The sequence below is a fragment of the Portunus trituberculatus genome, chromosome 17, assembly GCF_017591435.1.
Source record: "Portunus trituberculatus isolate SZX2019 chromosome 17, ASM1759143v1, whole genome shotgun sequence".
In the NCBI taxonomy this organism is placed as follows: Eukaryota; Metazoa; Arthropoda; class Malacostraca; order Decapoda; family Portunidae; genus Portunus; species Portunus trituberculatus.
Window position 1 is genome coordinate 17,333,674 of NC_059271.1, and position 72,089 is coordinate 17,405,762.

The 72,089-nt window shown below is 40.4% G+C and overlaps 3 protein-coding genes and 1 pseudogene across 12 annotated transcripts in view; 2 read left to right on the top strand and 2 right to left on the bottom strand.

Moving 5' to 3' along the window:
* Nucleotides 1–1,000: 1,000 nt before the first annotated feature.
* On the top strand, nucleotides 1,001–1,755 carry LOC123504729 (annotated as a pseudogene).
* Nucleotides 1,756–14,490: 12,735 nt separating this feature from the next.
* Nucleotides 14,491–48,364, top strand: LOC123504984 (mediator of RNA polymerase II transcription subunit 30-like). 3 transcript variants are annotated; one of them, XM_045255974.1, is made up of 6 exons: nucleotides 14,491–14,567; nucleotides 35,230–35,310; nucleotides 44,980–45,134; nucleotides 45,554–45,712; nucleotides 47,687–47,788; nucleotides 48,160–48,364. In XM_045255974.1, exons 2-6 carry the CDS (start codon nucleotides 35,232–35,234, stop codon nucleotides 48,256–48,258), a joined length of 594 nt encoding a protein of 197 aa, XP_045111909.1. In that variant the 5' UTR covers nucleotides 14,491–14,567; nucleotides 35,230–35,231; the 3' UTR covers nucleotides 48,259–48,364. The 3 variants fall into 3 exon arrangements, with proteins under 3 accessions (XP_045111909.1, XP_045111907.1, XP_045111908.1); XM_045255972.1 differs by lacking the exon at nucleotides 14,491–14,567 and adding an exon at nucleotides 30,139–30,223; XM_045255973.1 differs by lacking the exon at nucleotides 14,491–14,567 and adding an exon at nucleotides 38,244–38,388 and having other exon boundaries at nucleotides 35,227–35,310.
* Nucleotides 48,365–57,086: 8,722 nt separating this feature from the next.
* LOC123504768 lies at nucleotides 57,087–67,845 on the bottom strand. 8 transcript variants are annotated; one of them, XR_006674944.1, is made up of 13 exons: nucleotides 67,702–67,718; nucleotides 67,454–67,536; nucleotides 67,221–67,262; nucleotides 66,935–67,009; nucleotides 66,631–66,682; nucleotides 61,144–61,216; nucleotides 60,704–60,745; nucleotides 60,417–60,492; nucleotides 60,035–60,086; nucleotides 58,674–58,725; nucleotides 58,401–58,512; nucleotides 58,011–58,067; nucleotides 57,087–57,769 (listed from the first exon to the last, which is right to left on the bottom strand). XR_006674944.1 is itself a non-coding variant. In XM_045255575.1 (12 exons), exons 5-11 carry the CDS (start codon nucleotides 66,664–66,666, stop codon nucleotides 58,706–58,708), a joined length of 381 nt encoding a protein of 126 aa, XP_045111510.1. In that variant the 5' UTR covers nucleotides 66,667–66,682; nucleotides 66,935–67,009; nucleotides 67,221–67,262; nucleotides 67,454–67,536; nucleotides 67,702–67,718; the 3' UTR covers nucleotides 58,401–58,512; nucleotides 58,674–58,705. The 8 variants fall into 8 exon arrangements, 3 of the variants coding, with proteins under 3 accessions (XP_045111508.1, XP_045111510.1, XP_045111509.1); XR_006674943.1 differs by lacking the exons at nucleotides 60,417–60,492; nucleotides 60,704–60,745 and adding exons at nucleotides 65,427–65,478; nucleotides 65,737–65,811; XR_006674942.1 differs by lacking the exons at nucleotides 66,631–66,682; nucleotides 66,935–67,009 and adding an exon at nucleotides 58,983–59,055 and having other exon boundaries at nucleotides 58,475–58,512; nucleotides 67,702–67,845.
* Nucleotides 67,846–67,893: 48 nt separating this feature from the next.
* Nucleotides 67,894–72,089, bottom strand: part of LOC123504766 (60S ribosomal protein L4-A-like) — a 10,069-nt gene continuing 5,873 nt past the window's right edge. Inside the window, exons 3-8 of the mRNA XM_045255571.1 lie at nucleotides 70,782–71,027; nucleotides 69,785–69,909; nucleotides 69,224–69,443; nucleotides 68,481–68,631; nucleotides 68,159–68,318; nucleotides 67,894–68,051 (exon numbers count right to left, since the gene is read on the bottom strand). Of these exons, the coding sequence (XP_045111506.1) occupies nucleotides 68,040–68,051; nucleotides 68,159–68,318; nucleotides 68,481–68,631; nucleotides 69,224–69,443; nucleotides 69,785–69,909; nucleotides 70,782–71,027 (914 nt within the window). The 3' untranslated portion in view covers nucleotides 67,894–68,039. The remainder of the gene's footprint in view (nucleotides 68,052–68,158; nucleotides 68,319–68,480; nucleotides 68,632–69,223; nucleotides 69,444–69,784; nucleotides 69,910–70,781; nucleotides 71,028–72,089) is intronic.

A 72,089-nucleotide genomic window follows, 5' to 3' on the forward strand; every position in this document is an offset into this window, starting at 1 on the left:
TGAAAACTATCTCTGCTCTTATCAGAAGTTGTAAACAAAATAATATAAGGGAAGTGTATGGTATAGTGGGGCTTTGTGTTTCACGCGCCATTCCAACCTTACTAACACATAGGTTATGGGCCACGGGATTTTTTTTTTTTTTTTTTTCACTTAATCTTCCATCCCTTCTAACCTTAGGTAAATTAATTTATCGACAAATAAGGAGCAGGGATTGACTTAAAAGGAAGAGGATCAACTGAACCTTAAACACGGGCATTTCCGTAATGAATCCCTATATTCGATCCCACAGTAATAATGTAAACTAATAACTTGGTAGGAATATGATTTTTGCTTACCTTACCCTGAGGCTCTAAATCGTTCTTAGACTAGCCTATTAGGAAATATTTGTGTTTCTTAGTACGTACCATAAAAATGATAACTTAAATCCTATAAACCCCCATTATTATTCCGAATTGATCTGAATCGCAAGTGTTCATTCAAGAAAGTGTTTGTTCGAGTGTGATTCTGGAACCTTGACTGGAAGTGTGCGTGCGTGTTGAGTTCTTCACAGCCAAAGAAAAGTTAGAAAGAAATAGTCAATGAAAAGACAAAGCTGATCGAGGCTGACTGTCTACCATGATCCAGTTCTCAATTATTCTCTTGTCATGTCCGGTTGTGAAGGACGTTCCCTGTTCATTCACTTAATTCGGACGTTCCCGTTCATTCAGCTTAAGCAGTAGGAGTAGCAGCAGTAGTAGTATTAGTAGATAGCAGCAGCAGCAGGGTAGCAGTAGCAGCAGCAGTAGTAGCAGTAGCAGCAGCAGCAGTAGCAGCAGCAGCAGCAGCAGCAGGGCAGTAACAGCAGCAGGGCAGCAGTAGCAGCATAATGCAGCAAGCAGCAGCTGGTGCAGTTGTGGTTGGCAGCAGTAACAACACAGCAGATGTTGTGCAGTGGTGGTGCAGCAGCAGCAGCAGCAGCAGCAGCAGCAGCAGCAGCAGCAACAAACAAGCAGGACAGCAGCAGCAGCAGTAGCAGCAGCAGCAGCAGCAGCAGCAGCAGCAGCAGCAGCAGTTGAGCAGCAGCAGCAGCAGCAGCAGCAGCAGCAGCAGCAGCAGGCAGCAGCAGCAGCAGCAGCAGCAGCAGCAGCAGCAGCAGCAGCAGCAGCAGCAGCAGCAGCAGCAGCAGCAGCAGCAGCAGCAGCAGCAGCAGCAGCAGCAGCAGCAGCAGCAGCAGCAGCAGCAGCAGCAGCAGCAGCAGCAGCAGCAGCAGCAGCAGCAGCAGCAGCAGCAGCAGCAGCAGCAGAGCAGCAGCAGCAGCAGCAGCAGCAGCAGCAGCAGCAGCAGCAGCAGCAGCAGCAACAGCAGCAGCAGCAGCAGCAGCAGCAGCAGCAGCAGCAGCAGCAGCAGCAGCAGCAGCAGCAGCAGCAGCAGCAGCAGCAGCAGCAGCAGCAGCAGCAGCAGCAGCAGCAGCAGCAGCAGCAGCAGCAGCAGCAGCAGCACGGCAGCAAACAACAGCAGCAGCAGCAGCAGCAGCAGCAGCAGCAGCAGCAGCAGGCATGCAGCAGCAGATGATGATGATGATGCAGCAGCAGCAGCAGCAGCAGCAGCAGCAGCAGCAGCAGCAGCAGTTGCTGTTGCTGCTGTTGTTGTTGCAGCAGCAGCAGCAGCAGCAGCAGCAGCAGCCAGCAGCAGCAGCAGCAGCAGCAGCAGCAGCAGCAGCAGCAGCAGCAGCAGCAGCAGCAGCAGCAGCAGCAGCAGCAGCAGCAGCAGCAGCAGCAGCAGCAGTTGCAGCAGCAGCAGCAGCAGCAGCAGCAGCAGCAGCAGCAGCAGCAGCTGCTGCTGTTGTGCAGCAAGAGCACGGCAGCAGACGACAGCAGCAGCAGCAGCAGCAGCAGCAGCAGCAGCAGCAGTGGCAACAGCAGCAGCAGCATGGCAGCAAACGACAGCAGCAGCAGCAGCAGCAGCAGTTGTTGACAGCAGCAGCAGCAGCAACAACGGGTGGCAGCAGCAGCAGCAGCAGCAGCAGCAGCAGCAGCAGCAGCAGCAGCAGCAGCAGCAGCAGCAGCAGCAGTAGCAACAGCAGCAACACGGCAGCAAACGATGCAGCAGCAGTAGCAGTAGTAGCAGCAGTAGTAGCAGTAGCAGTAATAGTAGTAGTAGTAGATATAGTAGTAGCAGTACGGTAGCAAATGATGGTTGTATTAGCAGTAGTAACAGCAACAATAGTAGCAATACAACAGCAAATGATAGTAGTAGTAGTAGTAGTAGTAGTAGTAGTAGCTGTTGTTGTTGTTGTTGTTGTTGTTGTTGTAGTGGCAGTAGTAGTAGTAGTAATTGATGTAGTTGCAGTAGTAGTAGTAGTAGTAGTAGTAGTAGTAGTAGTAGTAGTAGTAGTAGTATAACATAACATATAACATAAATAATAGGATAACAAAGGGCCACCAGGGCCCATCTAGGTCATCCTGTATCAGTCACACAACGACCTCGTCATCAGTACTTAATGATACACTTACAAGTACACAATACATTATATACTAATTCTAAATATTTGGCCCATTAACAGGGCTAAGTCTTGCAGCAAATTCCTCTATAATCTGTGATCCCCATACATGGGGATCATGTCTTGTTTAACTATAGTAAATTTCTTATAAAAACTATCATGCACCGCTATATATAATTATAAATCTAGTAAATTTAAGTGCTTATCTAATTTGTTTTTAAACATTGTCAAACTAGTGTTATTTACAACCCTCTCTGGCAATACATTCCAGAAGTCTACCACCCTATGACTAAAGAAATATTTTCTTATATCTAACCTGCAGCCTTGCTTTCTAATCTTCCTGCCATGATTTCTAGTCCTACTTCCCTCCTCTAAGGTAAAGAAAGATCTCACATCTATGAAGTTTGTATCTGAGAACATATTAAATAACTCTATCATATTCCCTCTTATACATCTCCTCTCAAATAAAAACATGTTTAATTCCTTTAATCGATCTCTATACTCCAGGCGCTTTAATGCTGGTATCATCCTAGTTGCTCTTCTCTGAACTGCTTCTAACATGTTGATATCCTGCCTATAATGTAATAGTAGCAGCAGTAGTAGTACCTAGTAGTAATAGCAGCATCAGCTAATACTACTACTAGTAATAGTAGACTATAGTAGTAGTAGTAGATACTGTGAAAAAAAAAAAAGTAATAGTGGTAATTACACGCCTTGTAGATATTACATAGAAAACCAAGTATTGAATGGTAAACTAAAGTAAACATTATTTTTCACAACAGTTTTTACCTCTTCCTCTTTCTCCTTCATATCTATTGTTTTCTAATTCCTCCTCCTCCTATTTATACTGCAAATACCCTAGTAGCAACAACAATAACGACAGGAATGGAAGCAAGTAATGACACCTTCTCACGGACACATGCCCCCAAAAGTTCTTGAACGCATAAGATCATGTTGTAATTTCAAAATTATACTCTGCCTTTCACTTTCTTAAAACACACATCACCCATGAAACATTTCCCCGGCAACTTGTAAGCAATAATAATGCCTACCGTACTCTGAAAGGTCTTTTTCTTTAATCTCTGTTTTTTTTTTCGTTAATGCTTATTATCAGTCCTTATCAGCAGAGTATAAGTGCATATTGCTGTGAAAGGGCTACTAAAGAAAGGATTTCTAGAATCAGAATTTGAGTGCATGGCAACAGAACAAGTTCCTGTAACACTGAGAAATTTGAGGAAGTGTCTAAGGAGCTGGAAGAGTGGCAGTGGCATTTTGACTTAGTCGGAATGACCGAGACACACCTGAGGGATGATGTGAAAGTGGATGGTAGTAAGTATGTGATGATTGGTAAGGGACGGAAGATGCAGGGCAGAGTAGGAGGAGGGGTAGCTATCATGTATAGGAAGGAAAGGAATTTTAGAGTAGAAAAACTAGATGTAGGAAGCTGTGCCATGAGTGAGGATATTCTAGCAGTGAAGGTAGAGTGCACAGGTGAGCATAGGAAGTGTGAAAGTTTGGTGGTGATTGTAGTATACATGACAGTAGAAGGTGAGAGAGTAGTGACAGAGAACAGCAGGAAGTATGGTATTCTAAGGAAGATCGTGGGAGAATGTGCTGGAGAGAGAGTGATTGTTATGGGAGATATGAATGCACATGTAGGTATACTAGGCGAGCAAATGAACAGGAATGGAGACATGCTTGACGGCTTTGTAAATGAGATGGAGTTGGAGAACCTGAATGAGACCCTGGCTGAAGGACGAGTGACTTGGTGTGCGAGGAACCAGGAGTCTGCGATTGATTATATGTTAGTGAATAGGAGAATGCGTGAGATGGTGGACTGCATGTGGATTGACGAGGATGGAACGATTGACGTTGTCTCGGACCATAACATGCTGGTGTTGGAGTGTAAGTTGAATGGGAGACAGAATAGGAATACAAAAGCTAAGAGGAAAAGGTGGAGGCTAAGAGATGCAGGATGGGAGAATTTCCAGGTAGACCTGAGTGAGAGATGCTGGGAAGATGAAAGCTTGAATGATGTGAATGAATTGAATGATAGATTTGTTGAGAATGTGAAGAACGCAGCTGCCAGCCAGATAGGGTATGTGAGGACGAGTGCCAGAAAGCATACGTGTAAGCCGTGGTAGAACAATGAGGTTAGGGATGCCAGGAGAGAGAGAAAGAGATTAAATAAGGTGTGTAGACAGCTGAGAAAGAGGAGGCATGAGAGTGAAGAGGCAGAAAGTGAGTACCAGAATGCATGGATAGCATATGTGAGGCAGCAGTGAATGATGAAGCGAAAGATAATGAATGCCAAGGGCAGGTGTGAGAGAAGCGTGATTCAGTCCCTCAGAGAGAAAGGCGTGGAAGGTGGCAAAGAATGGTATAGATTCCTGAGGGGTGAGGGGATGTCTGACCGTGAAAATGTGGAGAGCCTCAAGGTGAATGGGACAGTGGTGACAGACAAGGAAGAGATGAGAAAGGTGATCAAAGAATTCTGGGAAGAGATTGGAGGTGTTGGTGAGGTATTTGATGTTAAAGAAGGGTGTGTGACACTGGAGAGAAAGGACGCGGATGAATTGAATGATAGAATCAGCAGAGAGGAAGTGGAGAAATGTATGAAAAGGCAAAAGAATGGTAAGGCAGCAGGGCCAGATGAGATACCATATGAGATGTACAAAATGGAGGAGAAGTTCTGATTGATAGGATGACTGAGCTCTTTAACCAGGTGTGGAGGAGGAGAGAGTGCCAAGAGTGTGGAATGAATGTAGGGTGACTCTGTTACACAAGGGAGGATACAAGAGTAAAGATGAGTTGAAAAACTACAGGCCCATTGCATTAGTGAATACAGTGGGTAAAGTGTTCAGTGGTGTGCTGAATGAGAGATTGTGTAAATGGATTGAACAAACTGGAGTGCTGGGTGAAGAACAGAATGGTTTCCGTGTGGATAGGAGAGCTGAAGACAACATGTTTGTGGTGAATGAGCTGATTGAGAGGAAAAGGAACGAGGGTAGTAAATTATACTTGGGTTTTCTGGATATAGAGAAAGCATATGACAGGGTGAATAGAAGAATGTTAGGCAGAGTCTTAGAAAAGATTGGACTGAGTTCAAAGATAGTTAGTATAGTGCAAAGTATGTATGTGGACACAAGAGCTAGATATAGACTAGGAGACATAGAAACAGACTGGGTAAAGAGTGAGAGAGGAGTCAGGCAGGGTTGTATTTTGTCACCAACCCTCTTCAGTTTATATACAGAAGAACTGGCTGCCAGAATGAGAAGGATGAATGCAGGAGTAAAGGTGGGGAATGATAGGGTATGTGTGCTCTTGTATGCAGATGATGTGGTAGTCATGAGTGAATCAGCAGAGGAGCTCCAAAGTCTCCTGGATGTTGTAGATGGCTATGGAAGAGACTTTGGGGTGAGATTCAGCAGTGAGAAGAGCAAGGTGATGGTTGTGAATAGGTCAGATGATGAAAGAAACTTGGTGTGGAGACTGGGAGAAAATGAGGTGCAACAGGCTGAGGAATACAAGTATCTGGGGATGTGGATGAGTCCATATGGCTGTGTGAAAGCAAAGAATGAAAAGATGAGTTTGGTGAACCAGTGGGTGGGTCGGCTAGGAAGTGCAGCAAGGATGAGAGCCAGCAAGTATGATGTGCTGCGAGAAGTTTGGAAGAGCGTGGCTGTTCCAAGCATCATGTATGGTATGGATGTGATGACGTGGAATGAAAGTGAATTAGAGAAGCTAGAAATAGGACAGAACAGAGTAGCAAGAATGGCTCTAAATGCACCAGGGTATGCAGCAATAGAGGCATTAAGGGGAGACATGGGATGGAGTACCTTCAGAGAGAGGCATGTGAAGGCAACACTGAGATTCAAGGCTAGGCTAGAACGAATGAATGATGCAAGAATAGTTAGGAAGGTGTTTCTATGGAATGTTAGGAATAGCAGGTGGGGGAAGAAGTGTGTCAGGATGGTAGTGAAGAGTGGTCTGGAAACTAGTTGGGCATTTCAGCGAGTTGAGGGGAAGCATGTTGAGAGTAACTGGAGCATGATTGTTGGAAATGGAGAGGGCCCAGACTGGGATGTAAGGAAGTGGAAGAGAGAGATAGACAGAAGGGTGAAGTGTATTGGACTGAGCGAATGGAGGACTAGGATGGAACAAAAGAGTACTCTGGAGTGGTATAGGGAGAAAGAGGCCCCAATGTATGGAAAGTGGTATGATGGCAGCCTGGGGAATGACCTCCTCTTCCGAGATAGGGCACAGTGCATGAATGTGAATGCAAGGAGTTACAGATGATCAGAGTCCCACAGCAAAGTGTGCCAGATGTGTGACATGGGAGAGGACGAGACGGTGGAGCATGTGATGCTGGAGTGTGTGAAGTATGCCAGAGACAGAAATGAGATGATGCAAGTGGTGCTGAGGGAACTGGGGATGCCAGGGTGGAGAAGACTGGAAGGGAATGGATGGTAACATGGTGTTGCTGCTGGAACTGTGTGGAGACACGAGTGAAAGGATGATAGAAGCTGTCAAGGAGTTCCTGGAGAGAATGTGGAGTGCCAGATGCAGGGATTAGTAGTATTAAGGATGGTGTCTGGTTTAGGTTCTTGCCGCCTTTTTTTTTTTTTTTTTTTTTTATCCCCTACAGGAGCTGCCGATACTAAGGCCTGCCTCAGGAGAAATCCTGGAACACCTGTAGAATCAAGATTAAGATCAAGATCAAGACCTAGGTAGCAAGCGACACTTACAAGATTAGGCTTGAGAGAATGAATGATGCAAGAATAGCAAGGAAGGTGTATCTGTGGAGTGAAAGTGGAAGCAAATGGAGGAAAAGGTGTATGAGAATGACAGAGAGGAATGGTCTACAGGTTGTGAGGGCAGTGAGAATGGCTGGGGTGAATCAGAATGAGCTGGAATGGGTCGTGACAAGAGGAGGCAGAGTGGGAACAGAATGGGATGCGAGGAAGTGGAAGAGTGAGATAGACAGAGATGTGAAGAGTATGGGACTGAATGAGTGGAGGAATGGGATGGAACGAAAGACTATTCTGGAATGGTACAAGGTGAAAGAGGCCCCGATGTATGAGAGGTGGTACGATGGAAGCCTGGGTGGTGATCTTCTCTTTAAAGCTAGGGCACAGTGTATGGATGTGAATGCAAGGAGTTACAGGTGGTCTGAGTCCCGCAACAAAGTGTGCCAGATGTGTGACTCGGGAGAGGACAAGACGGTGGAGCATGTGATGCTGGAGTGTGTGAAGTATGCCAGAGACAGGTATGAGATGATGCAAGTGGTGTTGACTGAGCTAGGGCATAATAGGAACGAAAGAGTGGAAAAGACGGGGAGGGAGTGGATGGTGGTGCTGCTGGGACTGAGTAGATCGATAAACGAATGAAAGGATGATTGAGGCGGTGAAGGAGTTTCTGGAGAGAATGTGGCGTGCCAGATGTACAGACGGTTAGAGCAATGGACCCTGTTTCCTTTTTCTTCTTTTTTTTTTTGTGTGTGTGTGTGTGTGTGCCTTTTTTTTTTTTTTTGTCGTCTACAGGAGTTGCCGATCCAAAGGCCCGGCTCACGAGTGATCTTGATCTTGATCTTGATGTTACAGGTGACGCAAGAATTTCTTCTGCGTCAGGCCTTTGTATCGGCAGCGCCAGTAAGGAAAATACGAAAAAACACAAACAACAAAAAGGACAATCATCATCTTTCACACCACTAGTTCCTGCATCTAGCACGCCACATTCTCTCCAGGAACTCTTTCACAGCCTCTATCATCCTTCCATTCGTCTCCCCACAGAGTCCCAGCAGCACCACCATCCATTCCCTTCCTGTCATCTCCACTCTGTCATGCCCCAGCTCCCTCAGCACCACTTGCATCATCTCATACCTGTCTCTGGCATACTTCACACACTCCAGCACCACATGCTCCACCGTCTCATCCTCTCCCATGTCACACATCTGGCACACTTTGCTGCGGGACTCAAACCATCTATAATTCCTTGCATTCACATCCATGCACTGTGCCCTAGCTCGGAAGAGAAGATCACCACCCAGGCTTCCATTATACCACTTTTCATACATTGGGGCCTCTTTCTCTCTATCATTCCAAGGTACTCTTTTGCTCAATCCTATTCTTCCAGTCACTCAGCCCCACACCTTTCACTACTCTGTCTATCTCACTCCTCCACTTCCTTACACCCCATTCTCTACCATCTCCATTTCTAACTATCATACTCCAGTCCGTCTCTAAGTGCCTTCCTTTTACCTGCTGAAAAGCCCAACTAGCTATTAGACCACTCTTCACCACCATCCTGATACACTTTTTCCCCCACTTGCTACTCCTGACATTCCACAGAAACACTTTTCTCACTATTCTAGCATCATTCATTCGCTCTAACCTAGCCTTATACCTTAGGGTCGCTTTTACATACCTTTCTCTAAAAGTGCTCCAACCCATGTCTCCCCTAAGGGCCTCTACTGCTGCATATCTAGGTGCATTAAGTGCCATTCTCGCAACTCTATTCTACCCTATTTCTAACTTTTCTAGTTCACTTTCATTCCATGCAATCACATCCATACCATACATGATGCTCGGAACAGCCACGCTCTTCCAAACTTCTCGTAGCACGTCATATTTACTCGCTCTCATCCTTGCTGCACTTCCTAGCCGACCTACCCACTGACTCACCATGCTTAACTTCTCATTCTTTGTCTTCATGCAGCCAACCGGACTCATCCACATCCCAAGGTACTTGTATTCATCTGTCTGTTGCATCTCGTTCTCACACAGTCTCCACACTGAGTTCCTCTCATCCTCTGACCCATTCACTACCATTACCTTGCTCTTTTCACTGCTAAACCTCATTCCAAAGTCTCTTCCATACCCATCTACAACATCAAGCAAACTCTGAAGCTCTTCTGCCGACTCACTCAACATCAACAACATCATCTTCATACAAGAGCACACATATCTTATTCCCCACATTTACACCTGCATTCATTCTCCTCAATCTAGCAGCCAGTTCCTCTGGCCCGAGTCGCCTGTATTATCAAGATCAAGATCAAGTGTCGGCATTCTGAGCTTGGGAGGATGAAAGTCTAAGCGACGTGGATGAACTGAATGATAGATTTGTAGAAAATGTGAGAAATGCAGCAGTAAGCCAGATAGGGTATGCAAGAACAAGTGCCAGAAAGCATGCATGTAGGCCGTGGTGGAATAATGAGATCAGGGATGCTAGGAAGGAAAGGAAGAGACTGAATAGGGTGTGCAGACAGTTAAGAAAGAGGAGACATGAGAGTGAGGAAGCTGAAAGGGAGTACCTGAATGCATGGGCAGCGTATGTGAGTCAGCAGCGAATGACGAAGCGAAAGATAATGAATGCTAAAGTTACAAGTGAGAGAAGTGTGATTCAGTCCCTTAGAGAGAAAGGTATGGAAGGTGGGCGAGAATGGTATAGATTCCTGAGGGGTGAGGGATGCCTAACAGTGAGAATGTGGAGAGCCTGAAGGTGAATGGGGCAGTGGTGACTGATAAGGAAGAAATGAGAAGGGCAATAAAAGAGTTTTGGGAAGAGATTGGAGGTGTAAGTGAGGTCTTTGATGTGGATGAAGGACATGTGTCACTGGAGAGAAAGGATGCAGATGAGTTGAATGAAAGGATCAGCAGGGAGGAGGTGGAGAAATGTGTGAAGAAGCAGAAGAATGGGAAGGCAGCAGGGCCGGATGAGATACCGTATGAAATGTACAAAAATGGAGGAGAAGTAGTGATTGATAGGATGACTGAGTTGTTCAACCAGGTGTGGGAGGAGGAGAGAGTGCCGAGAATGTGGAATGAATGCAGGGTGACCTTGTTGCATAAGGGAGGATATAAGAGTAAGAATGAGTTGAGGAACTACAGGCCGATTGCGTTAGTTAACACAGTAGGCAAAGTGTTCAGTGCGGTGTTGAATGAGAGATTGTGCAAATGGATTGAGAGAGTTGGAGTGTTAGGCGAAGAGCAAAATGGATTCCGAGTGGACAGGAGAGCAGAAGACAATCTGTTTGTAGTGAATGAATTGATTGAGAGAAAGAAAAGGGATGGTAGCAAACTATACTTAGGTTTCCTAGACATAGAGAAAGCATATGATAGGGTAAACAGAGAAATGCTAGGTAGGGTGTTAGAAAAATTGGGTTAAGTGCAAAGATAGTTAACATAGTGAGAAGTATGTATGTGGATACAAGAGCTAAGTATAAACTAGGGATATAGAGACAGACTGGGTGAAGAGTGAAAGAGGAGTTAGGCAGGGTTGCATATTATCACCAACCCTCTTTAGCTTATATACAGAAGAATTGGCTGCTAGAATGAGGAGAATGAATGCAGGTGTAAATGTGGGAAATGATAAGATAGGTGTGCTCTTGTATGCAGATGATGTTGTAGTCATGAGTGAGTCGGCAGAAGAGCTACAGAGTATGCTTGATGTAGTAGATGGGTATGGAAGAGATTTTGGAGTGAGATTTAGTAGTGAAAAGAGTAAGGTAATGGTTGTGCATAGGTCAGAGGATGAGAGGAACCATGTGTGGAGATTAGGAGTGAATGAGGTGCAGCAGACAGATGAATATAAGTATCTGGGGATGTGGATGAGTCCGGATGGCTGTGTAAAGATTAAGAATGAGAAGATAAGTATGGCAAATCAGTGGGTAGGTCGTCTAGGAAGTGCAGCAAGGATGAGGGCGAGTAAATATGACGTGCTGCGAGAAGTTTGGAAGAGCGTGGCTGTTCCGAGCATCATGTATGGTATGGATGTGATTGCTTGGAATGAGAGTGAACTAGATAAGTTAGAAATAGGGCAGAATAGAGTTGCAAGAATGGCACTTAATGCACCTAGATATGCAGCAGTAGAGGCCCTTAGGGGTGATATGGGTTGGAGCACTTTTAGAGAGATATGTGAAAGCGACCCTAAAGTATAAGGCTAGGTTAGAACGAATGAATGATGCAAGGATAGTGAGAAAAGTGTTTCTGTGGAATGTCAGGAGTAGCAAGTGGGGGAAGAGGTGTGTCAGGCTGGTAGCAAAGAGTGGGTTAGTAAGTAGTTGGGTTTTTCAACAGGTAGAAGGAAGACATTTAGAGAGAGACTGGAGTATGATTGTTAGAAATGGAGAAGGTAGAGAATGGGATGTAAGGAAGTGGAAGAGTGAGATTGACAGAGTAGTGAAAGGTGTGGGACTGGATGACTGGAGAAATAGGATGGAGCAAAAGAGTACCTTGGTATGGTATAGAGAGAAAGAGGCCCCAATGTATGAAAAGTGGTATGACGGAAGCCTGGGTGGTGATCTTCTCTTCCGAGCTAGGGCACAGTGCATGGATGTGAATGCAAGGAATTATAGATGGTCAGAGTCCTGCAGCAAAGTGTGCCAGATGTGTGACTTGGGAGAGGATGAGACAGTGGAACATGTGGTGGTGGAGTGTGTGAAGTATGCCAGAGACAGGCATGAGATGATGCAAGTGGTGCTGAGGGAGCTGGGGCATGACAGAGTGGAGATGACAGGAAGGGAATGGATGGTGTTGCTGCTGGGACTGTGTGGGAGACGAATGAAAGGATGATTGAGGCTGTGAAAGAGTTCCTGGAGAGAATGTGGCGTGCCAGATGCAGGAACTAGTGGTGTGAAAGATGGTGATTGCCCTCTTTGTTGTCTGGTGTTCTTTTTGTTCCCTACAGGAGCTGCCGATACAAAGGCCTGACCCAGAAGAAAGGCCTGTACCATCAAGATCAAGAAATGGCCTCTGTCCGTCACCTGACCTACCATCAAGATCTAAGATCACAGATGTTCCTTCTGAACCCTTCGTTTCTTGATACTTGTGTCGTGTGTGGTATACATTTCTTAAGTTCAATTGGCAGATATGGCACTGCACAGCATCTAAGCGATGTATTACCGTAATGGTACTAAACTGGCTTTGTATTTCTTCTAACACTTCTACTAACCCTACTAACTCTAGCAATGACTATCCTTGTGAGTAAATTTTTACAATAACAGTAACAGCTCATTTCTGGATGAAATTAATGTTTTCTGGTAGATTTCGATCTATTTCGAATGAATATGCATTTCATTTTCGTCGCAAATCCATTTTTTTTTTTTACCGCCCCCCCCCCACCAGTCTCGGTAAGTCTTTACAATACATCCGTCCCCTATTCTCTACCCACACCCCCTAACCCCTCCAACAAGCTTGGGGGCCTGTGGGGAATCGGGTTTTTTTGGGGGGAAGCCAAAATAGGCGAAAACTCTAAGGACAAAACCGCCGTTTTCAAGGAAAATTTGAAAATAAATAATCAGGAATCATTTTTACTGAAATTATCTCTCCCCAGTCCCAGCAAGCTGTGGGGAATCGGGGGTTTTAGGTGTGGGGGGAGGCATATTTGAGTGATATATGGACTTTGAAAAATTTAGGGAAATTTCCCCAAATATTCAAGATTATCCCTAAATATAGGGAAGTTTTACATAACCCTCCCCCCTACAACACTAACCTAACCCTAACCTAACCTAACCTAACTGGGGGGGGCTGCGCCTCCCCAGACCCTCCTTACGACACCAACCTAACCTAACCAGGGGGCTGCACCCCCGAACCCCCCTACAGCACTAACCTAACCCTAACATAAGCCTAACCCACCGTATCCTTGCTTTGGGGCAGCTTCCCTCGCCCCACACCGGTTCTCTTATAGCTTCACATAATATGCCCTACCTCTACCAATACCCCTCCTCACAATACCTTAACGAAAGGATGAAGGTCCTGGCTGGTCCTCTTCTCGATTGTACACTGACTTACATCGCAGGAGCGATGATTCCCCAGTAATCAAATTCACAACCCTTACAAATAATGTCACTGGTGGTCATGGCTGAACTGCGCACACAGATGTTTTTGTGCACCTGTCTGCCCAGCTGTGCCCCGCCTACGAATGCATATAGCAAATTCCCATTGGCGCAGCTCATGGTGTCAAGAGGTGGTGGCATGTCATTGGACAAAAGAACTGTAGACACAATAAGAATCCTATTCAGCAGTTACCCACAAACCCCAGCTAGAAACAAATGCAAGTCAGTGTACTGCTCATTTCCGAGTGTGATGGAGCTCCGTGGCTCGCAGCAGCTGTGCAGTATGGAAACTTTTTCGTCCCATTTACAGCCACTATAGATGCGGCCCCACCAAAAATTTTGTGTTTACTACAAGCCAACATAGTCCTCTACAAATTATGTGAATTCCATTACTGTAAGTGACACGGACATATTAGAAAGATTTTCCCCAGTCTCTTCCGGAAACACGATTTTGCAGTAAAACGAAGCATTTTTTTTTTTCTGGTATAGAATCTGCATTAACCTAACCTAGTTGAAGCGACACGCAGCACCACTGACACATCTCCCTCACAACAAAATTAACTCTATCTAATACAGTTAAAGGGATCTAACCAAAGCAAACTATCCTAACCCAACTGGCGATGCTAAGAATTTAATATAAAGTCATTAACTTATTTCTTTTTGTAAAATCTGGCAATACAATTGTTATGATCAAGGTGACACCCTTCGCAGGCAGACATCTTCCATAGACTGAATTCAAGTACAGTTGCTTCTCTTCACACACTGCTCTGATTAGCTAGATTTATTATGTGTTATTTTTATGGTCAGTGGCTGTATGCCCAAACAAAAGAACCAATCATCACTATTCATTTCATGCGTGCACAAATATTGTGACAATACACACAAATGAACACACCTAACAGTGTTTTAGTACCCGTCAGTCCATCACACGGGTAGGTGTTGCTCGCTCTCCCCATAAAAGAGGTAAATTTTTAAACATCTTTATTAACGTTCTAAACATTTTGTGACGGGTATGTATGGGTTCAAATTACTCAGAATGATAAGCTCTGTAAGATGAGAAGGGTAGCAAAAGCCATGTTGCTTTTGGTGTAAAAGTAAAATAATAACCCTTTGTGCTACTTGTAACCAATAGGTGGGAGAAGACTATTGGATGTGATAAGTGCAGCATCTGGTTCTTCCCTTTAGGTATCCTTGGTTGACAAGCAGAAGGAAAATCCCAAACCCCTGCACCAACACATCTGGAGCAAAAAAGTAGGTGCACGTTCTGAGGGTCCTATTAGACACCCAGATGGATCAATGGTAGAATATTGCAGTGCTATGGCAGAAATATTTGGCAATAATTTTCCTTCGGTATTCGAAGACTCCTGTACAAATCCCTTACCCCCATCAGACCTTCCTTGGTATCCTTGATGGCTTGCATCCAAGGCTGTTGAAATCTTGCCCGTCTTTAGCCTACCCAATTTTTAGAATATTCACTTTCAGCATGACTATAGGTATAACATCCTTAATTAACCCCTTTTCAGCAACAGGGCAGATGAGTGTACTACCAAATAAAAAATCGTCTATATATAGACTACCAACCTTCATCCATACGTCTGTATACAGGGATCCTCGTGATTTGACTGTTCGCAGTTCTGATTATCGCCAATTCGAACTCAGTTAGTTAATACCCAATCCTTAAGGTTCGACTGACTGACTCGCCAATTCGACATTCATATCTCACGCGCCACCCACCCGTTCAAAATCCACCGCAAACCCTCCAGGCAGAAGTGCAAACCGATGCTATCCTGTGTTGTCGCTAAGGCGGCGTCACACTACCACTTTTCCGTCAACTTTTTCTGTCAACTTTCTGAAGACTGTCAACTTTTGTCGACCCTGGTTGTCACACACAACCTTGCTTCTGCCTTTGTCGTGTTTGTCAACTGTAGACAAATATGGCGGCCCTTTCACCCCCAGCAAGCCGGTGCTATTTTTGGCCTTTAATGATCACTATGAGAATCTCTTCAGACAGCTTTGTCCATTCATAAACAACAGAGCTGTTCATCTTGGCCAGTTGTTCCTTGGAAGTTCTGCCTTGGAACATCACAGTCCCAGACAAATGTAAACAAACAACTGAACTACTTTTCACTGTTAGGCTAGGACAAAAAAAATATATATATATACAAATATATTTACATATGCTTATCAAGATTCTATTGATTTGAGATTATAGCATCATTCCAATTAACAAGAAAATTAATTTTATTATAAAAGTGTTAATTAGAAACCATAGATCTTAATTTGACTAAAAATTGATGCTAGAGGAAAATGTGCATTTCGTCTGACTCAAGACGACGGAAAGCCACCTCCAGCCTCAGCCCTAAGAAGCACAATTTCCTGCCTTTCAAAGATAAGTTTGAGCTTATAAGAGAGTGTGAGGCAGGTATAGCTCACAGTGTCGTTGCAGTGCAAATGGGTGTCCCTAGATCAACAGTATCAACAATTTGGAAGAACAGGGACAAGTACTGCGAGACCACTGCAAGTGTTTTTATTTCCAAAAATGTACTGTACTGCACCCCAATGTGTTTAATAAAAAAGGTTAGATATAAATGAAGCCTTTAATAGTACAGGCAACCCCCGCTTAACGAACGGGTTACATTCCAAAAAAAAACGTTCTTTAAGGGAATTTTCATTAAGTGAACCAATTGTAACAAGTTTGACCCCTGACTTAAACTTCCTTTGAGAGTAAACAAAGCGAGAGTGCATTATAGTACAGTAATACTCCGCTTAACGAACGTTCATTTAACGAATTTCTGGTTTAACTTACTATATAAAGTTAGACAAAAAAGTCCGCGTAACGTACAACCACATCCGTTTTAGCAAATTTTCTGGGTTTGAATTTGCTGGGGAGGGACTGAACGCGGTAGTTTCACTGTGATTGGCTGGCTCCCCGCCTCTCTCTAGCGCTCCTGGAGCTGGATCCAAGATTCTTTAACGTCAGAGTAACCTCTTGCAGCGAAATGGCATCCATGAACACTTGGAGGGACAGTGACAATGTTGCTATCAGGTTGCTCTGAGGTTGCTGGGTACACCACCTCTGGAGGTGGTGTTATTGTCTTATATACAGGGGTGTGGAGTCGGAGTCGAGGAGTCGAGGAGTCGGCTACTTTTGGCCGGAGTCGGAGTCGGAATTGGATTCAGAGTCGGAGTCGGAGTCGGTAAAAATATGAGCGACTCCGACTTCTTTACGTGATATATTTTTGAGTAAAGATTCCACTTTATGGAGATTCCTACAAATTGGGAGAAATTGACTTTGTGGAGGATGTGTCCAATCAAGCAGTCTGCGGGAATATTGGTATTTTTAATATTTTTCATGCTTTTTATTTATTTATTTATTTATTTTTTTTTTACATTACAAGGGCACTGGCCAAGGGAAAACAAAGTGTTGGAAAAAAAAAATCCCGCTGGTTGCCAGGCCCTGTTAAGAGGAAAGTAGAAAGAGAAAAAACAAAAAAATCTAAAAGGAGGGTCCAGTTAACGTAAGAGGTGTCTTGACACTCCTCTTTTGAAAGAGTTTAAGTCATAGGCAGGTGGAAATACAGACACAGGTAGAGAGTTCCAGAGTTTACCAGTGTAGGGAATGAAGGAGTGAAGATACTGGTTAACTCTTGCATTAGGAAGATGGACAGAATAGGGATGAGAAGAAGTAGAGAGTCTTGTGCAGCGAGGCCGCAGGAGGGGAAGGCATGCAGTTAGCAAGTTCAGAAGAGCAGACAGCATGAAAACAGCGGTAGAAGACAGATAAAGATGCAACATTGCGGCGGTGACTTAAAGAATCAAGACAGTCAGTTAGAGGAGAAGAGTTGATAAGACGAAAAGCTTTAGATTCCACCTTGTTTAGTAAAGCTGTGTGTGGATCCCCCAGACATGAGAGCCATACTCCATACACGGGCGGATAAGGCCCTTGTACAGAGCAAGCAGCTGGGAGGGAGAGAAAATGGACGAAGACGCCATAGGACACCTAACTTCTTGGAAGCTGATTTAGCAAGAGTAGAGATGTGAAATTTCCAGTTTAGATTTTTAGTGAAGGATAGACCGAGTGTGTTTAATGTAGAGGAGAGGGAAGTTGAGTGTTATTGAAGAAGAGAGGATAGTTGTCTGGAAGGTTATGTCGAGTAGATAGTTGTAGAAATTGAGTTTTTGAGGCATTGAACAAAACCAGGTTTTCTCTGCCCCAATCAGAAACAAGTGAAAGATCAGAAGTTAGGCGTCCTATAGCATCTCGCCTTGAGTCATTTAATTGTTGTTGGGTTGGGCGTCTGTTGAACGCTGTTGAATAATGCAGGTGGTATCATCAGCATAGGAGTGGATAGGGCATTGAGTCAGATTTAGGAGATCATTGATGAATAATAGAAAGAGAGTGGGTGATAGGACAGAACCCTGTGGAACACCACTGTTGATAGTTTTAGGGAAGAACAGTGACCGTCTACTACAGCAGCAATAGAACGATCGGAAAGGAAACTGGAGATGAAGGTACAGAGAGAAGGATAGAATCCGTAGGAGGGTAGTTTAGAAATTAAAGATTTGTGCCAGACTCTATCGAAGGCTTTCGATATGTCAAGGCCGACAGCAAAGGTTTCACCGAAGTCCCTAAAAGAGGATGACCAAGATTCAGTTAGGAAAGTAAGAAGATCACCAGTAGATCTGCCTTTACGGAAACCATACTGGCAATCAGAGAGAAGGTTGTGAGCTGATAGATGCCTCATTATCTTCCTATTAAGGATAGACTCAAAGGCTTTAGAAAGGCAGGAAATCAAAGCTATAGGGCGGTAGTTAGAAGGATTGGAGTGGTCACCTTTTTTAGGGACAGGTTGAATGTGAGCAAACTTCCAGCAAGAAGGATAAATAGAAGTAGAGAGACACAGATGAAAGAGTTTGACCAGGCAGTGAGCGAGTTCGGAAGCACAGTTTTTGAGAACAACAGGAGGGACTCCATCCGGACCGTAAGCCTTCCGAGAATCAAGGCCAGAGAGGGCCAGGAAAACGTCTTTATAAAGAATTTTAATTTTAGGGATGAAGTAGTCAGAGGGTGGAGGAGTAGGAGGAATATGCCCAGAATCATCCAAAGTTGAGTTGGTAGCAAAGGTTTGAGCGAAGAGTTCAGCTTTAGAAAAGAAGAGACAGCTGTAGAGCCATCTGGATGAAGTAAAGGAGGGAAAGACGAAGAAGTAAAGTTGTTAGAGATATTATTGGCTAGATGCCAGAAATCTCGAGAGGAGTTAGAATTGGAAAGACTTTGACATTTTCTATTGATGAAAGAGTTTTAGTAAGTTGGAGAATAGATTTGGCATGATTACGGGCAGAAATATATAGGGCATGAGTTTCAGCAGTTGGATGGCTACGGAACCGTTTGTGAGCCGCCTCTATCATTGACAGCACGAGAACAAGCAGAGTTAAACCAAGGCTTTTTAGCTTTAGGGTTAGAGAAAGTATGAGGAATGTATAGCTCCATGCCAGAGATAATCACCTCTGTTATGCGCTCGGCACAAAGAGAAGGATCTCTGACATGAAAACAATAATCATCCCAAGGAAATCAGAATAGTACTGCCTTAGTTCCTCCCACTTAGCAGAGTTAAAATGCCAGAAGCACCTCCGCTTAGGCGGGTCCTGAGGCTGCACTGGAGTGATAGAACTGGTAACGGAAATTAGATTGTGGTCGGAGGAGCCCAACGGAGAGGAAAGTTTAACAGAGTAAGCAGAAGGGTTGGAGGTTAGGAAAAGATCAAGAATGTTGGGCGTGTCTCCAAGGCGGTCAGGAATACGGGTAGGGAACTTCACTAGCTGCTCTAGGTCATGAAGGATAGCAAAGTTGAAGGTTTGTTCACCAGGTTGGTCAGTGAAAGAAGATGAAAGCCAAAGCTGGTGGTGAACATTGAAATCCCTAAAATGGAGATCTCAGCAAAAGGAAAGTGAGATAAGATGTGCTCCACCTTGGAAGTCAAATAGTCAAAGAATTTTACATAGTCAGAGGAATTAGGTGAGAGGTATACAGCACAGATGAATTTAGTTAGAGAGTGACATTGAAGTCTTAGCCAGATGGTAGAAAATTCTGAAGATTCAAGATTGTGGGCACGAGAGCAAGTGGTGTCGTTACGCACGTATGCGCAACATCCAGCTTTGGATTGAAAATGAGGATAGAGCAAGTAGGAGGGAACAGAAAAGGGGCTGCTGTCAGTAGTCACAGACAACTGTGTTTCGGTTAGGAAGAGAAGATGAGGTTTAGTAGAGGAGAGGTGGTGTTCCACAGATTGAAAATTAGAACGAAGGCCACGAATGTTGCAGAAATTGATAGTGAAAGTATTAGATGAAGTGTCAAGATGTTGAGGATATACCCTAAGGAAGGAGGGCGGTACATGCAGCAACAACCACCCAGGCAGCAGATAATATGGGTATCCCCTTTAGCCATATTTTATGGTGTTTTGCATGAGCTTATGCTATATTTATCATAGAGGTTATTTGTTAAGTGATATTCAACGATGGTAAAATAAGTGTGGTACTATGTGCGTGTGTCTGTGATATGAAGATTCAATTACATCCTCATATAAGGAAAGGATACAAATATATAATAGATATATGTATATACAGTACATGGTTTATGAACAAACGTTACACAAATTATTATTATTTTTTTAATATTCATTTTGTTGGGAATAAGGAGTGATGAGTGACCTGACACAGTGAAATCTCCTGAGACACCTAGGCTGAGACAACTTCCCTCTCTCTCTCTTTCCTTGTGTGTGTGTGTGTGTGTGTGTGTGTGTGTGAGAGAGAGATTACATTCTCATATAAGGAAAGGATATGATATAATATAAATTTATCATAGATATATGTATGTACAGTACGTGGTTTATGAAGAAATGTTACACAAAAAGTTTATTTTTTATTTTCAATATTCATTTAGTTGGGAATAAGGAGTGGCCAGTGACCTGACACAGCAAAATCCCCTGAGACATCTTGGCTATGACAATGCTCTCTCTCTCTCTCTCTCTCTCTCTCTCTCTCTCTCTCTCTCTCTCTCTCTCTCTCTCTCTCTCTCTCTCTCTCTCTCTCTCTCTCCTTGTGTGTGTGTGAGAGAGAGAGAGAGAGAGAGAGAGAGAGACTGCATTCTCATTTAAGAAAAGGATATAATATAAATCAATCATAGATATATGTACATTTATAATAGATATATGTATGTACAGTACATGGTTTATGAAGAAATGTTACACGAAAAGTGCTTAATATTCATTTTGTTGGGAAAAAGGAGTGGTGAGTGACCTGACATGGCAAAATCCCCTGAGACCTAGGGTGAGACAACTGCTCTCTCTCTCTCTCTCTCTCTCTCTCTCTCTCTCTCTCTCTCTCTCTCTCTCTCTCTCTCTCTCTCTCTCTCTCTCTCTCTCTCTCTCTCTCTCTCTCTCTCTCTCTCTCAGTTTGTGTGGATTTGTGTGCTTATGTCTGAGAGAGAGAGAGAGTGAGAGTGAGTCAGGTCACTCACCACTCCTCATTCCCAACACACACACACACACACACACACACACACACACATAGGAAGAGAAATGAGAACAATAATTAAGGACAGACCATCAGAATGGGGATTGGTGGAGAGTGGAGTTCCACAGGGATCAGTGTTGGCACCAGTAATGTTCGCAGTCTACATAAATGACATGGTGGATGGGGTGTCCAGTTATGTGAGCCTATTTGCAGACGATGCAAAATTGTTACGAAAAGTGAGATGTGACAAAGATTGCGAACTACTCCAGGAAGACTTGGACAGAATATGGAAATGGAGCTGTACATGGCAAATGGAGTTCAACACGACAAAATGCAAGAAAATAGAGTTTGGCAAGAGTGAAAGAAGAATCAGGAGTATGTACAAGATAGGAAATGAAGACATAAAACCAGTCATGAAGAAAAAGACCTTGGGGTGACAATTACCAATGACCTATCGCCAGAGAGACATATAAACAAAATAATTGGAGAAGTATTGAACTTATTGAGGAACATAAGAGTGGCGTTCAGATATCTAGATGAAGAAATGATGAAGAAAATAATTACTGCAATGATAAGACCGAGGCTTGAATATGCAACAATACAGTGGGCTCCGAACTTAAAGAAACACATAAGGAAACTAGAGAAAGTACAGAGGGCTGCAACGAAAATGGTGCCTGACTTAAGAGATTTGACTTATGAAGACAGACTGAAAAGAATGCAACTTCCAACCCTGGAAAACAGAAGAGAAAGGGGAGACCTGATAGCAATATACAGAGTGATGATTGGCATGGAAAAATGGATAGGGAAGATCTGTGTATGTGGAATGGAAGAATGTCGAGAGGGCATGGGAAAAACTAAAATGGCCACTTATAGGAGAGATGTGAAAAATATAGCTTCCTCATAGAAGGGTGGAAGCATGGAATAGTTTAGACGTGGAAGTGGTCAACGCAAGGAATATTCATGATTTTAAGAAAAGCTGGACATTAATAGATATGGAGACGGGACAACACGAGCATAGCTCTTTTCCCGTATGTTACAATTAGGTAAATACAATTAGGTAAATACACACACACACACACACACACACACACACGGTAGCTCAGTGGTTAGAGCGCTGGCTTCACAAGCCAGAGGACCGGGGTTCGATTCCTCGGCCGGGTGGAGATATTTGGGTGTGTCTCCTTTCACGTGTAGCCCCTGTTCACCTAGCAGTGAGTAGGTACAGGATGTAAATCGAGGAGTTGTGACCTTGTTGTCCCGGTGTGTGTTGTGTGCCTGGTCTCAGGCCTATCCGAAGATTGGAAATAATGAGCTCTGAGCTCGTTCCGTAGGGTAACGTCTGGCTGTCTTGTCAGAGACTGCAGCAGATCAAACAGTGAAACACACACACACACATTCACCGTCGTTACGTTCCATACATTATATTGTATAACGTGATGTGCCACAAGCAGTGTGTGTGTGTGTGTGTGTGTGTGTGTGTGTGTGTGTCAGAGAGAAGAGGAGGAAGGGGTGAGATTAAACCTCATTTACTGACCTGCCAATCAGGAAAAGGTGTGGGAGGGGCTTATTTTGGGGGGTTCTGTCGTCTTACTGATAAATGAGTATAGTACATCATGTGATCCTGTATTATATGCATCTCCATTCTCCCCCTTGCTGAGCTAGGCTGATAACGCTTTCCAGCAGATGCCAAGAAGGCCTCATCAGCGAGAGAAAATAAAAGCGGAGTCGGAGTCGCAACCCTCTAATTTCTTGAAGTCGGAGTCGGAGTCGCAACATTTAAATTTACTGGAGTCGGAGTCGGACTTTTGAAAATCCGACTCCACACCCATGCTTATATATGCATTTATGTTCACAAAACAACATTTCTATTAGATTTTTACAAACCTTGCCCCGGGAGAAAGGATTGTTTTGTAATGCATAATGTGAAATCTTACGTGGAATACCAAAAAATAAAGCAGAAATGAGATGAGCCACAGGCAGGCGGAGACTGACCATTCGGCCGCTTCTTCTTCTTGTGACCCTTTTGCTTGCATGTTACTTTCATCATGATGTTTATGTTTTCACTCCTCTATTGCCTGCTATAATGGATATCATATCTTAGTATTCATATACGCTCATGCCATGAGGATAACCTCGACTCCGTGGCACTGAGTGATAGTGAATTACTAATGAAATACCGCGGTATTTCATTGATAATTCACTATCACTCGGTGCCACGGAATCAAGGTTATCCTCATGGCATGAGCATATATGAATACTAAGATATGATATCCATTATAGCAGGCAATAGAGGAGTGGAAACAAATATCGTGGGGAAAGACAACACGCAGGCTAAAAGTGTCACAAGAAGAAGAAGAAGCGGCCGAGTCGCCACGAGTCTCCCGCTTTGTTCGTGGCTCATCTCATCTCTGCTTTATTCCATGTTAGATTTCACTTTATGCATTACAAAACAATCCTTTCTTGGGGGCAAGGTTTGTAAAAAGCTAATAGAAATGTTGTTTTGTGAACATATATGCAAGAATGTGAGAGAATTTGTACGTAGCTCCTCTAACTTCCAATGACTCATATGACATTATAAAAGTAGTGGTACACTGGTGGCCCAATATGCTGCCAAAGGTATATATAATTTTTTTTTTAACCCATGTGGTATGTTGGGTATCAGCCCAGAACGCATCCCCCCTATTTCCATTATTTCCTATGGGAAAATTACGTCCGCTTAACGAATTTTCACTCTATGAACAACTTTGACACCCCCTATCCTGTTCGTTAAGCGGAATATTACTGTACAGTAAAAAGTTTAATGAAAGTAAAAATTATGAAGTTAAACATTTAGGCAGTTTAATTTAAGTCATTTTAATGTACACTAATGTATGTATGTAAGTAACTTTATAATGCTGATGATCTTAAATTTATGAAGGGAGGGAGAGTGGAGCGGGAAATACACTAGCTGGCAACCTGTGGAATGTAAACAAAGGGCACATCATTGTACCGCATACAAAACTTGTGTACCACATTTCCACATGGCTTTCCATTTTCTCCATTGCAGAGTCACAAGCTCAGGTGGTTCTTTTAGCTTGCAAGGAAGATACAGTCTCACCAGCCTTCTTAATAGAGTCTGCTGATTTGAAAATGATAGAGACAGTAGATGGAGTCAAGATGGTGGCAAGCATTGTTATTAGTTTTCTCGCCTCTCTTGTGTCTGTGAATAATATCCAGCTTCACTTCGAGAGTAAGAGACTTCCTGGTCTTCTTAGCAACACTAGGTGACATTGCAGGGCATTTTTGGTGGCATGTTGAGCGAGGGAAGACGAATTGCTGCTGACGCTGTTATTGTTTTGAACTAGGGGGGAGTGAGTGGTGCGCGTTTTGTCCACGAGAGGCACTGGTGTATTCAAGCATGTCGGCTTGCATGATACGGTGGGGCTTTCAAACTTGGAAAAAATTACCTGGATAAAATTTTGTTAAAGCGAGTTAGGTGTTCGTTAAATGTACAGATGGTAGTAAAAGCGAAATTTCATTGTGTGAACCTTCGTTAAGCAGGGGTTGCCTGTACTGATTTAGTATAAGTTAGTGTTTTTTAGAAGTTATAGTGATGTTCTGTGGGGTCTAGGCTGGAGGTTGTTCCCTATCCCCCCTAATTCTTAAGTATCTTATGGGAAAAATTGCTTCACGATTTGAATAAACTCTGATTCGACCAATGAAAAACCGCCCTAACCCCATCGAATTGTGAGGATCCCCTGTATAGTTTCTCAACAAATGGGTACTTGAGATTGACATCTATATATGGACTGCGGCAAAACTGAACAAATAGTTGAATCTATGTATGTATAGACTTTCCCACAAAACTGAACAAGTGACATTTATATATAGACTCTGTAGCAAAACTGGACAAACAATTGAATCTATATATAGGTGTTATTTGTGTTTGATTGGCAATAATGTATGTCAATATATTTATATGAATGTTTGGAGTTATTCACATTCAGGACTTGCGACCTGTATGTAATTTATGTCCACTTTTCTTTGTAATTTTCACACTTGCACTTGTTTTGTACCTATTCATTTTTGGGCAACATTGCTATCATGTGGTACAGTTCTTTCTCCTTACCATGATAGGCTAATAATAAAAAAGTGGGAAAAAATCCAAAAATTTCCAATATAAGCTTATGTGCATAGCACACCCACCATCAACAAAGCACAGCGGTGACTGTCCTTATGAGACCATGTTGACCAGTGTTTGGGTATTTGAGACATCAAATAATGATTTATTTTATGAATTTGGTACTTGTAAGGAATCGTCTATATATAGACCACACTACAACTTATTGCAGTAGAATAAGAACAAGTGTAAATATAGATGGTGCGACAAAAAGTCCCATTTTTAAACATCTATATATAGATCCTCTGCCGGGAAGGGGTTAAAGGCTAGGGTGGTGTCAAGGACATGCCTGCACCTCTTTACAGCATTGCCATGTTTCCCAAACCCACAATGAGTAACGTTTGTGATATGTGTGAAAAGATCACAAAGAAGGTAAAATCATACTATTGATAGTTAAATGTACACAATATGATATATCAAAGAAAAACCAACTTATTAACCATAAGGTATTTACATGAGGCTGAAGAAATGTGACAAATATTTTACAGTGTTGCTTTGAAACCTTTCTGTACTTTATTAACTCACTGGAGTTGTGAGGTGAATAGGTACTGTAACAATTATAATTATATAAGATAACCTGATTGTATGAAAGTAGAAAATAAATTGGTTTTTCAATAAATATAAGTGAGTTAAAACTCCTGAGTGGCAACATTCAGGGTGACTGAATGAGACCTGTGTCATGGGTCATGTCCTCTGTGGATGAGATGAGTGACCCAGGCTTAGGATTTAGGCCTATTGGAGAAACCTCTTAAAAAAAGAAAAAATGTGTTGAGGCTTTTACCCCATCAATTGGGTGATGTGGAAATAATCTCTTAAGTTTTAATATGGGCACAATAGTGTGAAAAGTAATATCCAAGATGCAGAGAGAGAGAAAGAGAGAGATGGAAGAAAGGAGGGGAGGAAGGCAGGGAGAGGCAGATGGGAGAAGGAGGAAAAAGAACAAGAGGAGGAAGAGTCAAAGCAACTTCTGGTGGAAATATGGCAACACTATAAACAGGTGCATCCTGGTACCTGACCCCACCCTAGCCTTTAATTAAAGCTGGTATACCCATAACAGCATAGTGGGTAAGGTGGTGAGTGTGGGATAAGGCAGACGTCCATATGTAGGTTTGAATCCCATCTCATGCCATCCTGACACTTTGGCATTTGTCGCGTGGTTTAAGGTTACCTATATGTCACCATGATACCCAGGTTCTAGGTGGAGGTGTAATTGCCTTACAGCAAAGATGCGCTTGGGTGGTGATATGGCCCTGATATGGGTACCACTATAAATAAGATTGCCTGTGCTACTAATGGGTGGAAGCTGGACAGCACTTCCCATACTCTTCAAGTAGACCTTACAGGTGAAAATTCTCAGGTGCTGCATTCATATATAAGAAGGGATCTCACATTACTCCATGAAATTACAAGCCAATTAGCCTAACCTCCATTTGCTGTAAGACCTTGGAGAGAACAATGGTTAATCATATATCAGCATATCTTGAATAAAATGTAATACTATCTGACAACCAATTTGGCTTCAGACAAGGAAGAACAACAGATAATCAACTTTCATTCACGTACAACTTTGTTACCTACGGGTTAGATGCTAGCTAGTATATATTACATATACTGTTCGGTTTCTCCAAAGCATTCCATGTGGTCACCCACAAGATTCACACTTCAGCACCACATGCACTGTTGTCTCACCCTCTCCCATGTCATACATCTGGCACACTTTGTTGTGGACTCAGACCATCTGTAGTTATTTTTGCATTCACTTCCATATATTGTGCCCTAGCTCAGAAGAGAAGATCACCACCCAGACTATCATACTACCTCTCATACATTGGGGCATCCTTTTTCTTGTACAATTCCTGAGTACTCTTTTGTTCTATCTCATTCTTCCACGTACTCATTCTCACCCTCTTCACTCCTCCGTCTGTCTCAATCTTCCATTTCCTCACATACCATTCAGTTCCCACTGCCCTCTCTTGTCATGATCCTTTCATACTCATATTGATTTCTTCCAGCCGTACTCATCCCCATACAACTTGTAATCCACTCCTTTGTCATCTTCATGCACCTCTTCCTCCATTTGCTTCCATTTTCATTCCAAAGATATACCTCTCTCACTTTTCTTTCATCATCCATTCTCTGGTGTGCGTCCGACTCAGCCCATTGCCAACTTGGACCATTCATTATTACTGACTCGGTGAACCAACTCGAACCATTTTGCAATACCAACTCAGACCATCAACTGTATTTCATTGCACTTATACAGTAATACTCAGCTTAACGAACGTTCGTCTAACGAATTTCTGTTTTAACGTACTATATAAAGTTAGACCAAAAAGTCTGCATAACGTACAACCACATCCATTTTAGCGGATTTTCTGGGTTTGAATTTGCCAGGGAAGGACTGAACACGGCAGCTTTGCTGTGATTGTCTGGCTCCCCACCTGTCTCTAGCGCTCCTGGAGTTAGATCCAAAATTCTTTAACAACCTCAGAGCAACCTCCTGCCACGAAATGGCTTCCATGAACACTTGGAGGGACAGTGACGAGGTTGCTGGGAACACCACCTCTGGAGGTGGTGTTACTGTCTTATATATGCATTTATGTTCACAAAACAACATTTCTATTAGCTTTTTACAAACCTTGCCCCCCAAGAAAGGATTGTTTTGTAATGCATAAAGTGAAATCTTACATGGAATACCAAAAATTAAAGCGGAGATGATGAGATTAGCCACAGACGGCGGAGACTCCAGCAACTTGGCCGCTTCTTCTTCTTGTGACATTTTTAGCTTGGCGTGTTGTCTTTCACCATGATATTAAATTTGTTTCCACTCTATTGCCTGCTATAATGGATATCATATCTTAGTATTCATACACGCTCATGCCATGAGGATAACCTGGACTCCGTGGCAGTGAGTGATAGTGAATTAGTAATGAAATACCGCAGTATTTCATTAGTAATTATCCTCATGGCATGAGCGTATATGAATACTAATATATGATATCCATTGTAGCAGACAATAGAAGAGTGGAAACAAATTTGATATCGTGGTGAAAGACAACATGCCAAGCTAAAAAGGTCACAAGAAGAAGTGGTCAAGTCGCTGGAGTCACTGCCGTCTGTGGCCGATCTCATCATCTCTGCTTTATTCTTTGGTATTTCATGTAAGATTTCACTTTATGCATTACAAAACATTCCTTTCTTGTGGGCAAGGTTTGTAAAAACCTAATAGAAATATATACAGGCAACCCCCGTTTAATGAAGGTTCACACAACGAAATTTTTATCCAGTTTTATCCAGGTAATTTTTTCCAAGTTTGAAAGCCCTGCCGTATCACGCAAGCCGACAAGCTTTTGAATACACCAGGAGCCGCCAATACTAAGGCCTGCCTCAGGAGAAATCCTGGGACACCTGTAGAATCAAGATCAAGATCAAGATCTAGCCTCTCGTGGACAACACACGCACCACTCACTCCCATAACAGCGTCAGCAGTAGCTCGTCTTCACTCGCTCAACTTACCACCAAAATGCCCTGCAATGTGGCCTAGCGTTCCTAAGAAGACCAGGAAGTCTCTTAGGTCCCCCACACACAAAGCGATTTTAGAAGCACAATTCTGGGTTGACCCCACACACACAGCAACTGGTGTAGCGACAGCATATCCCCTCCCCCACCATACCCGCCATCCCCGCTACTGTATCCATGTGAACTGCCCTCTCATTGGCCATAATACCCACCAATGACGCGGAAAGCTATGGCTCTCGCTCGGCTCCGTCTCTTATTACTAATAAAAATCAGTCTGCCTGACTCCGCTTGGTAGTGATGGAGGTAGAGGAAGCAGCCTGTCTTTGGATGCTATATCGTCGCTGCCAAAGGCGAAAAAATGTTACCAATTACCCTGCACTCCCCATCCCAGCTGCCCCGCGCTTGGACTCCACGTGGAGAAAAACTGCCTGATCCCTCATTGGCTCTAATCTCACCCCGACCAGCCAATGAGATGCAAGTAGTGATGAAATCACGGGAAGCTGTCACCTCATATGTGGGGCTTCATAGTAACATATGTAACTCGAGTAGTGCTTTCAGCCCAGCGAGTGGTGACCACGTCTGAAGGCTCCAATAGACTTGCATTGACTTTGGAGTCGCACTTCTAAAATCACTTCGTGTGTGGGGGGCCTTACTCTTGAAGTGAAGCTGGATATTATTCACAGACACAAGAGAGGCGAGAAAATTATAGCATTGCTGGCTACCATCTTGACTCCATATACTGTCTCTACTATTTTCAAGTCAGCAGACTCTATTAAGAAGGCTGGTGAGACTGTATCTTCCTTGCAAGCTAAAAAGAACCACCTGAACTCGTGACTCTACAATGGATAAAATGGAAAGCCTTGTGGAAATGTGCTACATAAGTTTTGTATGTGATACAATGATGCGCCCTTTGTTTACATTCCACAGGTTGCCGGTTAGTGTCTTTCCCATTTCACTCTCCCTCCCTTCATAAATTTAAGATCATCAACATTATAAAGTTATGTACATACATACATTAGTGTACATTATAATGACTTAAATGAAACTGCCTAAATGTTAAACTTCATAATTTTTACTTTCATTAACCTTTCACTGTACTATGATGCACTCTCGCTTTGCTTACTCTCAATGGAAGTTCAAGTCAGGGGTTAAACTTGTTATAATCGGTTCGCTTAACGAAGTGTTTTTTTAGGAACGTAACCCCTTCATTAAGTGGGGATTGCCTGTATATATATATATTTTTTTAATCCATGTGGTATGTTGGAGACCAGCCCAGAACGCATCCCCCTATTTCTATTATTTCCTATGGGAAAATTACGTCCGCTTAACAAATTTCCGCTCTACGAACGGCTTTGACACCCCCTACCCTGTTCGTTAAGCAGAGTTTTACTGTACTTGTTATTCATTTGAAATGCTGCAGAACACACATGCACAGCCTTGTAGTGGTGACATACAGTGAATAGAATGAGATTTTTTTTTTTTTTTTTTTTTTTTTTTTTTATACCATGTGGGGTTTTCACGGGAATTTATGGCCTAAAGGGAATACTTTTTGGGGTACCTCCTATCTCAAAGCCCACCCGCTAGGAAACCGTTGCCCCGAGTGAGGAAGCCCAACCTACACTCGGACTGTGGACAGGATTCGAACCCATGTGCTTGGAGACCCCTCGTACCCCAAAGCGCACATGGTTCCACTACCTATACGCAATATTATGCAATGGTAGGTATAAAATTTTTATTCTTCCATTCCATATAATATTTAATGACTATGTGTATAATAACCACTGGATTTATACACAATTATGGGACAAACTATTTCTCTAACCATTACAAAATACAGTGGTACCTCGACATACGATTTCAATTCGTTCTGTGAAGATCGTTGTATATAAAAAAATCATATATCAAATCAATTTTTCCCATGAAAATTAATGGAAATAGAATTAATTAATTATGTTTATTGTATGCATGATATAAATTAACTATATTGCTCAAAATAACAACTTAACCTGCAAAACTCGGGACATATCGATAGATATTCATCACGCAAGACTCGGGGCATGTTGATAGACGTTTAGGCTTTTTACAGCTATATTTTGGCTATTTTCTTCCCGTTTTCTTTGCTTGTGAGCTGGCAACACTCCTCAGGAGTAAACATATGCTCTACGTCACTGTGTCACCAACGATGAATGGTACCAGCGACAGTGATTTCATTGTGTCTGATTCCGCCACCTCTCCCACACGGTGACAGTGATTTTATTGTGTCTGATTCCGCCACTTTTCCCGCATACTTTGGGTCTCTCGCCATGTTATGGGGAGACAACTTTTGAATGAGGGTGGTATCAGAATAGGTGACAGGAGAGAGAGAGAGGATACAAGGGGCTCGTTTTCACTCGCTCTAGTGAAGGCTGCTGAACCTGATCGTACACAAGGCCACGTAAACCGATGATACTACCTCATTCAACCTGTGATATTTTAGTAACCATGATATCTAGAGACTTCTGGTTTTTTGCATTGCAAAGAGGAAGAGTTGCTTGTGGGCAGGAGTAAACATATACTCTACGTCACTGTGTCATCAACGATGGAGGGTGGGAGCGAGTTATTTCACTGTGTCTGATTCTGCCACTTCTCCTGCGAGCCTTACTTCTATACCTCGGGTCTCTCGCTATGTTACCGGGAGACAACTTTTGAATGAGAGTGGTATCAGAACAGGCGACAGCAAGAGAGAGAGAGAGGATAAAAGGGGCCTGTTTTCTCTCGCTCCAGCCAAGGCAGCTGAACGCGATCGGATGCAAAGCCACTACCTCATTCAACCAGTGATATTTTGGTAACCATGACATCTAGAGACTTCTGATTTTTTGCATTGCAAAGAGGAAGAGTTGCTTGTGGGCAGAAAACCATTTGTACTCACTTGTTTATTGAATTTCTAAGTGTAATCAGTACAGTAAGACTCTGCTTAACGAACAGGATAGGGGTGTCAAAGCTCTTCATAGAGCGAAAATTCGTTAAGTGGACATAATTTTCCCATAGGAAATAATGGAAATAGGGGGGGATGCATTCTGGGCTGGTCCCCAACATACCACATGGGTTAAAAAAAATATATATATACGTTTGGCAGCATATTGGGCCACTGGTGTACCACTACTTTTATGGTGTCATATGAGTCATTGGAAGTTAGAGGAGCTACGTACAAATTTTCTCACATTCTTGCATTTATGTTCACAAAACATTTCTATTAGCTTTTTACAAACCTTGACCCCAAGAAAGATTGTTTTGTAATGCATAAAGTGAAATCTTACATGGAATACCAAAAGATAAAGCAGAGATGAGATCAGCCACAGGCAGGCGGGAGACTCACGGCCACTCGGCCGCTTCTTCTTCTTCTTGTGACCCTTTTAGCTTGGCATGTTGTCTTTCCCTGTGATATTTGTTGCCACTCCTCTATTGATAGTGAATTACCAATGAAATACCGCGATATTTCATTGGTAATTCATTCACTATCACTCAGTGCCACGGAGTCGAGGTTATCCTCATGGCATGAGCGTATATGAATACTAAGATATGATATCCATTATAGCAGGCAATAGAGGAGTGAAAACATAAACATCATGATGAAAGTAACACGCAAGCAAAAGGGTCACAAGAAGAAGAAGAAGAAGCGGCCGAGTGGCCAAAAGTCTCCCGCTTCGTCTGTGGCTGATCTCATCTCTGCTTTATTTGTTGGTATTCCATGTAAGATTTCACTTCATACATTACAAAACAACCCTTTCGTGGGGGCAAGGTTTGTAAAAAGCTAATAGAAATATTGTTTTGTGAAGATAAATGCATATATAAGACAATAACACCACCTTGAGAGGTAGTGTTCCCAGCAACCTCAGAGCAACCTGATAGCAACCTTGTCACCATCCCTCCAAGCGTTCATGGATGCCATTTTGCTTCAAGAGGCTGCTTTGACGTTGTTAAAGAATCTTGGATCCAGCTCCAGGAGCGCTAGAGACAGGCAGGGAGCCAGCCAATCACAGCGAAGCTACCGTGTTCGGTCCCTCACCCGGCAAATTCAAACCCAGAAAATTTGCTAAAACGGATATGGTTGTACTTTATGTGGACTTTTTGGTCTAACTATATATAGTACGTTAAACCGGAAATTCGTTAGACGAACGTTCGTTAAGCGAAGTATTACAGTATGTGAAAACAGGCTATTTTGTGTGTTTCTTGCCAATTTTTACTTTTGGGACCCATGATCTTGAGTTCACAAAACTTAAGAAAAAATACACACTGCCAAGGAGCACAGACACATACATGCACAAAGGATGAACAACGATACACAACATGGACTGAATGTTCGGGTGGATGTGGGTAGTTGAGTGATCGCTGCGCCACCTACTGATGGCTATTCATATCTTAAAAATATCGTCGTATTTCAAGGCATAAATTATATAAAAATTTTCGTTGTATATAAAAAAAATTGTATGTTAGGGCGATCATATCTCGAAGTACCACTGTATATGGTTTGTTGTTATAATTATGTTTGAAAAGAAAGAAATGCTAAGAGAGAGAGAGAGAGAGAGAGAGAGAGAAAGTTAAGAAGACAACGTACGAAGTACACAAAACATCATGGTACAATAAGGGTATGAGATCTGCAAGAGATTTACTGAGAGTATGCTCCTACCATATTGCAGTGTGCACTTGCTTTAAAGTAGTAGTTTTAATTAATGTAATTTCCTGTAATAACCTGATGTACATGTACATGCATCCTATTTTTATATGTTTTTATTATATTACTTTATTTTTGTATTGAATACGCAATGAGCTGAGATGATATACAGTGGTCTGAGTTGGTCATTGGCTGAGTTGGTAATGGGCCGAGTTGGCAATGGGATGAGTTGGCAATGGGCTAAGTTGACTGGCATTCCCATTCTCTCCAGCCTTATCTTGGACCTGAGTGTCACTTTCATTAGCCTTTCCCTAAAAGTGCTCCATCCCATATTACCTTTCAAAGCTCTTACTGCTGTACCTCAAGGTTATGTGCTAGGGCCACTGCTGTGCTTATAAGATTTGAATAACAAGCTCTCTACAGTTTTTATCAACTGTTAAATCTTTGCAGTTGATTTTGGAATCTATTTTTCCCTTTTCACTGTTGTCATTAGCTGTGGAAACATTATGCCAGAATGACAGAGTATCTATACTTTTGCTAACTCTGGGATCTTGATCTTAACAAAGGCAAGTGTGTTCTTGATGTTTCAATGAGGTTCTGTAATTTAACATCATATATCATATCTGAATATATTTTCAAGATCATACCTTAGTTAAGTGTATTGTGTTTAGTTGTAGGCCTGTGCTGATAGGTGCTTAGCTACCAATGTGTCCACCTAACCTAAGGTAAATTATTTATAATCTGCCATGGTCTTTAATGCCAGCTCATCATAACTGCATCCAGACCCCTTAAAATATCAGAAAACTTCTTATCGTGTGTGTACTATTTCTCCAGAGGAAATATTTGTTCTGTCTTTGTCTTTGGACACAAAGGGATACAAATTTAAGATCTTTTACACTCACAGCTCTCTTCAGTTTCAGAGATTTTTCTCACTAAGGTGTTACTTTGTGTAAATCCTTAGCAAAGTTGTTGCACTACAAACTATTTCTTCATTCAAGTTTGTTTTACATTCTTTTCTGGGTTCACTCTTCACTCTATCACCAATTTGCAAACTAGACCCCTATCATCTACCCTAACCAAGACACATCTCTGGACTCTAAACCTGTGTTATTACCAACTCTATTTACTAACTAGTCTCCTTCTAACCACCTAATGTGAATAATACTTAAAAATCTACAGTATTCACTGAACTTATAACCACTGATTGATACACCATGTATGTACAGTACTGTACTCCACACATAGTTCACAACTCAGTCATTCTTATTGCTAACTCTGTCTTGTGTTACAATTATATTGACTGGCATAGCTGCAGATAGTTGCTGCCCTTGTGTACTTCTTTACATTGTGCTTCTATTACCATCTTATTTGCTAACTAAGGTGCCAACCAGGCAAGTTAACCTGCTGAATGTCTTGACATAAACAGTATCCATGTGTCATTCATTGGACAATGTTGTCACTTCCTCATTGTATTTTCATACTAGAATGTGCAATAACTTGCTTTTGCATTGATATTGGATTAATATTCTTCAAACTTGTTTAATCCAGTGGCATACAAATAGTTATCTCTTAGAATATAAAATAAGTTTGGTGAGCAGTTCAACTCATTCAGTACCATGATGCATTCTCATATTCATTCTGGTTCATATTCATTCTGGTTACTATTTGGTGATTTTATACAGCTTCAGAAACTTATGTGAGGATTAAAATAGTGACCTCCATAAATCATTCCTAATGTAAATATAATTGTCTAATCATATCTCAAAAATGCATCCCAGTACTAAAGTGGTTAAGAGATAGTGGATTAGTTGATGAAAACATTAACCAGTGATAGTATCATTATAGAGTTGCTGAAATTACAAAGCTATAGTAGATGGAACTCATTATATTGCATTGAAAATTTTATTTAATGGAATACTTACTTCTCAAGGTGATCATTTTCTTACTTTGTTTGCTTCTTTCAAAGGGTGGAAGTTAAGTTGTTTCTATATAATGTAATGAACATGAATTTGATTGATAACCATAAAATATTATTGTATCTGGAAAAAAAAAATTTGCTGTTACTTTATCAGATATGGCCATGAGCAGCGGGTCACCAGCTATGATGCGGGGTTCCTACAACACTGGCCAGATGGCTCCCACACCACAAACAGGTATTTCCACTTGTAATTCTTCTTTTGTTTCTACTGTTACTCCTTATTAGCTAAAGGAATAGAATTTTCCTGATATCATTATAATGAAAGTATGAAATTAATATTCTCAGGAAGTTTTCTTCTTACCTTAAATGCTTCTTTACCATGTAAGGAATAATATTCAGTATTGTAGTATATTGTAAGAGCTAGACAGCACAAGTTTTACAGTACAGAATATTTTTGAAAATATAAAATGCAACTTGTGGCTAAGTCTTCTTTGTTATTACACATACTACTACCCATAATTATTAATTACAGTATTGTTTAACCCCCATTTCCACAGCAAGCTTACATCATGTCTAACAGCTTGAGGAAAGAAACAAAAGATATACTTGAGGTGCCCTTACTCGTTTTCTTTGCAAAGACACCCTGCCCGTTTTCTATTCCCAGGTACCAGCAATCAGGCCGATTCCCTTCATTCGCCTCTTTGCTGTCGCAAGCCTTACACGTAGTCTTCAGCTCATCTCTTTCACTGGCTCGTTGTTTTTTTCTTTTCAGCAGCGAATAATTTGCCTTTCGTCGCTCCTTGGTTTGTTTTTCTTCTACCGGGAGTTGTAAGTGTATGAAGTGTTCTCATTCCCTCCTGTCTCTTACGGTGGACCCTCATGGGGAGTGTCTTGTGGTGTGGGCGAGAAGACGTGGGGATGAGTCTTCGTCGTCACGGAGATACGTAGGTTAACAGAGAAACACCAAAAGAGGCTGGTTGGTGTATTCTGGGGCCAAGAAGTACAGAGGCGACCAAGGTGGGTAAGCCGTGGGCCGCGTGTACGCCTGTTACTCCTGGTGCTGGTGCCTGGTGTGAGAATCGGTAACTATACAGTGTACCGTCTCACACGAGGGCACATTTACTGTGTTCCTACCTAACATGTACATACTTCACAAGTATAGGACACACTGTCAATTATATGTATCTACATGTCTGTCATGTAGGGAGGTGTTTTGTAGCCTTGCTTCCCATTGTGATTGCTGCAAGACCTTGTCACATGACCAGTTTCTACGTCTTTTGGATAATATTAAAGATTGTACTGAGAGGAGGAAGGCTTCGTCTTCTGGTAAGCGTAAGTCTTCCCCTTCATCTCTGCAGCTGCATAAACATATGTAAGATGGAGGAGACGTTGGATCGGCTTTCCCTCTTTCTCTTCTCTTCACAGGATTCTCCCTTCTCTGGTTTCCAGTCTCTGGTTTCACAGGTAGACAATTCCCAGCTAGGTATGAGCGGGGCTGTGTAGAGGCCAGGGCAAGCTGGTGCTGCCAGTCGTGAGGTTGAGATGGTATCTGCGTCTACTGCAGACACAAACACAACAGGTGGCTGCATTGCCGCTGTTCTTGGCACAGGTAAGGCAGTGCACGGTGCCCTTGGTACTTTTCACACTGTTTACAGGGGTGGGGTTAGCAACAGCCATTGGTCTGCCCTGCCCAGTGGCCGCCCCACTACCCGGGATACGGAGGTCAGTACAGGCAACCCCCGTTTAACGAAGGGGTTACGTTCCTAAAAAACACTTCGTTAAGCGAAACTTCGTTAAGCGAACTGATTATAACAAGTTTAACCCCTGATTTGAACTTCCATTGAGAGTAAGCAAAGCGAGAATGCATCATAGTACAGTAAAAGGTTTAATGAAAGTAAAAATTATGAAGTTAAACATTTAGGTAGTTTAATTTAAGTCATTATAATATACACTAATGTATGTATGTATGTAACTTTATAATGTTGATGATCTTAACTTTATGAAGGGAGGGAGAGTGAAACAGGAAAGACACTAACCGGCAACCTGTGGAATGTAAACAAAGTGCGCATCATTGTACTGCATACAAAACTTATGTACCACATTTCCACAAGGCTTTCCATTTTATCCATTGTACAGTCACGAGTTCAGGTGGTTATTTTAGCTTGCAAGGAAGATACGGTCTCACCAGCCTTCTTAATAGAGTCTGCTGACTTGAAAATAGAGACAGTATAATATGGAGTCAAGATAGTGGCCAACACTGCTATAGTTTTCTGGCCTCTCTCGTGTCTGTGAATAATATCTAGCTTCATTTGGAGAGTAAGAGACTTCCTGATCTTCTTACGAACACTAGGCCAATTGCAGGGCATTTTGGTGGTAAGTTGAGCTAGGGAAGACAAGCTGCTGCTGACGCTGTTATGTTTTGACTGGGGAGTGAATGTTGTGCGTGTTGTCCACAAGAGGCTTGATCTTGATCTTGATCTTTATTCTATAGGGGTCCCAGGATTTTTCCTGAGGCAGGCCTTAGTACCAGCAGCTCCTGGTGTATTCAAAAGCCTGTCAGCTTGCATGATATGGTGGGGCTTTCAAATTTGGAAAAAAATTACCTGGATAAAACTTCGTTAAAGCGAGTTTGGTGTTCGTTAAACGAGCAGATGGTAGTGAAATGAAACCTTCGTTGTAGCAAAATTTCGTTGTGTGAACCTTTGTTAAATGGGGGTTGCCTGTAATTGCCATACAGCTCCCATGCCTGGTAACCAGACTCCTATCCGGGATATTGATAATGGCATCTGCCAAACGGCTCCCATGCCTGGCAGCCAGCCTCTTATCCCCTCCCATGGTTTTATCCACAGTTCAGGTAAGGAAATGCCCGGTGCTCCTGGTATCTCTGGCAGTGTTTATGGGGATCGGGTTGGCGACAGCCATTGGTCTACCATGCCCAGTGGCCACCCCACTACCCAGGAAATGGAGGTCGGTGTCTGCCATACAGCTCCCATGCCTGGCAGCCAGACTCCTTTTCAGGATGTTGAGGTTGACATCTGCCATATGGCTCCCATGCCTGGCAGCCAGCCTATCATCCCATCACGTGAATTAGGCGTACATGAGACTATTCCACATACTTTGGGGGTGGAGCTTGGTACTATTATGTCTGATGGACTTCTCCCTTCCCAGAGTGTGAGTGTTGGTGCCAGCCACAAGGCTCCCATGCTGGGCAACCAGACTCATGTGCCTTGTGTAGGGGTTGATGTGTGCCCCTCAGCTCCCATGCCAGGCAGCCATCCCCTTCCTAGCAGTGGTGTGAATCATATGGACCCTGGTAAGTCTGTGCCGTCCAGTTTTCCATTTTTCAGGAGTGTGAGGGGGCAACAGTCGTCATTCTACACCGGCCATTACCTATCTCTGGATTCAGCTTCAAACTGCGGCAAGGGTTCAGAGGCCGCGAACGACTCGCTCTGGTGTTCAAGCAACTCGGGTCAGCTTCAACACATCCCCGGGTTCTCCCACCCATCCACCCATCCCAACGTCGGCGGCATCAAGTGACGGCTCAGGCAGACAGCTCACAAGCCAGGGCTGGGTAACACCTCTCCCACGCTACCTTCATCACCAGAGCTGTTCAATGCTCTGAAAACTACTCTGAAGCATTGGGCTCCCTGCCGACCACCTTTCACCCTTGGCATCTTCACCACCATCGCCGCCACCTTCACCTGGTGAACTTAGCCGTCACGCCACGCCACCTTATACCAAGCTGCCGCAGCCCTTGCCCTGCCTCATGACAGGTGTGTACTTCGCCTGCTGCTATCAACCACCTCTGTGGAGCTTCCTACAGTCTCCGGCCCCAGGATTCATCTAGAACTAGCGCCTGTCTGACCGTGGCTCGTGAGGGTGAGTCTATGGATTGCTTCACCCTCTGTTCCTGCCGGGCGTCACCTGTGGCAGCCTCTACCAAGGTAACTTCTACTGTGAAGCAGAGACGGACCTGAGGAGCTGTAGTGGAAGGTGTGGACTGACCCATCATCGTGTTATGCCTGTGATGTGTTGTGTGGTGTATGGTGTATATTTAAATATTATGTTATATTTGCTTTCATGTTTATTTAACCCAATTCCTTAAAAAGTAATTGACACACATCACACAGCCATCCAGCCCTGACAAGGAGGATTCTGTTGAGGCTGGACGACCAACTGCTGTGCCTGGTGGCAGTGGAGTGGGCCAGTGTTTTTCAGCTCCCATGCCAGTTGGCCATTCTCTTTCCACAGACGAGTCTTATGAGGATGAAGAGGAGAATGTGGCTCCCAATTAAGTAGGTGTTTCCCCCTTTTTTATACCTCATAGGCCAGGTGAGAGATTATCTTCATCTTCCTGCTCCTGAGGCTCCTTCCTTGTCCCACCTCGTAGAAAGGGCACAGGGCTCAGTTTTGCCCCCCGGCCCTCTTTTTCTCTCCTGTGGTTGCTTATGGATCAAGCTGTCCGTGAGGAAGCCCAGTGCAGGTCCTTGAAGGAGCTTAAGCCTTGCTCTGCAAATTTTCAGTTGTCTAGGGACTGGTATGGACAAGCCAGGTCTTTTTATCTACCTGAGGGGGCTTCTCTGGCTCTTCCGGTTAATGAGGAGTTGGGGGTTTACAGCCGGTGGGCAACCTGGCAGTCTCTGTATCCTCCCGCCTATTGGTGCAAATGGAGAAAGTGTATGGCTCCATAGCTGACATTGCCTCTTGGACAGACCAGGTGTTGGCTACTTGGGCTGGTGCTGCTTCGAACACAGAACAGGATGTTTTGGAATTTTTGTTGGCACTGGCCAAGGCAAATAAGGACATTCTTCATCCTGCTGAGGAGCTATGTTGTAGACTCCTTATGTTATGGAGGCAGGCAGTAGTGGATTCGTTGCCTCGTACCTTTTCTTACAGGGAGAAGTGCCAGCTCCTTTCTTCTCCCTTTTCTGACATGCTTTTTGACCCTGCGGTGGTGGCCAGGGTACAGGAAGATGAGTACTTAGCTGCTCAGCAATGTGCACTCTTTTCCGTGGTGCAGGGGTTAGCCTCTTCTTTTCGGGGGTCAGCCTCTGGGCCCCGGGGAAGCAAGATAAAAAAAGTTCAGACAAGGAGGGGTGTGTTTCATAGTTCCTCTTTGTCGGCTCCAGTCCCCCAAGCTTTCTGCTATAGTGGGATCCTTTTGGGCCAGGGACCGCAGTGGCGGACTCCATGGTTGGGGTAGATCTCAGTAGTTTGCTCTCCTGTGCCTGTGGGCACTTGCCTGCAGCGGCACTGGAGAGAGTGGATGGAGGTTGGAGCAGGAGAGTGGGTAGTGAAGACGCTGCATTATGGGTATGTCCTCCCCTTTTTGCGTCCTCCTCCTTTGTCGGGGACCAATAGAGTTTGTGAGTTATGCAGAGGGGTCAGATCATCATGTGGCCTTGGACTTAGTAGTACAAGACATGTTGGCCAAAGGGGCTATAGGGCTTGTGGGGAGCAAGCTAGAAGGCTTTTATGCCCATCTGTTCCTTGTTCCGAAGGTAACAGGCAGTTGGAAACCTGTGTTAGACCTCTCAACTCTGAACAAGTTTTTAGTGGTCAGCCTCTTCCAGATGGAGATGGTGGCATCAGTTTTGAAGTCTATGAATGTGGGGGATTGGATGGTGTCTGGATCTGAGGGATGCATATTTCCAAGTTCCAATCCACCCACGTTCCGCAAGTACCTACGGTTCATGTGGCGAGGCAAGGTTTTTCAGTTCAGAATTCTTTGTTTTGGCCTCGGCACTGCCCTGCAGGTCTTCACCAAGGTGATGGCTCCAGTGTCTCGTCGACATGATATCTCCCTGCACCGTTACTTGGACAATTGGTTGGTCACAGGGACGACTATCCAAGGATGCATAGATGCCATCCGGGCTGTGTTACGGCTGTGTGCTCACTTGGGTATTCAGATCAATCTGCCCAAATCAGACCTGGTATCCAGCCAAAGGAAGCTTTACCTGAGCATGCTGCTGGATTCAGTAAGGGCTCTGGTTTTTCCGTTACCAGAAAGGATCAGCCAGTTTCTCTCAGTGGCGCAGAATTTTCTAGAGGACAAAGCCCCTACAATGTCTCTATGGTCACTCCTGGGTCATCTGGCTTCCCCTGGAGAAGCTGGTCCCAGGCGGCCAGGTACGCTCTCGATCCCTTCAGTGGTGCCTGAAAAATCATTGGAAGGCAGCGTCGGACCCTCCCTGGTGGCAGACCTCTCCTGGTGGATGGATCCGGGTGATGGCACCTCCGGAACAGTCTCTGTTTTCTGACGTGTTCCTTCACAGTTGGGGTGTTCATCTGGGGGACTCTAATCTCAGGGGTGTGGTCTCCTCGGGAGCGGAGGTTTCACATGAACCACCTGGAGGTGATGGCTGTTTTCCGAGCTCTGCAGTCCTTTCAGCAGGAAGTCTCGGGCACAGTGGTGTCTCTCATGTCAGACAATTCGACAGTGGTGGCCTATTTGGGGAACTCGGGGGGCACCCAGTCCAAGTCTCTCTTTGGTCTGGCGGTGGACATTCTTTGGTGGTGCGAAGACAACTCGGTCTCTCTTCTCCCGAGGTTCGTGCCGGGACAGCGCAATGCAGTGGCAGACATCCTCAGTCACAAGTGTGTGGGGTCAGAGTGGACCCTGCATCCCATAGTGTGCAGGCAGGTCTTCCAGGTGTGGGCTGCACCACAGGTGGATCTGTTTGCCACTGCCTTAAATCACCAATTACCTCTGTATGTATCTCCCCTGCCCGACCCGGGAGCTTAGAAAGAGGACATTTTTGCCTTTCCATGGGAGGGCTTGGATCTATACGCCTTTCCTCCCTTCTCTCTGATTCAGCAGGTGCTAGTTCGAGTCAGAGATTCCGCTTGTGTTTGTGTGACTCTGATTGCCCTGCGGTGGCACCAGGCAGACTGGTTTCCTCTGCTTCTGAGTCTGCTTGTGGACCATCCTCGAGTGTTGCCGCAATGGGCCTCTCTGCTCCACCAGCCTCATCGCCACCTCTTTCACAAGTCGCCAGGGGCTCTTCACCTTCACATGTGGAGACTCTCCAGCTTCTCTTCTGAAAGAGAGGCTTTTTGCGGAAGACTGCTAGATTTATGGCCCGTCCGGTCAGACAGTCCTCTGCCAGAGTCTATCAGGCAAAATGGTCCGTCTTCTGTGGTTGGTGTGAGTCAAGGGGTTGTCATCCTCTCTCTACCTCTGTGATGGACTTAGCAGACTTTTTTTATTTTTCTTTGGAACACTAAACATTTGTCCTTGCCATTCATTAGGGGCTATCGTTCCGCTTTGGTCCCCATTTCTCAGCAGGCTGGCTTGGATATCTCATAAAATAGGAATCTGTTAGCTCTGTTTCGGAGGTATGCCAAGTTGACTCCCCGTCGTTCACCACACATTTCTGTGTGGGATTTATCCTTAGTTTTACGCTCATTTATGAAGTCCCCTTATGAGCCTTTGCGTTTGGCTTCTTTGAGGGACGTTGCACTAAAGTCGTCCTTTCTCTTGGCTTTAGCATCAAGTTAGTGAGCTGCACGGACTGTCAGCGGAAGTTCGTCACTCAAAGGGTTGGGATTCTATGACTTTCTCTTTAGCCACGGATTTTCTAGCGAAGACTCTAACTCCCAGGTGATGTATCGCAGTCCGACTTCACCATTCCTGCTCTTACAAAGTACGAGGGCGACTCGGAAGGGGACAGGCTTTTGTGCCCAGTCAGAGCCATCAGGGAGTACCTTCGTAGAACCAGGGACTGTCGTCCTAGATGCTCCTGCTTTTTTGTGATGGTTTCTGAGCCTTGGGGTGTAGTGCATTCTCATACTATTTCCCCACTGGATATGTCTGGTTATCCAGCTTGCGCATATAGATGTGTCTGAGGAGGAAATGTACTTGGTTCGGGTGAAGGCACATGAAGTTAGAGCAGTGGTGATGAGTGCCTTGTTCATGAAAATTTGGAGTATTCCTGCCATTCTTCGGGCAAGAACCTGGAAGAGTATGCCCACTTTTGCTTCGTTTTATCTCAGGGATATTACTCATAGGTATTTGGATACCTTTTCTCTGGGCCCTGTTGTTTTGGCTCTCATGGTAATTAATTAAGTTTTCTTTTGGGTTCCTTATACATACGGTTCTATATGTTGTACGCTGTGGGGTTTGAGGTCCTTGGAGCGTTTTCAGGGCAAGAGTTGTTATGCTCCTCTCACTCCTCTGGTTTTGTCCCTCTGTCATGGGATACAAGTGCTGTGCCCACCTCAGGCCTCCGCCTTGTAAGTTTTGGGTTTGTATGGGTATCATAGACAGACTACTTTGTTAACGTGGAGCAATGTAATGTTCTACCATATGGTGTACTGGGGCTGCGTATTGTTCCGCTACCCCAAGGGACACCACGCTCAGTCTGGTTCCTAACGCAGCTTAAGGAACGGGCTCACGCTCTGTTTGGCAATCCGCTTGCCTTCCTTCTTTGACTGGTCCTCCTGTCCTGCACAGCCAGTCTAGTTCTACAGTCTACTGTCTACAGTCACACTCCAGTGTGTAGACTGTAATTATACATCATCACGCTACATCATCTAGCCGCTCTGACTACAAGTCTCTCTGGCCGCCGGCTACTTCTCAAGCCTCCCTCATGGCCACTCGCTACCAAGCTACCAAGCTTCCAGTACATTTTGTATTCTACAATAAACACAGGGAAGCTCCCCCAGTGTTTCTCTTCAGCCACACCAGAACATATTGATGGTGCCAGCAGTACCAGGACATGGATGTGTGTCTTAGGGAATGAAAGTTGTTCTTAGGGGTGAGGTCATCCTCCCTCCTATACTTGGGACTCAGTTCTTAAGCAATAATTAATAATTATGGGTAGCAGTATATGTAATAACAAATCAGATTTTTTAATGTAAAATCCTTTTTTATCTACATACATATGTACTTACCCATAATTATTAATTAGAATTGAGTTTCCCTTCCTCCCTCCCCTCCATGACCTTCTAGGCTAGGAATAGAAAACGGGTGGGATGTCTCTGCAAAGAAAATGAGTAAGGGCACCTCAAGTACTTCTTTAGTTTCTTTCCTCGAGCTGTTAGACATGATGTAAGTTTGCTGTGGGAATGGGGGTTAACCCGTAAGAGGTCAGCACTGATTTACCTGCGAATACTCATCCAGGTCACCAAAAATTCCACTTTCTTTTTTTATTCCATATAACTCAAAATGGGCATAGAAAAATAACAATAAGAGTTAAAGTTCGAAATTGCCATTTTTAATGTCCAGCTGGAGCTTTAAATTTACCTCGCTCAGTGATGCTGCCAGACGTACAACTTCTGAATGAGGCTTTTTTAATCGTTTTATCGATATTTTTCTACTAGGAGACATGTGTAAATTGTGTATAATGGTTACATATTCATAAATTAACCCATGTTTAATGAAATGAAAAATACAAAAAAAAATTTGTAAATACTGTAAATATAATGTAAAAAATAATTTGCTCAGTTTACCACAAAATATTGTTTATTATTTTTTCTTTCATTATCTAAGCTTTTTAGTATTGCAGCAGGGTGTGATATTCTTCAAAACAAGGCTCAATGCATAGAGCTACATCATATTCATGACAGTAATACTAAATGTCGCTCCGTTTTTTTTGGGTCACGCTAAGGCGGCAGGGAGGGGTGGGGGAGGGGGATGACTAGCCCATTTCAGAATGGCGGGAAACTGTGCAGAAATATGCTAGACACTTCAAAGAACATAAATATTGAAGCTGGAGGGAATTTCAAACGCATGGAAACCAAGAAAGGGGCAAACGTACTTGTACGTGATTGACCACAGATAGTAAGCAAAGACTTCATGTACATGTACGTGGTTGACCTCTTACGGGTTAAGCAATAATTAATAATCATGGGTAAGTATGTAGATAAAATTGATTTTACATGAAAAAATCTGGTATTGCAGGTGGGCAAGGAATACAGCAGGGATCTGGTGACACTTCTCAGACACAAGCACAATCTCAAAGAAACACTGCCTTCTTTTGCAAAGTTGGGTGTGAAACTGTCCAAGAAGTTGTCATGAGGACTTGTGAAGTTTTTACTCATCTAAAGAATGTTCAAGTGAGTTTACTCCCCTTGCATCAAGCTTTAAAAATACTGTACATAGGTAGTATTTGAACTTTTGTCATATCTAGTTCAGGAAGTAGCGTATATATTCATTGAAGTTGTTCTTATACTTAATACTCATTGCATTTTATTCTCACTTGTCTTCTCGTATGATCTTTTATTATTGTTATATTACTACATTTTTTCCAATCCCATAATTTCTGTGCTCTTAATTTCTTGGTCTTTTATGAATGTCAAATTTATCTCATTTCATTATTCTGATCTGTTAACATTGATGGCATCACACATAATTATAATTTATTGTCATTGTTTGGATAATTTTCTGTAGGTCAGAGCAGTGTTTATCTCTTCATAAAATAGCCAATTAAATAAAGATTTGGTGTGTTATATTCCTTCAATGTTTTTTTCTACAGCTTCCAAATGGCACGGCACAAGCAGCCCAAGTGAGCAATGAGAAGAAAGCAAGGATTCAAGACAATTTAAATGCTATACAGCGACATTTCAAGCCTCTCCGAGCAATTTACACCAGGGTCAATGATGACTGTGCAGGAATGGAGTACACCCACATAGAGGCAAGTGATGAGGCAAACATACTGAAATAGTGTGACAGGACTGAAGTATGCAAAGACTAACTATAGGAGACCAGAACACTTGGAAACCCTTGTGTTCTGGTATGAGTACGTTTCAAAGAGCAAACACTATAAAGTAAGTAAATACAGTGGAGACTCAATACATACTTAAGTGTATTAATAGTTGAACTTTACAATACTTGAACACAAAAGTTCAATTTAATACTCGAAAAAATACCTGATAGTTGAATATCCACACACGTAGTTGTAAACAAAGGCTCCCTGGCCTCTCCCTCCCCAACTCCTCCAGTTGGGCTGCCACGATTGTTAGAATAACATTCTTCTGCATTCTGTCTGTAGCTTTTCATTTATAAACTTATATTAACACCAAAGGTTTATTAGTAGTGAAAATATCTGGTAATCAAATGGCTGCATACATTATTGTAAACAAAGCTCTGGCCTCTCCTTCCCCACAGCCACCATTGTCCCATTCTGATACAGGTATTACAGGCAACCCCCGCTTAACGAAGGGGTTACGTTCCTAAAAACCTTTTGTTAAGCAAACCAATTATAACACGTTTGACCCCTGACTTGAACTTCCATTGAGAGTAAACAAAGCGAGAGTGCATCATAGTACAGTAAAAGGTTTAATGAAAGTAAAAATTACGAAGTTAAACATTTAAGCAATTTAATTTAAGACTAAGTCATTATAATGTACACTAATGTATGTATGTATGTAAGTAACTTTATAATGTTGATCTTAAATTTATGAAGGGAGGGAGAGTGGAGCAGGAAATATGCTAGCTGGCAATCTGTGGAATGTAAACAAAGGGCGCATCATTGTATCGCATACAAAACTTATGTACCACATTTCCACAAAGCTTTCCATTTTATCCATTGCAAAGTCATGAGTTCAGGTGGTTCTTTTTAGCTTGCAAGGAAGATATGATCTCACCAGCCTTCTTAATAGTGTCTGCTGACTTGAAAATGGTAGACAGTAGATGGAGTCAAGCCATGGTGGGAAGCAATGCTATTAGTTTTCTCGCCTTTCTCGTGTCTGTGAATAATATTCAGCTTCTCTTCAAGAGTAAGAGACTTACTGGTCTTAGCAATGCTAGGCGATATTGCAGGTTGTTTTGGTGGCATGTGGAGCGAGGGAAGACAAGCTGCTGCGTTATTGTTTTGAACTAGGGGAGTGAGTGGTACCCGTTTTGTCCACAAGAGGCGCTGGTGTATTCAAAAGCCTGTCAACTTGCGTGTTACAGCGGGGCTTTCAAACTTGGAAAAAATTACCTGGATAAAAATTTTTAAAGAGAGTTTGGTGTTCATTAAACAAGCAGATGGTAGTAAAAGGAAACATTCGTTATAGCGAAATTTCGTTGTGTGAACCTTCGTTAAGCGATGGTTGCCTGTTCTGGTAAAACGGAAGCAAAATACCGGTATTCCAGTATACTGGATACCGATGCACATCCCTAATCCTGCCGCAGTCTTGAGAAAACAACATTCTTCTGCGTTCTCTCTCTGTAGTTTTTCATTTAGAAACCAAACCACCTTATTAGTGGTGAAAATAAGGAATTGACTGAAAGTGCAAGTGTTAGTGAGCAACAGCCCTCCACTAGTGGGTTCACAGGAATCACACCAGACATTTTCATGGATGGTTACTTGTCCTTGGACAACCTCCCTTCTTTTCCACACCCTTCTCCCCTCCTCTTCTACGTTATCTATCACCAGCCTTCACTTACAGTATGTAGAAATCAAAATGAAAAAAAAAATTAATTGAAATTTTTATAAATTTGAGGTTTTGCTAAGATTAGAACAAATTGCCTGATTTATAGGTATCGATTGTCAAACTTTTTGATACTTGAACAGCCTTTTGGAGTGATTTAAGTTTTAATATTGGGTCTCCACTGTAATAGAAATCATCAAAATTTCTTATGAGTCTCTTATGTCATTATCAACTGATGTTTTGTTTTGCAGAGCCTTATTCCTTATAAGGATGATGGTGATAGCAGAGCAGATCATAAGAAGATAGGAGATAACTATCGTTGTTTGGTGGAAGAGGCCAGGGAGCTGAAAGAGGTATGTATCATCTTTGTAAACATCGGTTTGAAAAATATTTGTTTTCATGTCTAAAACATAATTGTGTCCCTTTACTTTAGTTATCTTGTGTTCTGTAAGAAATTCAGAATCCAGGTAATTAGGTTTTCTTTTTTCATTGGTATTAGTATTTATTTACTAACACTTGCATTCTGAGTAACTTGTTACCAATAGTGAAACATTCAGCTATACATTTTAGTTGAGTCTGGGTTGTTTGTTATACCTACTATTCAGCAGCAAAACTTTTGTGTAATGTGTTCTTAGTCATTGACTTGGTTCATAAATGTTCCCCTTGATGTTTCTTGCCACAATTTGTTTCCACCAAGTAATTTTTTATGACCATTTTCTTGCAGCAACTCTACTTGAAGGCACGCTACATGAAGGAAATCATTGACCAATTACGCAAGATAATCTGGGAGGTTAATACCATGCTGGCTATGAGTAATACTTAACATAATTTTAGATAGAAATAGAAAAATTTAGGTAGTTTTATATAGAAATATTGAGATAGTTCTTTTGAAATACTACTTTTCTCATTAAATATTTCTAACAAGTAAACTAAGAATTTTTCTTCTCATGTGGCTGCAAAGTAGTATATATATAAAAAAAAAAAAAAAAAGCCTACCAGATATTTTGAGTGAATGAAGAGGAAGATTGAAAACTATTAAGAATAGTGAATTCACCACTAATATCACACGGTCGCTCTTTTCCTGTGAAATCGTGTCATGTGACAGCATGTTCATTGAGACATTGCAGTAAATAATAACACACAGCATCTCAAGAAAGACAACAATGACGCCATATGTAGCAGCAGGGCAACACAACACAGCAGAAGAAGTGAAATCACTAACCATGGATGCCATTAATCGAACATATTTTATCAGTGTGGTCTGTGTACTTGCTTTGCAAGAAGAATGAGTAAAGAAGCAGAAGAGGGGACATATGGACGTGAAAATGGTTAGCTAGAAGAGAAGAAAGCAGCCAGTATAGCAGGTTGCTCCAGGAGTTGTCCCTAGAAGATAAGGAAGTATAATATTGGGATGCAAGGTGTTCTGCAGTGGCAGCTGGTCCTGAACAAAATCAATCAAGGTGTGTTCCACTTTTCTCCCCCATGTAGGTGGAATCATAATGGATGACAATGCAGCAGTTGATGATCTCTTGGTTTGATTTAATGTGGTACTGCAGTGGCAGGCAAAAGCAGAATGTAAATAAATCATGAAATCAAATCAATGTTCCATGCTCATATTGAAGTTAAATTTGGCATATATACTATGTAAGATGAAGGGATAAAAATTTTATAATCAAGTAGTGATATGTAATGCCAGTTAAATGATACCATATATGGAGGAGGTAGTAGACACCTACCGAAATAATAATTTACTCCCAGCGAGGTCTAATAGCACTAGTTCTGTTCCAGACCAATTCTGGTCTGGATCAGTTCAGGGGGTACTGTGAATCTTCCATTAAAGCTGGTTGTGATCTCGCTGAACATTTCCCTTTGTGTCTCACACCTCAAGGGGATAGTTACAGCCTACCCTGTAAAGACAACTCTCCTCCTCCTCCTCACAAAACTACATTTACTTACTACACACACTCCTAATCCAACCTCGACGTCCCCTTCTGGGGAGGGGACCAGAAATGTCCCTAGGTCGGACTGCTCTTCAGGTAGCGACCTGCCTCAACTTTTTCTTCATTGACTTTTGTTACATTTGTAGTCTTAGATCTAATTTTTAATTTGTAGAACAACACCTCTCCTCTACTAATCCTCATCTTCTTTTTCTCACCAAAACACAGCTGTCTGAGGAAACCAACAGTAACCCCTGTTCTGTTCCTCCTACTTTCTCTATCCTCAGTTTTGTTCCAAAGCTGGATGTTGCATCTATGTGTGCAACGACTGATCTTGCTCTTGTGCCCACGCTCTTAAATCTTCCGAGTTTTCCTTCCATCTAGCTTCAACTCATTAGTCACTCTCTAACTAAATTTATCTGTGCTGTCTATCTGTTCCCGCCACCTTAAGGCATTGTCGATCTAGTTGTCAGGATAGGGAAACCCTTCACGTTGACTTGAATATATTTGTATTTTATTCAGTCAAAACCTGTAGATGACAGGAGAAAGCCATGACGACACTATGTAACACTACATAATAATTACATCTAGCGGACAGTGGTACCCAATTTGACACCATTATTTGGTAGAGTGCATGGGGAGAAAGGCCTTTCAATGAGTCATACCTAATCCCCCTCCAACACCTCCAAACAATGAGTGCTGTCATGCTTACCGCTATTTAACCTTAAGATCTTTTACATGCTAAATACTTATGCACAATACAGTAAGAATACAGCACAGATTAATTCCACACATTCACTCAATGACAATAATCACAATACAGAGTACAGGCAACCCTCGCTTAATGAAGGAGTTATGTTCCTAAAAAACACTTTGTTAAGCGAAACTTCATTAAGTGAACCGATTATAACAAGTTTAACCCGACTTAAAGTTCCATTGAGAGTAAACAAAGCGAGAGTGCATCATAGTACAGTGAAAGGTTTAATGAAAGCAAAAATTATGAAGTTAAACATTTAGGCAGTTTAATTTAAGTCATTATAATGTACACTAATGTATATATGTACGTAACTTTATAATGTTGTTGATCTTAAATTTATGAAGGGAGGGAGAGTGAAATGGGAAAGACACTAACCGACAACCGGTGGAATGTAAACAAAGGGCGTATCATTGTATCACATACAAAACTTATGTACCATATTTCCAGAAGGCTTTCCATTTTATCCATTGTAGAGTCACGAGTTCAGGTGGTTCTTTTAGCTTGCCTTCTTAATAGAGTCTGCTGACTTGAAAATAGTAGAGACAGTACATGGAGGCGAGTATTGCTATAGTTTTCTCGCCTCTCTCGTGTCTGTGAATAATATCCAGCTTCACTTCCAGAGTAAGAGACTTCCTGGTCTTCTTAGGAATGCTAGGCCACATTGCAGGGTGTTTTGGTGGTAAATTGAGCCTGTTCAAAGCATTAACAACGATGCTGTTAATGTTTTGAACAGGGGAGTGAGTGGTGCATGTGTTGTACACGAGATTTGATCTTGATCTTGATTCCACAGGTGTCCCAGGATTTTTCGAGGCAGGCCTTAGTATCGGCAGCTCCTGGTGTATTCAAAAGCCTGTCGGCTTGCGTGATACAGCGGGGCTTTCAAACTTGGAAAAAATTACCTGGATAAAATTTTGTTAAAGCGAGTTTGGTGTTCGTTAAATGAGCAGATGGTAGTAAAATGAAACCTTCGTTGTAGCGAAATTTCGTTGTATGAACCTTCGTTAAGCGGGGGTTGCCTGTATCTTCACCACACTTACATGTTGCGGGTCCTGCGAACACTAATATGGTGTGCGTGTGTGTATAACTGCCTGGAGCAAGCTCAACTCACGGTTACTTCTATAACACCCTGCTCCCATCTGTCCCTCTCCTGTGTCCCGGGGCTGCCACAGACGGTAGTAGACAGGATAACCTGCTGACCCATCGTGTAAGGGAGGTATATTCCTCAAGACTCAACAATTTCCACTTTAAACATCTTCGCATCTCTTCCTTTGCCCACCATCATCAAGCCTGTCTCTACTCTTATTCGTTACTTCACTACACTCTATTGGCGTCTTAACTTCAGTTTTGGTCCCTAGCATTAAAACCTTAACTAACATACAATTTACTTATGCTAGTTTACATGTTTCCTTATCATCATGCAGACCTCTTTGCATGCGGCGATAATGCTATCTCTACTCTAACTCCTCTGACTATACTAAATTCTTTGACTATTTAACTTCTGAAGTGGAGCACATTCTGTCCCTCTATCCTTTCGCAGAGATTTCCATCCTAGGAGATTTCAATGTTCACCACCAGGATTGGCTTTCCCTCCTATTGTTTTCAAAAATTGTGCTTCCAGGTTTGCACCTTGCCTGGCCAAACTCTTTCAACTATGTCTATCTTCTTGTAGCTTTCCTTCTTGCTGGAAGTTTGCCTACATGCAGCCTGTTCCTAAAAAAGGTGACTGTACTAATCCTTCAAATTACCACCCTTATCTAATGTTTTTTGAGTCTGTCCTCAGTAGGAAGATTCTCAAACATCTGTCACTTCACAATCTTCTCTCTGATCACCAGTATGGCTTTTGTTAATGTCACTCTACTGGTGATCTGGTTTCCTTACCAAGTCTTGGTCATCTTTCTTTAGAGATTTCAGTAAAACTTTTGCTGTGGGGTTAGACATATTAAAAGCTTTTGATAGTCTGGCAAAAGCTTTGATTTCCAAACTGCCCACCTATGGTTTCTGTTCTTCTCTCTGCAACTTCATCTCAAGTTTCCTTTCTAAGCCATGGTGGATGGCCACTGTTCTTTTCCTAAATCTATCGAAAGTGGTGTTCCTCAGGGTTCTGCCATGTTACCCACTCTGCTTCTATTATTCATTAATGATCGTAGCTAAACTTTTTGCCCTATCCACTCCTATGCTGATGATACCATCCTACACTTTCCATGTCTTTTCAGAGACGACCAACTCTTCAGGAAGTCAACAGATCACTCAGGGGACATCACAGAATGCCTGACTTCTGATTTCTCTTAAAATTTCTGATTGGGTCATAGAAAATCTAGTAGTGTTTAATGCTTCAAAAACTCAATTCCTCCATCTATCAACTTGACACAACCTCAACAACTATCCCCTCTTCTTCAATTACACTCAGATGTCCTCATCTTCTACATTCTACTAGAAACTTCACATCTCATCTCTGGCTAAAACAGCTTCTATGAAGTTAGATGTTCTGAGGTGTCTCTGCCAGTTTTTCTTACCCAACTGCTAACTCTGTACATCCATCCTTGTATGGAGTACATAAGAACATAAGAAAAGAGGGAAGCTGCAAGAGGCCACAAGCTTATACATGGCAGTCCCTGTATGATTAAAGCTACCGAATTCCATACATCACCATGAACTTATCTAATCTTCTTTTAAAGTTTCCCATTGATTCACCCCTGACTACATGACTATTGAGTCCATTCAACTCATCAAACACTCTTGTTTGAAAACCAGTTTCTTCCCAATTTCTTTCCTAAAACTGAACTTTTCAAGTTATTTTTGGTTCTGTCCCTGCTAATACTAAGATGTCACAATAACCAATAAATCGACATGTATTTGTATAAGCATAGCATCTCATTAATAAGAGATTTAATAACAGATAGTTATCATAAACATATATACATGCGTCCTGCCTTCACAGACAACCTTTTGCAACGGCAGTAGTCTTGTAGCGGTGGTGGTGGTGACAACAGTTATGGTGGTGGGCTATACTGACCCATGCACACACACACACAAATAAAGTGAAGTGTTGCTATATTACAGACAGTTTTCAAGAAGCACCAGCAGCAAGAGATGAAGTGGCAAGCCTTCACCACAACACTTAAAAATTTCTATCAGATCTCCTCTTATCCTACATCTCTCTAAGGAATGTAGATTGAGTTTTTCAGTCTCGCTTCATAAGGAATATCCCTCATCCCTTATATCTTTTTAGACATCCTCCTTTGCATTGACTCCAATAGAGCTATATTCTTTCTATAATGTGGGGACCAGAACTGTACCGCATAGTCAAGATGTGGCCTGACCAACGCCAAGTATAATTTTAGTATTACTTTGGGACTTCTGCTTTTAACACTTTCTAAAAATGAATCCTAGTACCCTATTTGCTTTATTTCTAGCCTCAATACATTGTTTCCTCTGACTGAGATTGGAGCTAACTATGACTCCTAAATCTTTCTCATGCTTGGAGCTTCCTAGTGTCTTCATTATTTATCTTGTATCTATTACATAGATAATCTTTACCTACTCTCAGTACCATGCACTTGTTAATATTGAACTACATTTTCCATTAATCTGTCCATTCTTTCATCCTATCAAAGTCTGCCTACAAGGCAATGGCATCCGAGTCTGACTTAATTAATCTGCCTATCTTCATGTCATCTACAAATTTCCTAATATCACTGCTAATTACACTAAGTCATTAAAAATAATAATGGCCCTAAACTGAACTCTGTGGCACCCCACTGATTGCTTCACCCCACTCAGAATTAGATCCATTAATTAATCCATTCTAATATTCTACCATCTATCCCATGAGCTTTAACCTTTTTTAAGAGCCTCTGGTGAGGTACCTTGTCAAAGGCTTTACTGAAATCTTTATATAAAATGTCAATTATCACCATTATCTAGCATCTCATAAACCTTACTATAAAAACTCAACAGGTCTGTAAAGGCATGACTTCCTCTTCGTAAAGCCATGTTGTGACTGATTTATCAAGTTGTGTTTATCTAGGTGTTCCCTAATGTTTTTAGCTATTATTGATTCCATTGATTTCTTCACAATTGTTAAGCTGACAGGCCTGTAATTAGACAGTTTTATCTCCCTTCTTAAAAATTGGTACATTAGCTTCTCTCCGCATAATCAGTACTTCACCTGACTCCAGTGACATCCTAAAATGGACTGCTAATGGCTCACTGATGACCTCTTTGCACTCCTTAATTACCGTTGGGTATATTTCGTTAGGTCTGTGATTTGAGTTTCTTAACTCTATCTCCCGTTCATCCATCCCCCGAGATATATATAAATGTCAGCTTTTCACTATCCTGTCCTAAAAATCTGTTCACTATCTGGGATTTTCTGTGTTCTCTGTGAAAACAGTTTAAAAATACTTTCATAATAATTTTAATAATCTCTTGACCATTTACTATCCTTAAGGGACCTATTTCCTCTCTGCTTATTGTCTTATTTAACTTTAAAAATCCCTTGGGATGTCTTTGCTTGGTTGGCCACCATCAGCTCACATTCGCTTTTGGTCTTCCTCGTTAATCTCTTACCTGTTCTTACCGATTCATTGTATAGTGGCCTTTGAACCTCATCCACTTCCTTTAGTCTCATATATATTGCTCTTCCTTCATATGCACCATTTCAGTCTATCTGTCATCCATTTAGGGTCATTGTTCTGCAATTCTATTTATTTATATGGAATTTTAGCGCTCTGACCCCTATGTACTTTATCAAGAAATTGGCTATACATCTCACCAACTGCTACCTACTTGTCTTTGCCCCATCAACCTCCCTCCATTCCTTTTGTTGTGTCCTAAGTCTGATCCCACCACCCGATCCCTCTTCCTCTCCCTTTCTCCGACTTCACACCTCACCCAGCTTGTTTCGGTTTCCTTTCGCCTACCTGCCTACTGGACTCTACCAGACCTTCCCTGCCATTCCACTGGTAAATGTCCCCTTAAGCCCTCGAAATTAGCCTTTCCTAGTGCTTTGTAGTCACTGTTCCTAGCTGGTCACCAACTTAACACTTGTATAACTGCCTTCTTGTTTATCAGAATTAAATCTAGAATATTATTTCCTCATGTGGGTTCTAAAATGACCTGCTTTAAACAATTATCCTGAATGACCCTAAGGAATTCTTGCTTCCCTGTTGCCCATCAAGCTCCAATCAGCATCCCAATAGATATCCCTTATCACACATTCTTTACTGCACCTGGCTGCTCTATTTCCTCTTACTGGAGTTTATTTACTTTGAGGCATTAGGTGGCCTGTACATTATACCCATAACTACCGATTGTGACCCATCCTTAATATCCATCCAGAGACTTGTGCTATCTGCCATTATGCAACATTGTGATGTGTTCTTACCATATAAAGCCACTCCCACCTTTTCTGCTTTCCCAATCCTATGAAGTGTATAACCATCAATTTTTCACCTTACCAAATACTTTGTCTAACAAGGTTTAATGGAATTACATCAATTTTCAATACAAACTAATCCTCTAAGCAAATCTCATTCAAAACTATCCTAGTTTTTTATTGGTTTTAATGCTAACTGCATGCCTCCCCTTCTGCAGTCTTGCTGCACAGGCTTTCTTCCTCTCACCCCTATTCTGTCCAATTGATACAAGGTACTGGTACTCTCAATCACTCATACCTTTCTCTGGTAAAAGCTAGAACTCCCTGCTTGCTTGTATTTCCATCTTCCTATATTTTAAGAGGAGGATTTCAAGACAATTGTCCCTGAATTTTGGACAACTTATGACCTTCAAGGAACTGGCAACTTTTTTTTTATCCTTTTCTAGTGCCCTTGGCCAGTTGCCCCTCTTTCACTTTTCTTTCCCACTGATCTTAAGTTAAATCGTCAGTGGAACCTTTTCTTAACCCTTTCAATACTGTGACGCCTAAGTGGGCGTCATGAAGCCCCAGTAGCAAATACGGTGACGCCTACGTAGGCGTCATATTTCTTTTCTGAGCTTTCTTCAGTTCAGTTGTCCCGTATAGTGTGTTGAATACCAACTACACACGCCGTATGCTGTCCTTGAAATCCTAGTGCTCCTCCCACCATCCTTGTCTCCACCAATCACTAAAGATAAGCTACATGCATCCCACCTTGTCTAAAATTACCCAATGGCATAGGCTGTTCCCATCTCTCTCTCTCCATTCCCTCCCTCCCCCTCTCGAAAGATAAGTTACATGCGTCCCCGCCTTGTAACATTCGTGAAAACACACACAAATACAAAAACAAAAAATTTTCTAATCTCTCTCTCTCTCCTCCTTCGTTTCCTCTCCTTCCTCCCTCCCCTCTTCCTCTCGAAAGATAAGCTACATGCGTCCCGCTTGTGTCTAAAATATTAGTAAATGTCACTCTCTCTCTTTCTCCGAAGAAAAAAGTGTCCACTTTCCTCTTCGAAGGCGATATAGTGACTAAAAAATAGCAGCATAATACACAAAGACGACAAGTATGACAAGCTTGCACGAGTTTCCCGTGCTCGGGCGCGTGGCACTACCACCCGTATATCATACAGGCGGGCTTTTTTAACATCCGGCGCGAAGGGGTTAAATCTACTTGGTGTGAATTTGCTATACTGTACAGTGGAACCACATGTAATAAATGAATTTAAACAAATCCAGGAGAGAAAATGCCAGATTAATTATGACAATACTGCATGTTATAAAGTAACTCACAATCATAACCAAATTATGTCAACTGAATGCTATTAAGTAAAATAGAATTGAGGCAAAGATGTGTAAATAGGTTCTAAGTTTAGATATAATGGAAAGAAACTAAGTATTGACCTCTAAACCATGATTTCTTCACTCCACCTTTGCCACTACATAAAGTGAATATTACATGCCCATTGTAGGTACAGCATTTTTTTTTTTTATTTATTTATTTTTTTTTTTAGATTAAATTGTTGAAATAATTATGGAAGAAATTGTAGTAAGCATTTTATTCTTTACACATTGTGGCATTTGTTCCATCATGTAAGCTAGCTAGCAATTTCCATAAATGTTTGGTGTTTGCCTCTTGTAAAGCTATCTATTAAATAAGAACAGAAGACTCATTGACCACTTCAGTATTGGACTAGTTTTACCTTGATTTTGAGGTATGATTATGTGCATTATGAAGGGCCTATGAAGGTCTGAAGATTAATTGCTAGTCTTTACTATTTTAATCCTACAACTACACAAGTTTTTTGAAGCATTATAAAATAGCTATATATTAATCAGAATGGATATGAAAACATGTCCTGGTACTGAAGGGGTTAATCAGACTACATATGAAACTAGAGTATGAGAATAACAGATTACTGCTATATGAACACTATTGATCAGGAAAGGCATGTTAGGAAATATCCAATAATTAAAAACACAAGTTTTCGATTTGAAAGCCTTCACACATATAATCTGGTTCGTGAGACAATTTAAAGAGGGAATGAATCGGATGAAGTTTGGAGTGCAAGACTGGTAACAGGATTGGGATATAACCTGTGGACCCCACAAGGAATACCCCAGATTTGTATAGCCTGGTCAAACTTCTTAAATGGGTATGATGCAACAGGATTACACCAGTCCTGCTGTTGGGCTGCAAGTACCAAAGAAACAGTACTTGGTGTTTCTAGAGAAAGAAAGAAAAAAAAAATAAATAAATAAATAAAATAGGTAAAGAACATGAGCAATCCAATATTTCTTATCTAATGAACTAATCAAGAGTCAAAGTAATCATTATGTTCATAGTTTATTGATCAAATTCAATTACAGCAAAACATGAAACATTACTTGCATTCACAAAAAGCTTCAAATTGGAATCTGACGTCCAAAATAATGACAGCAAAATGTAAAAACGATGATCAGCTTACCTTATAAAACAGGGGTTACAAAGTTTTGGAAGATTCAATCAATCCTTAGAGACTGTCCTGTAAAGATGCCATTCTTTAGTATGTTACATATATCAAATCATGAGTTAAAATTAAGTAATGATCAGATATCAACAACAATCATGGTCTCTCATATCCCAATGCTCTGAAAAAGGGTTTCATCATAACTTTGGAAAATTGTATATGCATTATACATCAATAACAACTAATATACGCAATATAATACTGGGCCCCATAAACTTCCGACCCTAAAAAGCATACACAAGGAATGCCAAGAAAGAATTTACTAGTTAATCTACCATTCACCAGAATATTAGTAAAAAACAATGACAGTGGGCTCCAACACACCATGTTTGACTATCTGGTACTTACATCAAATCACTATCAAAGTAGCTTTGCATGTCGTCATTACTTCAATAAATAAATCGGGTATGCATTGAACGCACCTTCCAAAAATGGCTGTTAGCAGCAATTCCACAGGAACCTGAAATTACACAGATTTAGAAAGGGAGGATCTTTATTACATAGATTGTCAATAAATTAACCTTAAGAGATGGCAAGTTTTGAATTAAATTAATTTTACTGAAGTCACTAATAATGAATGTACACAAAGAAACTGCAAACGGGAAATACTTGTATACTAACAATGAAAACATGAAGAGGACCACCAGTATGTATCATTGTCCATCCAACAAACCTGAAATGTTAATATGAGTTAAGAAAACAAAATTTGCAATGAGAATGGTAAGTCAATATACTATATCTCAGAGAGGGCAATGTTTAATCATTATGTCAGATAATTGAATCATCATGCACATCAATCCATAAATAAATAATTTTAAAAGATAATACAACTTGTGATGACGGAAGCACAAACCTAAAAGACCATAACCTCCATGGATAATGGTCTATATGTACACATGTGAAACTGATGGTTAATTTTCACATACATACCATAGTTGGGTGAATCCTCCTGGGCCACTGAGAATCTTGCAGCAGCAATTCTCTTCAGCATGCAAGTAGCCATCTGCAAGCAACACAACACTTAAACCATGGAAGTCATCTAGTCACTACTTTTGGTCTCTTGATATCACCTCACCACCCTCGCCTCTCACACACTATCAGTGCACACAAACAGTTGCTACTCTTCCTAGAAGCAATTCTTGCTCACATTTTTTTTGTGCTAACTGCCTGGCGAAGGCTCCGGAGTTGTTATTGTTGTGATGGGTGTGCGAGCCCTCAAGGTCGTCAACCTCCCCCTTGTCATGGTAACGGGCTTCCTATTTTCTTCTTCCCTCCCTCACACACAGCTGCTGCCTCCCTTCTCATGTCTTTTAATTATGTCCTCTTTTTCCTTGTAGCGTAATGGTTTTCCTTTTCTTAGCATCACTGCTGTCATTTCTATATAGTGAGGTAAATTTACAGCAAAGGCATGAAAAGCCAGAAACTCCCAAAGTAAAATACTGTGATTCCAGCATACCAGATACTGGTGTGCATCCCTAATCCTGCCACAGTCTTGAGAAAAATAATTCTGCATTTTATCAATAGTTTTTCATTTACAAAGCTAGAATGTCAACAAAGAGGCTTATTAGTTGTAAAAATTAGGAATCTAGTGGGAGTGCAAGTGTCAGTGAGCCATAGCCCTCCACTAATGGGTTCAAATGGATAACACCAGAAAAAAAAAGTTTAGACATCTTCATGGATGGTGACTCTTCCTCTGACAACCTCCTCCCTCCTCCCCACCCTTCTATGTTATCCATCACTAGCATTTACTTATGGTTTGTACAAACCAAAATAATAAAAAATAATAATCGCATTGAAATTTTATAAACTTAGTTTTGCTAACATCATAGTGAATTACCTTTCCCTTAAAAAATTTACAGACAATAATACTTGATAAAAGAATCCCCGAGAGGGCAAGTAGTAACGAGAACTAATTTAACACAAAGTAATTGATCATGAATGTATACAAAGAAACTGCAAGTTGGGCATACTTGTAAACTGACCTTGAAAACCTGAAGAGGACCACCAGTATGTATCATTGTCCTATCCACAAACCTGAAATGTTAATATGAGTTAAGAAAAGAAAATTTGCAATGAGAATGCTAAGTCAATATACTATATCTCAGAGAGGGCAAAGTTTAATCATTATGTCAGATACTTGAATCATCATGCACATCAATCCATAAATAAATTACATAATTTTCAGGGCAAGTTTTAATCATTATGTCAGATACTTGAATCATCATGCACATCAATCCATAAATAAATTACATAATTTTCAAAGATAATACAACTTGTGATGACAGAGGCACAAACCTCTATAGAGGTACACATCAGTTTCACATGTACACATGTGAAACTGATGGTTAACTTTCACAAACATACCATAGTTGGGTGAATCTTCCTGGGCCACTCTTAAGAATCTTGCAGCAGCAATTCTCTTCAGCATGCAAGTAGTCACCTGCAAGCAATATAACACTCAAACCATAGGAGAAGCATTACCTACAACCATCATATGAATGATGGTTTCAGAGAGCTGGGTATGTATTCATTAATATATCATAGTGCAAATGTTCTTCCTGTGTAATAAACTATACCTCCACCAATACAATAAGTGGCTAGTTTAAAAATAGGTGAATAGTGCTTGAAATTAAGATACCACCACCACTTACCCAAATCCAAATCATGCTGATGCACCACAAAAGAGGGACAATCTGTGAGAGAGACTTGTCAGCAGAGATTTTTCAAGATTTGAAAAGTATAAGTGATTACTTCAGAGAGCTGGGATTATATTCATATCCGATCATACTAAATCATTCCATCATTTGAGGCTAAATTTAAGAAAATGTAAATAAAAAGCTTGTATCATCTCACAATATTGAATGTACTGCTTGAGCAATGAGAATGGTAAGTCAATATACTATATCTCAGAGAGGGCAAGTTTTAATCATTATGTCAGATACTTGAATCATGCACATCAATCCATAAATAAATAATTTTAAAAGATAATACAACTTGTGATGACGGAGGCACAAACCTAAAAGACCATAACCGCCATGGATAATGGTCTACATGTACACATGTGAAACTGATGGTTAATTTTCATACATACCATAGTTGGGTGAATCCTCCTGGGCCACTGAGAATCTTGCAGCAGCAATTCTCTTCAGCATGCAAGTAGCCATCTGCAAGCAACACAACACTTAAACCATGGAAGCAGATGACCTATATTCCTTTGTCATCTAGTCACTACTTTTGGTCTCTTGATATCACCTCACCACCCTCGCCTCTCACACACTATCAGTGCACACAAACAGTTGCTACTCTTCCTAGAAGCAATTCTTGCTCATCTTTTTTGTGCTAACTGCCTGATAACATCTTTCCACTGCTGGTAAAAATCAACTCCAATTATATAGTGAGGTAAATTTACAGCAGAGGCATGAAAAGCCATAGCCAGAAACTTGATCTCACCCCAAGGCTAATAACTCAAAATTTATTAGTATAATGTATAATATATATATATATATATATATATATATATATATATATATATATATATATATATATATATATATATATATATATACACAGTAAGGTCTCGATTTACGTCAGAGTTAAGTTCCTGAAACATGACGTAAGTCGATTTTCCATACATTTTAAAGCATACTATAGAGTTTTCAACCAATCATTGTTTATTGTCATTCACGTAAGTTAAACGTTATATTGTTATATTATTTACAAGTATGTAGGAATATGAAACACAAGCTTGTCTTTGTTGTTGATTAGGGCCACGAACGCGAAGGACTGCAGGTTGCAGAGAGGGGTGGACGCCTGAGGCTGCCTGAAGGATGGGCAGGTCGAATGTTGTGACGCCCAGGGTGGACAGCTGGGAGCATAGTGCAGTGGGGTGGGAGTAGAAGCGTGGCCAGCGGGGCAGAAATTGCAATAGGGATCAGCAGACGGTGCATGTCAGCTGCGAGTGTCGTGTGGCCCAGGCGAAGGCTCCGGAGTTGTTATTGTTGTGATGGGTGTGCGAGCCCTCAAGGTCGTCAACCTCCCCCTTGTCATGGTAACGGGCTTCCCATTTTCTTCTTCCCTCCCTCACACACAGCTGCTGCCTCCCTTCTCATGTCTTTTAATTATGTCCTCTTTTTTCTTGTAGCGTAATGGTTTTCCTTTTCTTAGAATCACTGCTGTCATTTCTACATAGTGAGGCATGAAAAGCCATAGCCAGAAACTCCATCTCACCCCAAGGCTAATAACTCAAAATTTATTAGTATATATATATATATATATATATATATATATATATATATATATATATATATATATATATATATATATATATATATATATATATATATATATATATATATATATATATATATATATATATATATATATATATATATATATATATATATATATATATATATATATATATATATATATATATATATATATATATATATATATATATATATATATATATATATATATATATATATATATATATATATATATATATATATATATATATATATATATATATATATATATATATATATATATATATATATATATATATATATATATATATATATATATATATATATATATATATATATATATATATATATATATATATATATATATATATATATATATATATATATATATATATATATATATATATATATATATATATATATATATATATATATATATATATATATATATATATATATATATATATATATATATATATATATATATATATATATATATATATATATATATATATATATATATATATATATATATATATATATATATATATATATATATATATATATATATATATATATATATATATATATATATATATATATATATATATATATATATATATATATATATATATATATATATATATATATATATATATATATATATATATATATATATATATATATATATATATATATATATATATATATATATATATATATATATATATATATATATATATATATATATATATATATATATATATATATATATATATATATATATATATATATATATATATATATATATATATATATATATATATATATATATATATATATATATATATATATATATATATATATATATATATATATATATATATATATATATATATATATATATATATATATATATATATATATATATATATATATATATATATATATATATATATATATATATATATATATATATATATATATATATATATATATATATATATATATATATATATATATATATATATATATATATATATATATATATATATATATATATATATATATATATATATATATATATATATATATATATATATATATATATATATATATATATATATATATATATATATATATATATATATATATATATATATATATATATATATATATATATATATATATATATATATATATATATATATATATATATATATATATATATATATATATATATATATATATATATATATATATATATATATATATATATATATATATATATATATATATATATATATATATATATATATATATATATATATATATATATATATATATATATATATATATATATATATATATATATATATATATATATATATATATATATATATATATATATATATATATATATATATATATATATATATATATATATATATATATATATATATATATATATATATATATATATATATATATATATATATATATATATATATATATATATATATATATATATATATATATATATATATATATATATATATATATATATATATATATATATATATATATATATATATATATATATATATATATATATATATATATATATATATATATATATATATATATATATATATATATATATATATATATATATATATATATATATATATATATATATATATATATATATATATATATATATATATATATATATATATATATATATATATATATATATATATATATATATATATATATATATATATATATATATATATATATATATATATATATATATATATATATATATATATATATATATATATATATATATATATATATATATATATATATATATATATATATATATATATATATATATATATATATATATATATATATATATATATATATATATATATATATATATATATATATATATATATATATATATATATATATATATATATATAAATAAATAAATATATATATATATATATATATATATATATATATATATATATATATATATATATATGAATAATTAGTTGAATCATTGTGTGCAATTTCTTTAGTGAGCAGTGCACAACGTATAAAGCTCCTAATTTTGATAAATGTATAACATGGCTGCCCATCTTTTCAAACTTTAAATGGTTCTCTTGAAAAATGATTTTATGGCAAGTCGATGAAATTAACCATTATACATTTTTGCTTGTAATTTCATGTAGTACTTATTGATGGCAAAACGGGTAATATCTTTTGTCAGACCAGTTTCTCCCCAAAGTCTAAAGAATGCATTATGAGGTAAAATAACACCTTGGCATAGTGCGAAGATGTAATGCAAAAATCATGACAATATTTGTAAAACCCACTTTGTGCATTTATTTATTCAATATTCAAGATTTCACAAGCCAAAGCAAACAGAAGGCCTGCATGACATTTATTACTAGTTGTAAAAATAAGGAATCTAGTGGGAGTGCAAGTGTCAGTGAGCCATAACCCTCCACTAATGGGTTCACATGAATCACACCAGGATAAAAGTCAAGACATCTTCATGGCTGGTGACTTGTCCCCTGACAACCTCCTCCCTCCTCCCCACCCTTCTACGTTATCCATCACCAGCATTCACTTAGGGTTTGTACAAACCAAAATTATAAAAATAATCACATTGAAATTTTATAAACTTGAGGTTTTGCTAAGATCAGAGTGAATTACCTTATTCATAGGTATTGAGACAAACTTTTTGATACTCGAACAGCCACTTGGAACAAATTAAGTTTGAGCATTTAGTCTCCACTGTATATGCATGGCGATCATGAAAAAATTACTTAACACATTCATATCCCTACATATCAAACACTAGTTTATATCATGACAATAATGACAAAGCTTCAAGTCTAACTCCTATATACCTATGTATATTTATCATTCTTAACTTAACCAAAGAATTCCCTTAAAAAATTTAGAGAATGATACTTGATAAAAGAATCCCAGACAGCAAGTTTTAATGAGAACTAATTCAACGCAAGTAATTGGTCATGAATGTATACAAGACACTGCAAGTTGGGCATACTTGTAAACTGACCTTGAAAACCTGAAGAGGACCACCAGTATGTATCATTGTCCTTTCCACAAATCTGAAATGTTAATATGAGTTAAGAAAAGAAAATTTGTAATGAGAATGATAAGTCAATATACTATATCTCAGAGAGGGCAAAGTTTAATCATTATGTCAGATACTTGAATCATCATGCACATCAATCCATAAATAAATAACAATTTTTGAAGATAATACAACTTGTGATGACCGAGGCACAAACCTAAGACCATAACCTCCATAGATAATGGTCTACATGTACACATGTGAAACTAATGGGTAACTTTCACATACATACCATAGTTGGGTGAATCCTCCCAGGCCACTCAGAGAATCTTGTAGCAGTAATTCTCTTCAGCATGCAAGTAGCCACCTGCAAGCAACACAACACTTAAACCATGGAAGCAGATGACCTATATTCCTTTGTCATCTAGTCACTACTTTTGGTCTCTTGATATCACCTCACCACCCTCGCCTCTCACACACTATCAGTGCACACACAGTTGCTACTCTTCCCGGAAGCAATTCTTGCTTATCTTTTTTGTGCGAACTGCCTGATCTCTTTCCACTGCTGGTAAAAATCAACTCCATTTCTATAAAGTGAGGTAAATTTACAGCAAAGGCATGAAAAGCCATAGCCAGAAACTCCCGAAATAAAATACTGTGATTCCAGCATACCAGATACTGGTGTGCATCCCTAATCCTGCCACAGTCTTGAGAAAAATTCTGCACTTTGTCAATAGTTTTTCATTTACAAAGCTAGAATGTCAACAAAGAGGCTTATTAGTTGTAAAAATAAGGAATCTAGTAGGAGTGCAAGTGTCAGTGAGCCATAGCCCTCCACTAATGGGTTCAAATGGATAACACCAGAAAAAAAAAGTTTAGACATCTTCATGGATGGTGACTCTTCCTCTGACAACCTCCTCCCTCCTCCCCACCCTTCTATGTTATCCATCACTAGCATTTACTTATGGTTTGTACAAACCAAAATAAAAAATAATCGAATTGAAATTTTATACATAGTTTTGCTAAGATCATAGTGAATTACCTTTCCCTTAAAAAATTTACAGACAATAATACTTGATAAAAGAATCCCTGAGAGGGCAAGTAGTAACGAGAACTAATTTAACACAAGTAATTGGTCATGAATGTATACAAAGAAACTGCAAGTTGGGCATACTTGTAAACTGACCTTGAAAACCTGAAGAGGACCACCAGTATGTATCATTGTCCTATCCACAAACCTGAAATGTTAATATGAGTTAAGAAAAGAAAATTTGCAATGAGAATGCTAAGTCAATATACTATATCTCAGAGAGGGCAAAGTTTAATCATTATGTCAGATACTTGAATCATCATGCACATCAATCCATAAATAAATTACATAATTTTCAAAGATAATACAACTTGTGATGACAGAGGCACAAACCTCTATAGAGGTACATCAGTTTCACATGTACACATGTGAAACTGATGGTTAACTTTCACAAACATACCATTGTTGGATGAATCTTCCTGGGCCACTCTAAGAATCTTGCAGCAGCAATTCTCTTCAGCATGCAAGTAGTCACCTGCAAGCAATATAACACTCAAACCATAGGAGAAGCATTACCTACAACCATCATATGAATGATGGTTTCAGAGAGCTGGGTATGTATTCATTAATATATCATAGTGCAAATGTTCTTCCTGTGTAATAAACTATACCTCCACCAATACAATAAGTGGCTAGTTTAAAAATAGGTGAATAGTGCTTGAAATTAAGATAACACCACCACTTACCCAAATCCAAATCATGCTGATGCACCACAAAAGAGGGACAATCTGTGAGAGAGACTTGTCAGCAAAGAGACTTTTCAAGATTTGAAAAGCATAATAAGTGATTACTTCAGAGAGCTGGGATTATATTCATATCCGATCATACTAAATCATTCCATCATTTGAGGCAAATTTAAGAAAATGTAAATAAAAAGCTTGTATCATCTCACAATATTGAATGTACTGCTTGAACACACCTTGATAATCCTCAGAGTATACGTAAGTGGTCTTAATGAACCAGCAATTTTTAGTAGGCAGACTCCACTGAAGACTCCCATGTCTGGAAAGTTCAACCTCCATTAGCACAAAGCTTGGATATTTTACTTCTCCTAATCATTATTACTGTTCAGACGTCTCTTTGAATCACTTGTATCATAAACACGGACAATTCTAATCATTTTTGGAATGAAATGAAAACACGGCTGTGAGGAGTTAAGACACACACCTTCAGAAACTACTGCAATGCTGGTGTGTAAATAGACTGCCAGTGCTTCACCTCTTTTCTGCAAGCAACCAACAATTAATCAATCAATCAATTGATTCAATCAATTTCTCATTATTTCATAAATACCTATAACTTACCTTAATTCCAAAATGCCTAACATTAACATACTGTTACAGAAAATAAAAAAAATACTTCAAGTACCATATTTTTTTTTATTAATATGATCTGTGCCATCCACAATTCAATTGTCGATAATAAAAATTTTGAATTGAGGGCAGGCAAAAAAAATTATATTTTTTCGTTTTATTAAACTGCTGCTGGAGCTTGACATTGAAGATTTACTTCTTTGCCTGAAAAAAAAAAAAGTAAAGAAAATTAAGGCCTTGAAAAAATAGGGGCTAACATATAGATAATTGTAACCACAAGCTCAGCACGCACACAAATATTCATCACAAACCTCAGCTTGTTTGGCCAGCAGCTGTGCCTTGGCTTTAATTCGCTTGTTTTGTGCAGCAGTAGCTCTTTTCTTCTCCACCTTAGCATATGGGTTCAGCTGCAGCAGAGCATGGCGGTTCCTAAGCGGGTTGTTCTTCACCTGACGCCGCACCACCGTTTTCCTGCACAACCAAGTTAAAGTAAGTTTCCTGGCAAAAAAAAAAACTAGACGGAATACACCCAATTTCCTTCAGCCTACACGTGATTATTCCACAACAAATAAACCTAGGCCACAACTTGCACTTTCCAAGTCACTAAAATGTGAAACAGGAAAGCCCACTCACTTAGGATTCCTTAATACAGCCTGAATTTCCTCAGACTTCAATATACGAGCCAAGTCTGTGTTTGTCATTTTTGGCATTGGAAGATTGTAGTTCTTCTTCCTACGGGATTCCTTACGCCAGGTACCATACAGAGAGTCCAATTTACGGAAAGCTGCAACAGGAGCAAAACAGGAAAAAAATTAGTAATATGAAATATGGCTAAACAAGCATCTGAGCCACAAGTTCAAGGAAATATAAAGGCAGCATCATACGAGAGCTTTCACTGGCATCTAGATGCCAGTATAGGCCTCTACTAACATTTTATATCCCAAATCCTGGGCCGCACTCATGACTGAACTCTTCCAGCATCTTTGTTAATACTGCCATACAAGCACATGAACATTCACATAAAGGTGAATTTTAAACAAGGATAGTTACAAAATTCTATAAATTAAAAGTGAAGGAAACATGCTGTTGAAACAAACCACCACTCATTATTATCTATTGTACATCTTCTCTTCTCTGCCTCGAAGCCCCATCTTACCCAGACATTTTCTGCACCCAATTCTTCGAATAATCAGTAAAGTAAGACCAATAATAGCTAGTCGCCTCCTCTGATCACCATCCATAATCCCATCTGGTTTGATGAGTAGAAAACAGAGGCACAGGAGTGTCACGTGTGGAGTGAAAAGTTGCCGCTACCACCATCTTGTTGCCAGAAAAATACTACCGTGTGATGCTGCCTTAACCATGATGCTTTTTACCAGATTCTGTCCAGATGCAGAACCGGCCAACATGTCCACCAGGAGCTAGCTTCAAAAGATTGAGCTTCTCCACACAGATGGTGTCTACACCAGGAATGTTGCGGAAAGCCCGAGTGAGACCCTGGTCCTTGTTATAGATGATGAGGGGTCCCCTACGCTGGATGCGGCGGCGGTTACGCATCTTTCCTTTGCCGGGACGGAACCTCTTGCTCTTGTAAACCTGCAGGAGAACTTTTATCAGTGCATGGCTTTATACTTACCATTATCAATCTATTACATAATGGGTCAGACCTCTTAAAAGAATCAGTGGTATCATAAACACGGACCAAGAGGAAAAGACTCATCATTCAGCAAATAAACTTATCCATCAGAATGGGGCACATCATTAGTTAAAATATATACTGAAGTAGTTAAGTTAGATTGAAGTTCAACACATTGTAAAATTTTTAATGATCTAAAACTAGTCACAAAATACCCAAGAAAATAATGATCTTTTTGCATCCAATAACACAGTATTTGCACATCTAGTAAAAATTAATAAAGTAGGAGGAAATTTCTTACCTTCAGCACATCAGTCCAAGCACGGTGCTTCTTCAGCATCAGCACTGCCTCCTTGGTTTTGCTGAGCTCCTGGACCTTATCAGACACAACTAGGGGAACCTCAGGCACCTCCTGAATCATGTGTCCTGAAAAAATTTTAAAAACTCCACAATAAATCAAAATTGCTCAACATTATGCAATAAGAATCAACTTCCTTACCACAACACTGAAGGACAGACATTGGATCAGTTTCATGGTGTAATAATCCCAGAATGCACATAAGTAAATTCCTGTTTATAGGAAGGAAGCACATCTGGTTGTTTATCAGCAAATGGATCAGATAAGAGAGTGAAATATGATGCACTGGGATCAGGTGGCCCTGAAGGAGAATCACCTGCTCTCCCTCACTTGCTGTAAGTATTTCTGAACTAGTAATACTGTCAATTTCACTGTCTTCTATCTCTTTTCCAGGATCATAATTTGAATTACTCATCTGGAGTGTCTTCCGGAAAATCATCACTTTCAGTTATGATAATCACCATCACTGCTAGACAAGGAAGCAGATGCCATGATCTCTAGCTAGAAGAGATAAATCTCCAAAGCAGACAATATGAAAATGATGTTCTCAGGTGCATTATGGGAATAATATTTGTACTTTCAAACAAAAGAATAATGATTGGCTTAAGTTTCTGCATGAAATATGAACCCCCAATATTGACTGGCTAATGGGGGGGAGGGTCGTCTTGTGACACAGAGGTGGCTAAAAATACTGTCTCAAGTGTTTGCTTTTATTTGGGCAGGAAGTTGCCACTATGTGGGGCCTGAAAAAGGCAAAATCTGCACCTTGGGTTTGGTGATACACATTAATGTATTAGTGTGGTACACACGTACCAGAGCCATAATGCACAGTACTATGGTCACTTCCGCATGTGGTAAGCACATACCACAAAAGTCTTGTGGTAAGGGTTTAATAAATGAGAAGATATCAACTATTCTCAAAAGTCTCCTATACACTTACCCTTGGACATGACAAGAGCAGGGCTGGAGGTGGCAGCAATGGCAGAAACCATGGCATAACGCTTCTGGTTTACTCCAATCTTGCGGTGCCACCTTCGCCAAGTCTTGGTGGGGGCAAACATGCGACCACCACGGCACATGTTACCAAAGGCACCCTGGCCGGAGCGGTGAGTGCCACCACCACGCACCCTGGGAATACGAGCCACGGCGCGTCCAGTTCCCCATGACTCGGCAGAGGTCTGGTGCCCTGAAAACATTTATTCAAATCAGTGACATGAGCTACATAAAGCAGCTTACTTTTATTGATAATTAATGGGCTGTCTTTTAAAATGATGAACTAGTAATTATGAGACAGCAAGTTGGTTCTACTAACACCAGTCACATTTGTTGAACATTGGCCAAAACACAGGGTTGGTGAATGCTCCCCTTACCACTGCTTTGTGCATTGGTTAGGAGCTCTGGTTCTCTCACTAAAGTATATAGTTGCAGAAATTTGCTAATCCTCATTTACTGGATAGCAGTGTTTCTTCCAGTTCAGATTATGCGATTTCAAAATAACGAGGTAAATTTTTTTTTTTTTCTTCAAATCACACTATTGTTTAGAATAACACAATGTCTAGATAATCAAGTTGTGCAGCTGGTTTACTTTCGTGATGCTGTCAGCAAGTGTCACCATGTCTTCCCTAGCCTACATGCTGACCTTTTGCAGTGTCCAAATAGCTCATCTTTAAATGGGCTCCATAAAATAAATTATTTGTAATTACCATCGCATATGCCAGACTATAAGACGACTCCATGTATAACACCATCCTAAATTTTTGAGGGAAAAACTTAGATTTCGAGCTATTACCAGTTTATAAGACAACCCCCTTTAATGGTGGAGAGCTGCAACTCACATGGTTGGCTGAAGGGCCCTGGGGAGCCGTAGTTCCTTCACTATCACAGTTGCAAGATTGGAAATACAGCCAGTTTACTTATTCATCTAAGAATTAATTAACTTTTTAATACTCAAACAGCCATTTGAACTGAATTACATTCAAGTATTGAGTCAGTTTACTTATTCATCTAAGAATTAATTAACTTTTTAATACTCAAACAGCCATTTGAACTGAATTACGTATTGAGTCTCCACTGTATATACATATATACCACAACTCATATCCTTGAACTTTTTAGGCAGGTTCACACGTCAATATGCAGGTGGCAACATTTCCTACTAGAGCTATCAAGATGTTGTGGCCTAGTGGAAGGAGCTGCTACCAGCGAAACAAGACACTTGTTTTATTCAAATGCTAGCCGCAACGTTTAC

Coding starts and splice junctions, on each gene's coding strand:
- LOC123504768 (XM_045255573.1), bottom strand. CDS start 67,534: ATGGGAGTCTTCAGTGGAGTCTGCCTACTAAAAATTGCTGGTTCATTA. Junction 60,493..60,703: donor TCAGCATGATTTGGATTTGG/GTAAGTGGTGGT, acceptor TATTGCTTGCAG/GTGACTACTTGCATGCTGAA. Junction 60,087..60,416: donor GGAAGATTCACCCAACTATG/GTATGTTTGTGA, acceptor TTAACATTTCAG/GTTTGTGGATAGGACAATGA.
- LOC123504984 (XM_045255972.1), top strand. CDS start 30,154: ATGTGCTTGGAGACCCCTCGTACCCCAAAGCGCACATGGTTCCACTAC. Junction 30,224..35,229: donor ATACGCAATATTATGCAATG/GTAGGTATAAAA, acceptor TTACTTTATCAG/ATATGGCCATGAGCAGCGGG. Junction 45,135..45,553: donor CTCATCTAAAGAATGTTCAA/GTGAGTTTACTC, acceptor TTTTTTCTACAG/CTTCCAAATGGCACGGCACA.